Below are 69108 nucleotides of genomic sequence, written 5' to 3' on the forward strand. Positions count from 1 at the left end.
GTTGGAGGGGGTGGTGCTGGCTGGGGGAGGGGTGCCCGGGTTGCTCCCACAGACACCATTCCCCAGGCCAGGGACTGGACCTGCCCACTCCCTGGGCGCTCTGTGGGCCCGTGTGGCTCCCTGTGGCCGGGCGAGGTACCTTGCAGGCAGAGTAGACACCCAGTTTCTCTGCCCAAAGAGCAGAGCGCAGCTGCACCTTCTTCCCCATGCCATGGGCCGAGACGGGCTCCCCGCTGCCCCCGGGGCTCTCAGTGGTGGCACAGGCAGCCAGCCCCTCCCCATGCGCGAGCCTGCTGCTGCCACCACTGAGAGCCCGGGGGGCAGTGGGGAGCCCGACTCAGCCCGCGGCGTGGGGAAGAAGGTGCAGCTGCTAGTGCTAGACCCTCCCCTACCGTGCCCCGCTGCCGGCTGCTCCCCCGGGGGGAGGGCCTGGCCACGCCGCGGGCAGCCCCTCTGGAGCTGGGAGGCAGGGAGCAGTGGCAGCCTTGTGCTCCGCTGTTTAAAAAATGTTTGCGGCCGCCTAGTCCGCCTAGTGGTTGCTCCGGCCCTGTGTGTAAGCAGGGTCTGAATGAGCTCTCCCCTGACAGCTAGCTGGGGAGGTGAAAAGACTTCAGGACCAGACTGTATTTACATGAACACGCCCACTCTGCCTAGGTATCCAGCAGACAGAGCTGTTGTTGCAAAGTGATCAACTTTGGCAGGTGTTGGGTTACAAATCACTTTCATACTGATGCAGGGATAGTGAAATATAGTTATCAATGTTGTTATATTAATTGTATGAGTAAAGGGCAGCAGAGCTGTGCTTAGCCTGCCCTGAATTAGGGGGTTACCCTTTACTGAACTCTCTAAGCAGGGGGCTCGGATGCCAGAGCCCTGTGAAGATTAAGACAGGGTGGGGACAAATGTGCCTGCTGGGAGGTGTGGCCTTTACCCAAGAGTCCTAGACATGGTTTAACTTGCTCTTCCCCACTGTTGAAAGATAGAACTATAGTTGGGTCTCGATTTACACTGGGGTTATGTTCTTAAAAAACACTGTGCAAATAGAAAATCATGTAAAAAGATGCCAAGGGTCTATGGGAAATAAGGGTTTTGGTTCCAGGCTCATAAGATAAATGCCAGGAGGGTGGAGTGGAGTAAGCCCCCAGTGCCCTCACCCCACTCCCTGGCAGCAGTGCTGGGCGGAGCAGAGCGAGCCCCCAGCAGGAGCGCCGGGCAGAGCTGGGCGAGCTCTGGATCCTGCTCCCTAGTAGGAGCACCAGGCAGTGGAATGGGGCAAGCCCTAGTTCCCAGCTACCCGCAGGAGCACTGGGCAGAGCGGGGTGAGCCCCAGACCCCACTCCCCAGCAGGAGCGCCACAGAGTGGCACAAGCTATCATGGCCTTGGTGCACTCCTGGGACTGGGGGGACCCTGACCAGAGTTTCCATGGCCCCCTGCAAGGCTGGCTGGAGGAGGCACCCCGATCCCTCCTGCTCCATCCCTCCTGCCTTCCCTCCCCCACCCCCATCATTGCCCGCCCAACCCAGGGTTGGGTCCTGGCTATGCCACTGATTTAGGCATCTTGGCCACCGTGCTGCACTGTGTAAAAGTGAATCCCTAACGTGTGCAAAAATAAAGGATCACAATTAATTGACCATTTATAACTGAAACCATGTAAAAAAACCCGTATAAATCGAGGCCTGACTGTAATTAAGGCTCTATTAGGATTCTTTTGTTTTGTTAAGTGATCGCAAAATACTTCCACAACTATGAGAGACTTTTTTTCTTTTCCCTTCCCTTTATTATCGACAAAGTGTCAGATTATACAGAGTCCATAGGACGGAGCAAGACAATGCTCTCAGGCCCCATGCTGCAGGGGGACGTGGGGTCCAGGGTGGCCTGGGAGGGGGGGTTAGCAGGGGACCTGGTACTGGCAGCAGCAAGTGCCCCAGTACGACCTCCTCTGTCTCATCCCGCAGGCTCCTGGCATCACTCGGGGGAGGGGTCAGAAGCTGAAAAAAGCAGGGGCAAGGACTTGGGGGAAGGGGTGGAATGGGGGTGTGGAGGGTGGAGCAGGGTCGGGAAGAGATGGGTCTGGGGGGAGCGGGTGGAGTAGGGATGGCCCTGAGTGTAGACATTGCTGTTTGTTTTGTCGCCAGAACTGGCTTCCACCAGTATCCCACAATGCCTGCCCTGATCACTCTGCTCCATGTTTTGATCTGAGACTGCCCCCTCCCCTTTCAAAGCTCCAGGAGGTATCTGACAGCTGAGTGTGCTGCTCCCTTTGGGGAACAAAGAGCAAACCATTGGCATGCTCCTGTTCTGCGGGGCACTAGGAACACAGCAGCTAGCAGACGTCTGTCATGGGCAGGGGGGAGAGACTGCTGTGCTGCTTTGCCATTCCTCAGCACGCAGAGCTCACAGAGCTGCTCAGGATGCTGCTCTCAGCAGCTGACAAGGCTTGTGGGAGAACTCAGAAGGAACCACAGAGAACCATGGGTGGGCAGGCAGAGCAGGCTGCTTTGGGAGAGACTGCTGTGCCGAGCAGTGCCAGGGACTGATGTGTGTGTGTGGAGGGGGGGGGTGTTCCCCTCCTCCAGGATAGGTCGGGCAGCCTGCTGCCTCCCCTGCCCCAGACACACCACTGTCCTCTCCCTCCCCCCACACACAGGCACCGACTTCCCTGCTTTCCAGTGGCTGCTTGACCTGCCCCCTGCCCCCAGCCCCGCCTCTTCCTACCCCTGCCCCGCCCCCATTCCAACCCCTTCCCCAAAGTCCCTGCCCCAACTCCACCCCTCCCGCCCCTATTCCAACCCCTTCCCCAAATCCCCACCCTGGCCCTGCCTCTTCCCCAGTGTGCCGCGTTCCCGCTCCTCCCCCTCCCTCTAGGAGCTTGCTAACACTGCCAAACAGCTGTTTGGTGGTGGCTGGACTGGAAACACTGGGAGGTAGGTAGAGGAGCAGGGACACGGCCCACTCAGGGGAGGAGGTGGGGCAGGGGGTGAGGGGAGCTGGGCTCCCGATGGGTGCAGAGCACCCACAAATTTTTCCCCATGGGTGCTCCAGCCCCGGAGCACCTATGGAGTTGGTGCCTATGCCCCCCACACACACAGTTCAGGTGGAAAAGGATGCCCCTTGGAAAGATGTGATTGAGAACCTGCATCATGTGATGCTGTACCTGCCCCGTGAGGAATTGCAAACCTTTCCCAAAGCATCCTGCATCCAGTTGCACAGTGCACTGTTCTCCGTGTGGAGGTAAGAGCTGCTAGTGTGAATGTTCTCTGCCCACACAAGGAGCTAGTGTGCAAATGCAACAGTAGTTTTAATTAAAGAGGCATAACTTTTGCCAGCAAAACTTTGTAGTGTAGACAAAGCCTAAGAGCTGACAATCACTAAGAGCAGAGTAGAACCTCAAAAGACTGATCGGCAGAGGTTATAATAGAGAAGCAGGTGACAGCTGGCAGGGCGGACAGTGGAATGGACTAGTTGGGTGTGTGGCACGGTGGTGACACCAGAGCAAGTGCTTGGACAGAGGAGCAAGCAAGGTGCCTTCTTCCCCACCCCCTCCCCAGGTGCACCTGTGAACTCTGAGTCTTCACTGACCAGGGACAGCCATTGTGATTGGGGTGTGGTGAGGGAGCAGAGAGGGAAACTCTTGGTTGTAGAACTCAGAAACCTGAAGCAGAAGACACTGCCCATCACACTCTGGGTGGGTGTTTTGCTCATGGTTTTATGTTTATGAATCCTGCTTGTGGCATTTTCCTTAATTAATGCCCAGTGACTTCCCTCCTCTCATTTAAAGTTTCTTTTCTACCATAGTCACCAACTCTGTGGGTGCTCCAGGGCTGAAGAAACCACAGAAAAAAAATAGTGGGTGCTCAGCACTCACTGGCGGCTCCGCCTATCAGCTCCTCCCCCCGCAACACCTCCTGCCTGCTGGCGGCCCTGCGATCAGCTCCTCCTCCTTTCTCCCAGTGCCTCCCACTCACCACAGATCAGCTGTTCAATGGTATGCAGGAGGCACTGTGGGGGAGGGGTCAGAGCAAGGGTGGGGTACACTCAGGGAGGGGACAGAATGGGCAGGAAGAGGCAGGACTAGGTTGGGGTGTGGTCTTGGGGGAAGGGAAGGAGTGAAGCCAGAGCAGGGGTTGAGCACCGCTGGGGAAATGAGGAAGCCAGCGCCTGTGTTTTCTACACTCAGACTCAGTGCTTGTGAGAGAGGAAGTTTTACCTCTCAAAGATGCGCAGGGTGGGGTGTGGTTTGCCCAGGTTACTGGGTGGGGGCACGAGCTGGTTCTGGGTTATATTGTTGAAAAGGAACCCCTAGATATTGAACCCGGACCTTCGTGCTGCCCACTCCACCTGGCAGATGGGTTACAAGTGCACAAAGAGCCACCAGCCCTGTTCTCTCTATCAGACATTGAAACTTGCAGTGTTGGGGCAAAAAATGTCTGGATTTTTTTCCCTTACCCACAACCCCCAGTGCTCGCCCCTTTGAAAACCAGGCCTCTTTCGTTTAGGTGCCTAACCTTAGGCAGCCAGGTGTGAAAGTTTGTCCTTGGATTGGGAAGGGGGAATAAACCTTGTGCCCTTAAGGGGGTTAATTATGCAAAGTCAACAGCATTTCCTACCTTGTACTCCTGGGCAGCCTCCTCAATGGGAACCACTGTGTGAGTGCGGTGAGCCCGGGACTCTCGGCAGATCACGCAAATGAGAGTTTGATCCCCCTCGCAGAAGAGTTTCAGAGCCTCCTGGTGCCTCTCACACAGTTCCTCCTTTTGCCCTTTTCCTGGTTTTAACCCCAGTTGTTTGAGCTTTTGTACAATGTTGTTCAGTTGGGTGTTGGGCCTGAACTCCCCTTTCTGGAACTGGGCTCTGCACTGGGGACAGGTCAGGGGTGTCCCTGCTCCCTTTTCTGCACAGTACTGGGCAATGCAGGCTCGGCAGAAGTTGTGCCCACACATGATAGTCACCGGCTCTGTCAGATACCCCAGGCAGATGGAGCAAATAGCTTCATCTTCTATGTCCCCTGCTGTAGTTGGAGAGGCCATCGCAGCTGGGTGGGTGGGTGTCTGTTCTCTCTGCCCTTTGCAGGCAGCCAGCAGCCCAACCAACCACACCCACAGGAAACCCGAAAGCAAAAGGAAAAGCAGCCGTTTAAAGTTTTAGATCATGCAACCAGGAGCCAATCACATGCTCTGACAGGATATTCTACACCATCTCACTCCCCACCCCCACCAAAGAAAAGGCAGAAGCCACAGCCCCAAAAAGCCCCCCAAAAAGCAACTTCAAGAAACGAATAGGTACTGTAATTTAGTACACAAAGAAGCCAAAATAGACTTACTAGGAGCAGAGGGGATAACGGTTACCACAGTGGGGTGAGCCATCTGCAGTGGTTGCCAAAATAAGACATGTGGCAGAGAAGCTGGTGTTCCTTGCTGCCCCATCTCAGCACCCCTCCCCCAGGGCTGTGGTGTTAAAGCCCATTGCCCCATATGTCTTTGTTACATAAAATAATTCATTGTCACTTGATGTGTCTCTGACCTGCTGTTCCCAGGGCCTGAGAGTTACTCTGTTTCCTATAAGCCACTGTAAATGCAGCTATCAGAGGGGCAGCCAAGTTAGTCTGGAGCAGTAAAAAGGAACAGAGAGTCTTGTTGTTTTGTAAACACAACTTCACTCCATTTTATTTATTTATTTTTAATTCCTTTTTAAAAGCAGTGTTTTGGTTACTCCTGTTTTCCTTAGCAGGCCTTGGTTAACATTGTGCACATGGATGCCATTGTGCTGCTCAGTGTACAGTTTTAATAATAAAATGTAACCCTTCTGCCAGGCCAAAACAATAGCAGCAAGGGCCGGGTTCAATACATAGGGGTCCCTTCCCTACAATGTAGTGCAAAACCAGGTCAAGCCCCCACCCAGTGACCTGGGAAAATCTTACACACACCCCTGGGCGCCTCGAGGAGGCAATACTTCCCCTCTCGCAAGCACAGAGTCTTGGTGTAGCAGAAAAGGTTTAATTACATTAGATAAACCATAAGCATTAAATTGGGAAAATACCTCAGCTAGAGTTCATAGATCAAACCGTGAGCAAAGACCCACCCAAAGAAATTGGGCCGTGTCCTTCTCTCTGGTCTCTTGAGTCCAGCAACCCCCAAATCGCCCACAGTCCCAAAAGTCCCACAATCCAAAAGTCTCTGTCCCCGGTCAGTGCAGCCCCAGAGTTCGAGAGTCTCTCTGCAGAGGTCCCCCTCCCAGCCTGGGTAGAAAGGAGCACCTTACGTGGTTTGGGGCCAACTGCCCAGCCTCTTCGTGGGGTTCTGCTTCCACTAGTCGTCCCCGCAAACAGCTCAGCTCCGCTTGCTCCGTGGGCTGCTCCACCCATCCCACAGATGCTCCGCTCTGCCAGCTGCTCTGGTCCACCAGCTGTCCTGTGATCCGCTCCAGCCGTCCTTGGAAACTGCTCGGCTTCACTCTGCCAACTGCTCTGCTCCACAGTATACCTTCAGGCTCCCCCACTAGTTAGCATAGTACTCAGTGCTCTCAGCTCAGCAATTCCAGCTCTTTTGTGAATTCAGCTCTTAGTGATTTCAACTCACAGTAGGGGAGCCCAGTGCCAGTGCACTACTGGTCCAAAATGAGTTCAGCTCAGTAACCTGTATCTAGATTCTTAAGGGAATCAAAAATTAACTCTGACAGTCCACAGTGGAGAGAGGCACAGGTGGAACTGGTGCTTCTGGCTCACACAGGGCACCTGCACCACCAAGTACAGATACCTGCCCCCAGCCTCTCTCAAATCACTGGGTTTTGGAACCCATGTCCCTTGTCTAGCAAGTGCTATTTAGTTGATAATGAAACCCTTTATCATAAGACAGTTTTGTAGTTCCTCATTTACTTAATCAGGGTGACAACATTTTATTTCTCCTGCCCCAATAACAAAGAAATTGGGGATCCCACAGCTGTGAAAATAACCATCCCAGACTGCTGTGTGTTATGCTAAGTGGGGTGGGAGTACCAATGCAAATAACTGAAATTCTTTCCACACTCCCCACAATTTACCATCAGATGTCAGGGTATAGCTCATCCTGACTCTGCTTACAAAATAATCACAGAAAATAATAATTGATGCTACAGGTTGAACATCCCTAATCCAGACTTCCCTAGTCCAGCAACACCTCTGGTCCGGCATCGTCAGTGACCCAGTGGGTGCTCCGGGGCTGCAACACTCAACAGGGAAAAGCTGACGGGCTGGGGCAGGAGTGTTGTGGGACCAGGAAAGAGTGGAGCTGGCAGCGGCTGGAGGAGTAGAAGGCTGGTAGCTGAGCTCCTGGGGAGTGGAGCCCTGGTGGGCCAGGGGCCAGCAGTGGAGTCCCCAAGTCCCTGGGGAGCAGAGGGGCTGGTGCCCTAGGGACAACGTTGGGGAGCGATAGGGCTCACATTGGTCCCAAACCAGGGAATTTGCTGGACGGGGAGGTCAGTCAGATCCTGAGGGTGTCCGACCAGGGAGGTTCAACCTGTAGGGTATTTAAGCAATCACTTACAGCAGAGGTTCTGAACCTTGGGCTGCAGCTTGTTCAGGGTAAGTCCCTGGTGGGTTGCGAGACGCTTTGTTTACCTGAGTGTCCGCAGGTATGACCACTTGTAGCTCCCAGTGGCTGCAGGTCACTGTTCCTGCAGGAATTAGCTACACCTAGCTAGGGACAAAAAGGCAACCAGAAGAGGTTCTATAAATATGTTAGGAGCAAGAGAAAGATGAAGTAAAGTGCAGGCCCCCTACTTAGCAAAGAAGGAGAATGGCGCTAATAACCAACAACCTCAAGCAGGCTGAATGTCAGGAACCAAGACCTCCAGCAGAGCCAGTCTCTGGGCAACCTAATGAGCACAGCTGGCCTGTACTAGGCTGCTTGATTGGCTACAGCACCTGATTGGTTGGGAGAGTCAGCAGAGCAGCTCTTAAGCCCAGCAGCACCAGCACCACTTCAAAGGCTGGTCAAAGCATCAGGCATTGCTGTGACAGCACCTGCCTTGTTCTAGCCTTACCCCTGATTTGCTTTATTCTAGCTAACCCAGCTCTGGCTAGACTCTAGTTCTGATCCCTATATATGATTGCCTATGTTCCAGTCACTGACACCAGGGTGTTTAGTGCCTATTTTACTTCAGCCTTTACTAAAAAGGTTCATTGTGATCAGATACTCAACACAATTAATATCAGCAGCAAGGGGGAAGAAATGCCACCCAAAATAGGGAAGGAACAGCTTAAAGAATATGTAGGTAAGTTAGGTGTATTCAAGCTGGTGGGGCCCTGATGAAATTCACTTGTGGGCACTGAAGGAACTGACTGAAGCTATCTCAGAGCTATTAATGATGATCTCTGAGAACTCATGGAGGAAAGAGGAGGACCCCCAGAGTGGAGAAGGGCAAACATTGTACCTAGCTTTATGGGAACAAAGAGGACCTGGGGAATTTTAGACCAACCAGCGTAACTACAGTACCTGGAAAGATACTGGAACAAATAGAGCACTCTCCTATGTGGTGTGGGAGACCCCAGCTCGAGTCTTTTCTCTCCCTCAGAGGGGATGTAAACCTGGATCTCTTTCATGGGTGGTGGGTATAATAGGCCAGGGGAGACTAAGCTTCCCCAAACTGAGGCCGTGGCACTGCCCTGAGACCCCAACCTTGCTTCTTCTCTCCCTCCAAACAGGGGCTCATCTCAGGCGGGGAGCTTGGCACTTGGGCTGGTTGGCCGGCAAGGGTGGTTTGGGGCAGTGGATAGCTTGGGTGGACCAATTGGCAGCAAGGGGTGGCTTGGGCTGGCCAGGGGTTTGGGGGGACTCAGGCCATGGTAGGGGTGGTTGGGGTTACTCTGGCTCTGGTGGTGGGCAAGGGGGAAGCAGGGCCTTGGATGGGGGGGCAGAGTAGGGGGCTAGCCTCCCTGAACAGGGGGTTCACCCACACCCATAGTGTCTTCATATTGCAGGTAAGTGCTCTAATTACCGGGCTGAAAGTGATAAGGCAGGTAGGTCCTCCTCTGGCCAGATTTTGAATGGGACCAGACCTGCTAAATTGAGCCCTGAAGGCAAGATAAAAGTGGAGGATGACCTATTTTCCCCAGGTTCATGGGTCATGCTAGGGATTAGACAGGAGACAGGTGTGTGGGTGTCTAGGGGGGCGGGGTGGGGGCAGCACTGCACATGTGTGGAGCAGGAAACACAGGCACTTTTAGGGGACTGCTACAGCATACAGTTAGGTAAATTCCAAGTGAGTTTAGGTTTTTGCTACTTTGCAAATTCTGAGGGAAGCAGTTCCTGACACACTGACCAGCTCCAGCTGCCTGGATCTCAGCCCCTTTCCCCGGAGGCTACAGATCTGGAGTCCCAGTGCCTTCACTTAGACCCTCCTCATTAATTGCCTCCTGCTGTATGAAATGCGGAGCAATAATATCAGAGAGAGACAAGTAGGGCCGAATCCTGCAAACCTTCCCGTTTGAATCATTATGTTGGTGTCAGGGGTACTGGGGGGATTGCAGGGGGGTGTCAGTGGCTGGGAGCATGAGTACTACTAGGCAGCAGGGACACGGCCCTATCTGAGCTATTTGCTCCCCGTCCCGCTCTTGTTTCCTGTTTTGGAAGGGGCGGGGCTGGGGAACTCATGTGATTTACCAGAATCCAGCCCGTTGGGCTTTTTCTACTGGCTGGAAGTAGCCCCTGAGCCGGAGCCTGCCGGTGAGGGCCGAGACCCGGGGGAAGGGCTGGGGCCGGGCAGGAAAATGACTCTGCACCAACGGCCCCTCCCCTGCTCCCGGGGAGGCGGGGGTCTGAGAGTCCCAGAGCTGCTGCCCTCCCTGCCGTGCCCTGGTGCCTGCAGGAGCCGAGCCATCTACAGCCTGGCAGTTCCTGAATGACATTCAGCTCCGCTCTGACACCTCCCCCCCCCCATTGATCAGTTTTTGCTTCCCACCCCCGTTCCATTCACACTCAAATTAGTGACTTCGGATTTCAACCCCCCTCTTCTCCCTTCCACCTTCCTCAGTCTGCCAGCACCCAGGGCAGGGTGCAAACGGGGTGATGCTTTTTGCAGGAGCTGCTTCATCCCCGCAGCTGGAGCAAGCTGTGGTGGGTGGTGCTGGGCAGGGGAATTGCTGAGAGCCCAGCGACCCCTGGAGAGCGGGAATAGCAGCTGGGGGGGGCACTGACCCCCCCCGGCACTGGCACCCCTGGTAAACTGCCCCCCCAGGCCCCTCCCCGCCAGCTCAGTGCCCTGGGTAGAGCTGTCACTGTCAGAGGGACTTGTTCTGTCACAGCCAGGGATGCAGCCCAGTACTTTAAGACAAGTTTCTGCTACTTTTGTACTTTCTGTTCTGAAGCGAGTGGAAAGAGCAGGAGGGGAGAGCATAAATGGAACAAAAGTAACATTGTATCTGAGGTTAGAAATATTGGCCATATTTTATCTGAATTACTGAGAACCCAACGATCCCTAGAGAGCAGGAATAACAACTTCGGGGGCGGGGGGTTGGCATTGACACCCCTACACTGGCACACTGCCCCTACCAGGGCCACCCCCGCCAGCTCCGTGCCCTGTGGGTGGGGCTGTTTCTTTATGAGGAATTTGCTCTGCCCCAAACAGCCAGGGACACAAACCATTACTTCAACTACCTACTACTTTTGTACTTTCAGTTTTGAAGTGAGTGGAAGGCCCAGACTGGGGGGAGCTCAGCCCAGTCAATTCAGCTACAAATGTAACAAAAATAACAATGAAGAGTCGGGTCTCAAACCCTCCCGCTTCATGACCCCTGTGTGTGGAACTGGTGCTGCAGCCTCAGTAAGTGACATGGGGACCAGGGCCGGATTTAGGGGCACGTAACCTGGATGACTGCCTGGGATGCCAGGCTTGGGGGGGTCCTGGGCTTGGGGGGCTGTGTTTGTTGTTAGCGATAAAAGGAAACATTGAATGTTTGAAGTAAACTGTTTTGGGTTTTCCTTATGTGTGCAAATTTTTTACTAACCTTCTAGAATGTTCTAGACCTTTGTAGAATTTTGTGGAACCTTCCAGACTTTCTGATTCAAAGTTTCTTTCCAGGGTTCAGCAGGGAGGGGAGCTCCAGGCTCTGGATCCCCAGCTGCATGGCTCTAGCTGAGATTTCTGGACACACAGCACTGAGGTCCTTCAGATGGGCTGTTAGCACCAATGGGCCTCACTGAAGGTGTTAGACAAAAGGGCCAGATATATGCTTAAGCCAAATATATGCTCAGGCATTTGTCATTTTCCCCGCTTGTTTTTCTAGTCGCTATCCATGTCTAAAGTTACATGGACACAGGATATATATGATGTATACCTAAAAAGGGAATGAGTTAAACAGATGTGCCTACCCATGGGAGAGGATGTATGTGAGGGAAAGGGGGAGGCGAATAGATGGCCCCTAATTTCTACCAGACACAAATTTAGAGAATGCATAGGTTAGCAGAATTAGAGAATGCATAGGTTAGCAGAATTTGACACGCTACATTGTCTGTTCATAGGTATAAAAGAACATGTCTTATGCTTATATGGTGTGCTCCTTCTCAGGCACGAGCCGAGAAAGACACCCGCTCAGCTGACCGAATAAAGAATCTGGTAACCGTCCCCCTGTCTCTCCGTGCCTCCTTGGGGTAATTGGGAACGCTCCAGGGGGAACGAGCCTATTTGGCTAACAATGGCGACCGCGGCAGGACTTCTCTCCCTGTAGGGGACGTTTGACCGGCGGCCGAGGACGACCTAGGAGAGTGGCCACCTCGGGCTGTGGTTTGCTCGAGCTCCAGGTCGCCTCAATCGGCCGGGACGGCTGCGCCCCCTCTATAGAGAACTCCACAGGTCACGGAAGCAGGGCGGACGAAGCAGAGGGGAGTCCAACGGCCGGACGCGGCCACTCCAGGCGGTAAGTGCGTTTGCCTGTCGGGTTCGATGTATGATGCCTAACAGGAGCGCCCCTGCAGTGTAGGTTGGACACGGGAACCCTCTAGGCAGCACGTGCATGGGATAGTGGACTGCAGTATGCTATGTGTTACGTCAAATGTGTAATGTTTCTTGTTAAGTAATTACTTGCCAATGACTAACTCCACCAGCCCGTGGGCTGTTCTGGACAATTACTGGGACTTAGAACAACCCCAGGGGTTGATCCTGTTTTTAACGACAGTATTCTTGTTCTTTCTATTAATGTTATATTGGAGACCGAAGTTATAATCACTTGAGCAGACTGTTAGGAAACCTGTGTATGAAAGGAGTGAATGCCGCTGAGGTCTGGGACTTAAGCTAATCCTAGCCGCCCCAAGATTTCTGCGAGAGGAAACTCGATGACCGGAAAATCTTGATCGCAAGGGGGGTCAGCCGAACCTCATGACCCAGTGGGAATCTGAATGAATGATACTCTTCCTCTCCTTTCCCTCTTTCTAATAGATCAGGTCAAAATATAATGGGGTCCTCTCAAAGCACCTTTCCTGGGACACCCCTAGGGTGTATGCTGAATAATTGGAAAGCGTTTAGACGCCAGGCTGATTATGGCATTGTATTATGTAAGGACAATCTTATAAAGTTCTGTACTCTGGAATGGGCAGCACTCGGGGTGGAATGGCCCGAGGGGGGAACACTTAAACCAGAAATCGTACAAGCTGTGCATAGCACTGTAACCCGAAAAGGCAATTGGGATCAATATCCTTATATAGATATTTGGCAGGACCTCGTGGCCGACCCTCCCCCATGGTTGCAAAAATGTAAAACACGAACTCTTAAAACTCTGATGGCCCGTGCCCCCGTTAAAAAGCCCGGTCCCCCCGTTAAGAAATCTTGTCCGCCAACTATAATTCCTTCTGCCCCTGATTATATGCCTCCTCCCCCTTTGTATCCTGGCCTCCCGGTCATAGCAGACAGCCCACCCCCTGCGAGTAATTCCCTAGACACAGGAGAGGATACCAACTCTGATCAGGACTTTTCCGATCAGGAGCCCTCCCCAATTGCCAGCCGCCTTAGGAACAAGCCTAAGAGTGGAGCTGACTCTGGAGAAATCCAGGTGAAGAGGGACGGGAGCTCAGCTCCCGATTGTAACCCTGAAAACAAGGTGACGGTTTACCCTGGTCCCACAATGACCCCCAAAAAGAGGGTGCGGAAAATGGCACCCAATTATACACCTGGGGACACTCAAGTAACCCTTACTCGCTCGTACACGATGCCCTTAAGGGAGACTTTGACCTCAAACGGTCAACTTACTATGCTTTATGTCCCCTTCACTAGCAGTGATTTATATAATTGGAAGCACCAGAATCCCCCGTTTTCGGAGGATCCAGCCCCGCTAACAACAGTATTCGAGACCTTGATCTCGGCCCATAATCCTACCTGGGGCGATATGAGAGTAGCTCTAAATACCCTACTCACTGCCGAGGAAAGGCGTTTAGTCTTCTTAAAAGCCCGTGAACAGCTAGAAGAGACAGAAAAAAATGCAGCCAAGCTGGCAGAACTATTGCCAGAAAGCCCTCCTGATTGGGGGCATGGTAGCAATGACTTAGATAAGCACCGCAACTATGCCGCCGCTGTAGTACAGGGCATGAAGCGCTGTATTAGAAAAACACCAAATTGGGCTAAGCTGTATAATGTTCGACAGGAAAAGAGTGAGAATCCAGCTGCCTTTTATGAACGTCTGTGTAACACTTGTAAGAAATACACAGACATTGATCCGGACAGTGCCAATGGAAAGCAGGTGTTGATTCCCCTCTTCATTGGACAATCTTATGAGGACATCAGGAAAAAGTTGCAAAAATTGGAGGGGGCATCGGGTAAAAATATAAGGGAGCTTTTAGAGATTGCAATGAAGGTTTATGATCGCAGAGACGATGAGGAACGAAAGAAAGGGGCCCGCATTTTGGCACTGGCCCTAAGGGAGGGAAATGAGGAGAAGGGGGGCAAGGCTAAAGGACGACCAGGGCCACCGAGTAAGAGTAGGGGAAAGGGTCCCCGTTTAGGGCGAAATCAATGTGCTATCTGTAAGGAGGAGGGACATTGGAAAAACGAATGCCCCCGGCGACATGCCAAAGGAAAAGAGTACACGGACAGGGTTTTTCCCTCCCCCGTTTACTACAACGGTACAGAACTTTCAGGAGAGAGATCTTCCCCATAGGGGGGCCGGGGGACCCAGCGGCCCCTCCTGGCAGCACAAGCTGCCAGCTTGGATCCCACGGTAAAAATTAAAGTGGAGGGGGGCCGCCCAATTGAAGCCCTAATCGATACTGGGGCTACCCTTAGTCTACTCCCCCTCAATAAGGCTCCCCGGGGTAGAACACAGGGAAGTGCAATTGTTCAAGGGATTGAGGGGCAGATCACAGTTTTGGAAAAAACTCTCCCTCTCCTAGTAAAAGTCGGGGATCAACAAATCTCTCACCAGTTTGTTTGCAGTCCCTCTTGCCCCATAGCATTGCTCGGACGAGACATCCTCACTAAATTACAGGCGGAGATCTCGTTCGAGAACGGGAAAATGGAAGTTAGAATCCCGAAACAACAAACCTCTAACTACCAGATGGCTCTCATAAGTGCTGGAAATCACTCCTCGGAATGTCAGGAGAGTGGCGAGAGCCAGCTGCCGGGGGTTAACGCTGAAGTTTGGGCGGAGGGAGGAGGGGCTGCCCGAGCTAAGAATGCTACCCCAGTCCATATCTCCCTTAAGGCGGGAAGTAGCCCGGCCCGAATTCGACAATACCCCCTTAAGTTAACCATTCGGATCGGGCTGAAACCTCTGATTCAAAAATTCCTGCAGTGTGGATGGCTAAGAGAAGGCACATCCCCATACAACACTCCGATAATGGGAGTGCCTAAGCCAAATGGACAGTATCGATTGGTCCAGGACCTGAGACAGATTAACAAACTAATAGAAGCCCCCTACCCAGTTGTCCCAAATCCCCATACGATTTTAGGCCAAGTACCTAAAGACCACGGCTGGTTCTCGGTAATAGATTTAAAAGACGCCTTCTTTTCCATTCCCCTTGATTTAGAATCTCAAAAGTTGTTTGCTTTTGAATGGGAGGATCCGGACACCCACTACAAGGCCCAATATCTCTGGACCGTTGTCCCACAGGGGCTTACCTGCGCGCCTGAGATTTTTGGCAGCCAGCTAAAAAGGGACCTGGCTCCATTCCTAGCTAACCACCCTGCATGTAACATAGTTCAATATTGTGATGATCTACTCTTAAGCACTGAAACAGAGGCAGCATGTAAAGAACACACAATAGAGCTCCTTAATTACCTTGGGGAACAAGGATATAAGGTTTCACGGGAGAAAGCTCAATTAGTTAAGCAACAGGTCACCTTCCTCGGGTATCACCTCTGCCAAGGGAGTCGCAGTTTGGGGAAAGAAAGAATTCAGGTTATACTCGACAGCCCTCAGCCCCGGAACCCCCGAGAATTAAGAGCATTTCTGGGACTGACCGGCTTTTGTCGACTCTGGATTCCTGACTATGGGGGAAAAGCTAAACCATTATATGAGTCCCTAACTAAGGAAGGTTTGCTTCACTGGGTATGGACCAAGGAAATGGAAAAAGCATTTCGAGAGCTTAAAGAAGCCTTGGTTCAGCCTCCTGCTCTGGCTCTCCCAGATTCCCGAAAGCCATTCACCCTATACGTTCATGAAAGGAGAGGGGTGGCAGCTGGAGTCCTGTGCCAGAGGTCAGGGCCAACCTGGCGACCCATTGGGTACTATTCAAAAGTCTTGGACCCCGTCGCCAAGGGATGGCCTGCCTGTTTACGGGCCGTGGCAGCGACCGCCCTCCTCGTTCAGGAAGCCGAAAAATTAACCCTGGGTGGAGATACTGAAGTTGTGGTCCCCCACGGGGTGCCTCAGATACTGGGAACTGGTGCTGGGGAAAAGCATCTAAACCCCAGTCGACATACTAGATACGAAGTGGGGCTCCTGCTGGCCCCCAATCTGACCTTTAAGACAGTCAATTCCCTTAACCCGGCCACTCTACTGCCCGACCCTCAGGCCTCCTCTGAGGCCAGTCCTATTCATGACTGTATTGAAGTCTTACAACAAGAGACCAAACCCCGATCTGATCTCTCAGACCTGCCCTGGCCCAACCCGATGTTGAGGATATGTTGTGGGTCTAGTTATGTGGTAAATGGCAAGCGATTTACTGGGGCGGCAGTAGTGATTAAGGATAAAGGGATACACAAATTTAAACTCAGCCCCAACTTATCTGCTCAGGCAGCAGAACTAGTGGCTCTCATTGAAGCTCTCCGGCAGGAGCCGGGAAAACCCTTAACTTGTATACTGACAGTCGGTATGCCTATATGGTAGTGCATGCACATGGGACCCTGTGGAGAGAAAGAGGATTCATTACGGCCTCAGGCCAAAAGATTGCACATGGGAGCCTCATTAAAACGTTGCTCGAGGCCCTAATGCTCCCTCTCCGGGTTGCCGTGATACATGTGCGTGCCCATGGGAAAGCCCCAGAGGCCGAACAGCGGAGGTATAACCAGCTAGCTGATCGGGCCGCGAAGGAGGCCGCCCGAGACGGGGCCTTATGGCTTCTCATGGTTCAGGATACCGAGGCTAAAACCCCTCCTCCCCAATACACGGCCGAGGAGATAGGTCAAGCCCAGGCTGCGGGAGGCCGGCAGGTTTCCTCTGGATGGTGGAGACTGCCTGGGGGAGAGGTTTTTGTCCCCAGGCCAGTACTCCAGGAAATCTTCCGGCTCTTGCATAAAGAGGGACATTTGGGGTCTGGGGCAATGGTTGATTTGGCCGCCAGATCCCTGAAGGGACTAGGTATGCACATGGAAGCCCAAAGAATTGTTAGTAATTGTGCCATTTGTCAGCAAACAAACCAGAAGGGATGTGGCCCTCCTGCCCCGATGGGAGGCCGACCATGGGCTATGTTCCCTTTTCAAAGGTGGCAAGTGGACTTCGCTGAGGTGCCCCCTTGCAGGGGCTATAAATACCTGCTTGTTTTTGTCGATCAACTTACCGGATGGGTGGAATGTTACCCCAGCCGGCATTGTCAGGCCCGGGCTGTCACCAAAGCCCTGTTACAGGAGATACTCCCTCGCTTCCATCTCCCCGAGGTAATTGAATCTGATAGGGGAAGCCACTTTGTTTCACAAGTGGTCCAGCAGGTGTCCCAGGCTCTCGGCATACAATGGAAACTACATACACCCTGGAGGCCGCAGAGCTCGGGTCAAGTAGAAAGGATGAATAGAACTCTCAAGGATACTCTTACTAAAATATGCACAGAATCTAACTTAAAGTGGCTCGATGCTTTGCCACTCGCCCTCACCCGCATTCGGAGGGCCTTGAAAGGGTCTTAAACTTTCACCCTTTGAGCTGGTCTTTGGATTTCCTCCCCGAGTACTTATCCCAGGGTTCCGGGAGGACGTAACCTGGGAAGTGGGAAATGACTTACTATGGAAACAGGTTTCCGGGTTGCAATCTGTTTTGTTACAGCTGCATCGATACGCGGCGCCTTTCCAGGCCCTTCCCTTGGACCAGACCGTGCATCCATTCCAGATCGGTGACCAGGTCCTTATCAAAAAGTGGAAGCGTGACCCTCTCACGCCGAGGTGGGACGGTCCACACACTGTTTCGCTCATCAGCCAAGCCGCGGTTAAAGTCCTCGGGAGCGACAAATGGACACACCACACACGGGTTAAGCGGTTCCTGAACCCGAACCTGGAAGCCGACTCAACAGAAGAGGACATCAGCCCTCTGTCCGCCCCGGCTCCGGAGGCCCGGGGTGGCACGGCGAACACCGTCTGGGAATATCAAGGACTAGACGGACTAAAAGGATTGTTTAAGAGAAAACGATGATGCATTTACTATTAATACTATTGTTTGTATATTCGCACTGTTATTCTGATTGGGAGAATAGGTTTGTGCAACTAGGGGAGACAATAGCTAATTCCTTTAATCTTAGCAGCTGCTGGGTTTGTGGGGGTCCAGGGGATTGGAATGAGTGGCCTTGGGTAGCCCAGCCAGTACAAGCTAAATGGTGGATTAGTAACCTGAGTATAGTCCATGATGGAACGGGACATTGGACTGAGGATAGCAGTCCTTGGCGCCTCTATTCTTCTGGAGTAGGGATCCTTTGTCTCAATCGGACTCGACAAGAAGGAGTGTCTGTGGGTGAAAGCCGATGTGATTGGACCCTGTCTCTAGGGTTTGACTGCCACGATCACCCTAGTTGCCATACGTATGACTGTTCTAAATATCAAGGGCGATGGAGCGACACCCACGTACAACTCACTAATCATAGCTGGGTACAATGTTCCTACCAACAGCATACTGGCGAGGGTTGTAAGGCCGTAGGACTAGATGGGTTCTTTGATGCCCTCTTTATAAGTTGCCAGCGCGACAACACCATCAGTAAGGACCATGTGGTACGCTGGTACCAGTGGGCATGGCAACACTCTAATGGAACTCGGGTAACCCATTTCAACCATTTCTGGTCTACAACCAATAGCCCTAAATTCGGTTGTAATTGTGGTTGGAGGGAAGGGGCTGGGGCGTGGAAATGTGAATATTGCAATCCCGAAGGTACGTCCATCGTACTAGGGGGTCCCCTAGAGATGGGTAACTCTTTATACTACGAAGAGCCGGGCCCGAAGACTACCCGAGACTTGGGAGGCCCCTTTGCAAAAGGAAATTGGGCCCTAAAGGGTCACTATTGGATATGTGGGCAATATGCTTATCGAAGACTGCCCCCAAATTGGTCAGGAATATGTTACGTTGGCTACATTAGGCCCTTGTTCTTCCTACTACCCCAGGTACAAGGAGGCAAATTGGGAGTCAAGGTGTACGATGATCTGATTAGGGAGGCGGTCTGTGGATTCCTCATTGACCGTTGGAAGCTCCCAAACGTGGGGAGCTCAGGAATGGCCCCCTGAGAGAATTATAAAACATTATGGGCCAGCTACATGGAATCCAAATGAATGGATCGCAGGGGCAAGAGAGCCCATTTACAACTTAAATCGGATAATCAGGTTGCAAGCTATCTTGGAAATAATAACTAATCAGACGGCTGAGGCCCTTGATCTCTTAGCCGATCAGTCCACTCAGATGAGAAATGTGATCTATCAGCACCATCTAGCTCTTGATTATTTGTTGGCAGAGGAAGGAGGAATCTGTGCAAAGTTAAACGAGTCTAATTGCTGCTTACAAATAGATGATAATGGAAAAGCAGTAAAGCAAATAACAAAGGAATTGAGGAAGTTAGCCCACGTCCCGGTCCAAACCTGGGGTGGGTGGAATACGGATTGGTTTACGTCCTGGTTGCCGCAACTAGGATGGCTGCGAGAAGGTTTTCTTCTCTTTGTGCTTTTTATTACAACCCTATTAACCCTAGCTTGCTTCGCTCCCTGTGTAATTACCTTGGTCCGACGAGTGGTGAATCAAATGATACATCAACGAATGATGGCTATGTATCACCCAGTAAAAGCTGAGGACTGGGGGCCGTAAGGCTCTCAAATTGCTTTTTAGGGGGGAATTGTTAGACAAAAGGGCCAGATATATGCTTAAGCCAAATATATGCTCAGGCATTTGTCATTTTCCCCGCTTGTTTTTCTAGTCGCTATCCATGTCTAAAGTTACATGGACACAGGATATATATGATGTATACCTAAAAAGGGAATGAGTTAAACAGATGTGCCTACCCATGGGAGAGGATGTATGTGAGGGAAAGGGGGAGGCGAATAGATGGCCCCTAATTTCTACCAGACACAAATTTAGAGAATGCATAGGTTAGCAGAATTAGAGAATGCATAGGTTAGCAGAATTTGACACGCTACATTGTCTGTTCATAGGTATAAAAGAACATGTCTTATGCTTATATGGTGTGCTCCTTCTCAGGCACGAGCCGAGAAAGACACCCGCTCAGCTGACCGAATAAAGAATCTGGTAACCGTCCCCCTGTCTCTCCGTGCCTCCTTGGGGTAATTGGGAACGCTCCAGGGGGAACGAGCCTATTTGGCTAACAAAGGGATTCTCAGGGAGAAACCGGCACCTCCTGACTCTGAAAGTAAACCTGGCTGTGGGAATGTCCCTGCAAATTCAGAGATTTCTCTGCATCTGAACACAGACTGGGATGCTGGCACAGAGCTGGGCTTCCTTTGTGACAGGTGTGTGTGTGTGTGTTTGTGTATTTGTGTTTCTCTTCCCCCTCCTCCCCTTTGTTATTGTCACTAACCTGACATTCCAGAGTGCGTGGTTGAAAGACAAAAAAAGAAAAACCTTGGTCCAGATTCAGTGAATTCCTCCCATCCCCACCCAAGTCTGCAGGGCCCTTGCCTTGAGGGAGGGCAGGTGCTGTTACCACTGCCACCCATCCTACAGGTTTCTGCCAGAGCAGGCCCTCACCTCCTCCCAGATCTCTGTCAGTGGGAATCACATGGGGAGGTCGGGAGTCTGTGTCCTGGAGCCCTGGTCAGGCTCCCTTCCTGGCCAGTGCTGGCCTTTCTGTGGGTAACATGGTGGCCGTCCCAGTCTAGGGGAAGTTACAGACACAGCCTGGTTCCTGGGAGGACTTGACATCACTGCACAGCCTGGCAGGGGCCACGTGGCTGGGTGGAGCATGAGCCATGAGTGACTTTAACATTTATCTAAAGCTCTTTGTTTCTAAGGGTACGTCTACACTGCAGCTGGGACTGAGCTTCCCAATGTGCTTAGATAGACACATCCTAGCTGTGCTCGAGTTAGTACACTAAAACTAGCAGTGTAGCAAGGGATAGCACAGGTGGCAGCTCAAGCTAGCCACCCAAGTACATACCCCAGGAGTCCAGGCAGGAAGCCTGGGCTACCCCATTACTCTGCTATTTTTAGCATCCTAGCTCAAGGAGAGCTAGCACTACTGTCTACCAGCGCTGGGAAGCTCACTCCCAGCTGCAGTGTAGACGTACCCTGAGAGTGGTTTAAATGGTGCAGATCTCAGGGGGCACAGAGATGTGGTGACCCTGATCAGAATTTCTTTGACATTTGCACCAGTGCTGGAGGCAACAAGGGTGGGTCACTGACACACAAAATCAGTGGGGTCAGGGACTGATCTGCTCATAGAGAGATCCCCAGAGACCCCTCACCTAGGACAAGTGTGGCTGGGATATGGGGCCACTTTCCCCAACAGCAATCAGTGGCCATTCATACCCCATTCAAAGGCTTTGCCTGCACTGGCTTGTTTTCCCTAATATGTCCCATGGTAGGACCTAAATGCCCCAGCCAGATGGGGCCCCACTGTGCTGGGAGCTGGATACACCAATAGTGAGAGACCATCTCTGCCCAGGTTTAAGGGACTAGGCCATAGGCAATCTTGCCTAGTGGTCACAGCTGGGCTGAGGTCTGCTCACCTGGGATGGGAGTCATTGGGCCAGAGTTAGAGAAATCACAAAGCCAGGGTCCATAAACAAGAGTCAGGGTCAGAGTCAGATACCAGAGGTACTACCAGGTTAGAATCAAAAGGCTGGTCAGAGATCAGAAGACAAGGCAAAGTCCAGCATAGTAGACAAAGGTCTGGGTGGTTGTCCAGACATCTTCCTGGGGCAAGCCCTGGGGTTAAGTAGGGGCATTTGGCCAATCAGAGGCCTGCAGAGTACTGTCACTCTGGGTCTAGTGGGCGGTACTTCCTGCAGTGCCTATTTTCCACACTGCTCCCCAAGTCCTTACACAATCTAAATAGAAGCAGCAAAGAATCCTGTGGCACCTTATAGACTAACAGACGTTTTGCAGCAGAGCTTTCGTGGGTGAATACCCACTTCTTCAGATGCAAAACGTCTGTTAGTCTATAAGGTTCCACAGGATTCTTTGCTGCTTCTACAGAACCAGACTAACACGGCTACCCCTCTGATACTCAATCTAAATAGAGCAGAGAGCTCCATAGGTCTCAGCCGTGGTATGGATTAGCTTCTGGCAGTTCTGGGTTTTAATCACAGCAACATCTAACCCTGCTCAGAGCCAGGGCAGACGAGGACTGTGGGGGAAATTCCTTCTCTTCTGGTGCATGGTAGGCAACAGCGAGGCTTGTTACCTCCTCCCCATTGCCCTGTGTCACTTTCGTGTACAGGACCTAGCGTCGTGGGGCCTGGCCCTGAGTGTCTGTGTACAGGACCTAGTGCAGTTGGGCCCAGCCCTGAGTGTGTGCATACAGGACCTAGCGCCGTGGGGCCCAGCTCAGAGCATGTGCGTACAGGACCTAGCGCCGTGGGGCCCAGCTCAGAGCTTGTGCGTACAGGACCTAGCACTGTGGGGCCCAGCTCAGAGTGTGTACATATGGGAGCTAGCATAGTAGGGCCTGGCCCTGAGTGTGTGTGTACAGGACCTAGCGCCGTGGGGCCCAGCTCTGAGTGCGACCTCTAGATGCTACTAGAATGCAAATAACAATGTGCAGTAGGGCAGGAGACCGGCCCTGGCATATGGATTTATGGCAGGGGATGGGGCTTAAAGGTGTGTGTCTGTGCAGAGGTCGGGGGATGAAGAGGGATAGGTGGGTGGGGAGTTGCAGGGATCAGTATGGAAGGGACAGAGAGTCGTGATGTGGAGCCAGGAAGCCCTGCTCTCTGGGCCATGTTAATCTGTGCAGTGTCTGAGGTGTATAACAAATAAATGTAACATCTGGGGCAGGACAGGTTTAGGGTTGCCAGGCATCTGGTTTTCGACCAGAACACCCAGTCAAAAAGGGACCCTGGCAGCTCTGGTTAGCACCGCCGACCGGGCCGTTAAAAGTCTGGTCAGCAGCGCAGTGGTGAACTGAGGCTAAGACAGGCTCCTGGAAGCAGCCGCCAGGTCGCTGCGGCCCATAGGCACATAGACAGCCAAGGAAGCTGCGTGTGCTGCCCACACCCTGAGTGCCGGTTCCACAGCTCCCATTGGCCAGGAATTGTGACTACTGCAGAAGCAGCGCCTGCAGCTGCGAGGGCAACACACAAAGCCTCCCTGGCCACCCATGCAACTAGGTGCTTCAGGGACCTGGCAGCTGCTTCCAAGAGCCATGGTAAGCACCGCCAGGACCTCACACCCTGTCCTGCACCCCAACTCTCTGTCCCAGCCCTGAGCCCCCTCCTACACCCCGAACCCCTCATCCCCAGCCCCCTGACCGAGCCCGGCCTGTTGTCCCAGTGCTGACCCCTCCCCTGCAGGTGGAGACCCTGCTGTTCTCAATGGCTGAGCCCCTCTCTCTGCCGCTGCCTCTGCTGCTGCACTCGCAGGCTCAGCACATTATTTTCCTTTCCTTTAACCTAACCCAGCAGCCCAGGCCAGTCAGTGCCACTTGACTGCCTGCACTCTGACCCCAGTGACCCTGGTCCGGCAGCTTGGGGGAGTCTCAGGGTGAATGTGTGGGGCAGAGTAACCAGGGCTTCCTGTGCCCCAGGGTCCCCATGTGCAATGGGGAAGGCACTGCGCTGTCATGCAGCCCTTAGGGGCTGGGCAGTGAGTGATTATAAGTGATATAGCGCCCACGAGTGAGCCAGGCACTGCAGAGACAGAACAAGGGGCTGCCGCCCCCACAGGGCTCCTGGTCTGAGTGCAGACAAGGCCCAGCAAGGGCAGCAGCAAACATTGGGGGATGGGGCACGAGGGTCCTATTGTGGGGCCAGCCACTCCCTGAGCCCATCCTGTGCCTGTCTTCTGGGTGTGGTAGACAGGATTGTAGTGACCCTGATGTCTCCATGCTGGGCCCTGGGAACAGGACAGGGCAGAGGCAGCCTGAGGACAGGGGGAGCTGGAGGCTGTGGGGGATCGAGAGCAGCCAGGGAACTGGGACATGGACACTGGAAGCCAGGTGGGTGCCCAAACCCTGTGCTTTGCTCCAGGTTCCCACTGTGTGCTGCAGGCTCTGTTGAGATCAGATGCTGCGGTGAGGAGCCCTCGCAGACAGACTGTAGAGAGTGAGGCTCTGTCTGCATGGGGAAGGGGCAGCAGTTCTGTTAAATGGGTTCCAGTTTTGTAGACTTATCATGAGGTAGTGCCCTCAGGTACCACCCTCAGCCATTTCAGGGTGTCTTGGCAAGTATCTTGCCTCAGCTTACCCTCTTCAGCACTCCTAAAATTACACTTCACAGTCTAACAGATCTGAGAGAAAAGTTCCCTGCTGGGGTCCGCTCTGAGTCCAAGTAAACCCCAAAATAAAATCTTTTCCTTCACTCTGCTCCAGCCTCCAGCTCTCACTCCAGCTCCTCACTGTCCTCAAGTCAGGAGTCGTCAGTCCTCCTTCCTGGAGCTGGGTTTGGATTAGTTTCCATTGTGGAAAGTTGGCCTGTGACAGATCTCTGGGTGGAATGTCAGAGGAGGATTTCTGGATGCGATTTCTGGTTTTGTGTTTGGGTTGGTTTGTATAATTCTTCCTCTAGGTAAGCAGGCAGAGCTGTAAGGTCAGATTTTCAGAGGTATTTAGGAACCTAAAGAAGCAGATAGGTACCTTGTGAGGTTGTCAAAAGTGCTTACTCAGCTTAGGCACCTAACTCCCATTGATTTTAATAGTCTGTAGGCACCTAACTCTCATTGGTTTCAATAACCCTTAGGTACCTAACTCCTATTGATTTCCCTTGGGCATATTACTTGCTTAGATTCTTTTGAGAACCCCACTAGGCATCTGTCTGCCTCTGTAGGCACCGCTGTACCTTCCTAACTCTGTCCCGTAGTAAAATTCCATGGGCAGGACTGGTTGGGACATGTGCCTCTGTTAGACCTGGACCCCACTGTGCTTCCTGTGCCCAGCTCTGTAAGCTCACAGGCCCTTCCCTCTGGGCAGCCAGGGGCCAGCTATGGCCCTCGCCCGCTGTGTGTGCTCTATCTTAGTGAGCATGTCCCATTGTCAGCCACCCCAGGACGTGCTGCACCCATTCTCTGCTGGCACCACAGGAGGAGCCCTAGGAAAAGCCAGACTGGGAGGAAAGCTGGGACTGGAGTTCCCGTTGTGTTATTGTGAGTTACTCTGTGAATAAAGGGAAGTCCCAGGGCAGGGGTGAGTTTGACCCCACACAGCATGTGCAGACTCTGGAGTGGGGTGGGAATGCCACTCGTTTACAGCTCCCCCTACTCCTGTCTGCAGCAGGGCAGGGACACAGAAGATAAAACTCGGCACCCTGTGAATTCTGTGGCATCATGAGTCCACTGAGCTGTGAGGAATGGAGAAGTTCCCATTTCTTAGCGCTATTGTTTCAGGCTCTCTGCAGACTCAGGCAGGTGTCATTGCATCACCTACACTCAGTTCCTTTTCAGGTTTCTCTCTGCAACCACAAGGTCTAGAAACAGAGGGTGCGATACTGTGCCGGGCCTCTGGGACATGCAGCACAGAACTCACAGCTCTGGGGGAGATGGCAAAGGTTGCTTCACACCACTTTTGCATCCTTGGTATTCCAGGCTGCTCTGTGGTGAGGGAAGGGGATAACCCCCCCCCCCCCGTGTAATTTAAGGTAGCCAGGGGAGCTACCCTAAGTCACAGGAGCCCAGTGTGGGCTGCCTATGGGCGGCAGCACTGTCAAAAATGTCCATTGCTAACAGTATGGACAGACCTCCTTCTGCCTGCAGCACGTTCCCTACCAGCCCTGCTAACTCCAAGCTTCACTCCCAGAATGGGGCCCTTTGATGCAGAGCCTGCAGCTATGTCACACAGCATCTGTATGGGTGAACGTCTTCCCCAGCCAGAGACAAGTTTTAATGGCCCCCGTACAGTGCCATAGTGGGCTGGGCCAAAAGCTCAGATTCTGGATGCTGGTGGCATGGCCGAGGTGAATTTGTTGTTTGTGGAATCAGAGGATTCCTCAGGCCGTGGCGCCTTTCTGCAGAACGTCCCTGTGACTTTGGAATCAGTGTTACCAAGGAGAACACCTAGATCCATGAGGCGTGACCTTTGGAATGACTTCCCTGAGCATCAGGAAGAGGACACAGCTGTGTGTAACGTTCTCTGTTTGTATTTGTGTCTGTTTGCTCTCTGTGTACTTGAGGTCTATGGGGGTGTCTATGTATAGAGAAAGTTTTTAAAAACAAAATTTCTGTGTCGTTAATTGATTGACTGCTCCAGATGTGGCAATCATGCAAAATATTTACTAGTGAAGCATTTTGGAGCTTAGAGTCTTAGCAGAAACATTTATTTGTGTGAACTTCTCACCTCTGTACAATTCTTTGCAAACCACTCAGACCGGTTCCCTGGGCTCTGAGTCAGACATGGACAATGGCTTGTTGCTTACAGTCAGGTTGCTTTAAGCTGGTATCTGAAGAGACATGCAGCAGCTTCCCGATTCATGGTCTGCAGAGAAACACTCAGAGGAGTCACCTCTTTGCTTTGGGTTTTCTGGTAGTTGGAAAAGAAGTTTTATTTCCTCATCCTACTGTATCTAATCTGGGGGCTGTGTTCTGCACTAGTAGCATAGGCAGTGTCTCGGTGAATGCTCTGGGGCCCAAACACCCATGGAAAAAATAGGAGGTGCCCAGCACCCACCAGCCACAGCTGTTTGGTGCTGGCTGCCAATCAGCTGTTGTGCAGGTCCTGGGGCTGGCTGCTGATCAGCGAGAAGCTGTGGGAGGTGCCTGCAGGATGGGGCGAAGAGGAGCGAGAGGCTGATGGGTGGGCAGGGAGGCTTGTGGAGGATGGAGAGGACAAAGTTGCTAGTTGGCTGGGGGGCCTCGGGGGAGGGGGCAGAGTAGGGGTTAAAAGAGACAGAGTGTGGGCAGGACCTGGGGTACGATGCTCCATGGGAGCAGGGCCTCGGGGCAGAGCAGGGCCAGAGCATCCACTGGGAAAAACAAAAGTTAGCGCCTGTTTTCATGTCAGAGTTAACTTGGCTCAGTTAGTTAGTTCCATGCCTCCAGAGCGCCCTCTGCAGGCCAGTGTCCCCCCTTGCTGCTTAGCCCTCATGTCCTTCCCAGACCCAGTGCCCTGTTATCTGGGGGTGCATGGCCAGGGGTCTTAGCGTCTTAGGAACCCTCCACCCCCTATCCCCATCTCAGTCTTGGCTACTGCCAGTCACCACTTAGCCCCCATTCATTGGGGCAGACAGCAGTGTATCAGCCACTCATCACGGGCAAGGGGGATCTGGACCTGCTGCCTCTGCCTTGCCTACCTGCAACCCAAGTGCCTCTTTAGCCTTACCCTAGGCCTGCAGCTTTCCTAGGCCAGAGCACCCCAGCTCCCTTGGCCTTTCCCCAGCCCTGCTCCACTCTAGGCACTTGGCTAAGCTCCCTGCAGCCAGGCCCTTCTCCCTCTGAATGCAGAGAGAGAGACTGACTGGGCTTCTGGGCCTATGACTCACAGCCTTTTTATACAAGCCAGCTGGGGCCTGATGGGGCAGGGACCAGCTGCAGCCACTTCCCCAATCTACCCAGATTTTCTCCTACCACAGCTCTCCCCCAGGGCTGTTTCAAGCCCTTCAGGGTAGGAGTGGGGTAACCACCCCGCTACATACTCATGCTGATAGTCTGAGAGCTGTACTATGCTCTGAGTGCTGGACCTACATGGGGGAAGGAAGGACAAAAGTAGCTTTTCACCATTTTTCCACTTGCCCCAGTACCTGGGGCTGCCAGGAGCCAATTCAGATCCAGGCATTATGAAAAGCAGCCTCAGGGTTTCTCCATCTTGCCTCAGCAGGCAGCAGCCCCCAAGGGCCCTCATATCTGCTGGGGATCAGTGGAGTTCGGCAGCACCTCAGTCACACCATTTCCATCTCACCACACCCCAACAACCCTGGAGAGATGGAGGGGCTGCAAGGGGGTGACCTAGAGCTGGTGGCTTTACACCATCTGAGGATTCCCCTACGTTGACAGAATTCCCAGCTGGATGCCAACACTGGCTTTCTGGCCCCTCTGCACTGCTGGGAAGACACAAAGGGACCCGGGTAACATCAAAGATCTGGCCAGCTTCATGCAACAATGTATACAAGAATCTAAGGCCTGGTCTACACTAGGACTTTAATTCGAATTTAGCAGCGTTAATTCGAACTAACCGCTCAACCGTCCACACCAGGAAGCCATTTAATTCGAACTAGAGGGCTCTTTAGTTCGAATTCGGTACTCCACCCCGACAGGTGGAATAACGCTAAATTCGACATGGCTAGCTCGAATTAGGCTAGGTGTGGATGCAAATCGAACTTAGTAGCTCCGGGAGCTATCCCACAGTGCACCACTCTGTTGACTCTCTGGGCAGCAGTCGGAGCTTGGATTCTCTGACCAGCCACACAGGAAATGACCCGGGAAAATTTGAATTCATTTTCCTGTCTGGGCACTTTGAATCTGACGTCCTGGCTGGACATCGGGGCGACCTCCGCATCACCTGCAACGATGCAGAGCTCTCCAGCAGAGGAGTTCATGTTATCTGTGAATAGAAAGAGGGACCCAGCAAAGACTGACTGGGAACTCTTCGATCTGATCGGTGTGTGGGGCGAGGAGTCTGTGCTTTCGGAGTTGCGCTCCAAAACAGGGAATGCGAAGACCTACGAGAAGGTCTCCAAAGCCATGAGAGACAGAGGATACAGGCGGGATGCAACGCAGCGCCGCGTGAAAATCAAGGACCCCAGACAAGGCTACCAAAAAATCAAAGCGGCAAACGGACGCTACGGAGCCTGCCACCACTGCCCCACCAGTGACCGTGGACTCTGACGATGGGACAGTGTCGACGGCCAGTTCCTCGGTGATGTTCGCGGACGGGGAAGATGAGGAAGGGTTTGTGGAGGAGGAGGCAGGCGAGAGTGCTTACAACGCTGGTTTCCCCGACAGCCAGGATCTATTCATCACCGTCACGGAGATCCCCCAACAACCCTCCCCGGCCATTAACCCGGACCCTGAATCAGGGGAAGGAGCAGTCGGTAAGTGCTTTAACCATGTTAACTTTTATTCTTAATATAACAGGAATCTTAACTGTGTGAAAAGGAGGTCTCTCTAGATATGGGGATAGAACAGAAATCATCCTTGGAGATCTCCACGAATCTCTCCTTGCGTTAATCGAAAAGCATCAGCAGGAGGTTCCTGGGAGAGCTGCCTTATTGGGTGCTCCGTGGTAGCACAGTTTTCCGCGCAAGGCTTTCATGAGGAACTCAGGGAGCACTGCCTCCCCGAGCACGGCTGCATCGGGCCCTGGTTCGTGCTAGCTTTCACGCAGCATGCGCTCTCTATCTCCTTCAGTGACCCTCCTCAGGGTGATCTCGCTCGGAGACTCCTGCATCTAATTAGGGTAATTACTGTAATTTTACGCCTGGTCCAAAGTATTTTTAAAAAATCTACGGACAGACGGCATAGCACAGACTCAGCACGCAGCTGCGTGACGAGCGTAACGGAAAGCCAAAGAATATAATGGACGCTCATGGAGGGAGGGGGGAATGAGGACGCAAGGTATCCCACAGTTCCTGCTGTCTCCGAAAAGTATTTGCATTCTTGGATGAGCTCCAAATGCTTCTAGGGTCAAACACAGTGTCTGCGGTGGGTCAGGGCATAGTTCGGCAATTTGCGCACACACCCCACCCACCACCAGAAGTGAAAACAATCCTCTGTTGACTCTTTTACATGTCACCCTATCTTTACTGAATGCTGCAGATAGACGCGATGGTGCAGTACTCAACACCAACATCCTTGCTCCCCCCACGCTATGGATGGCTGATGGTACAAAAAGATGGGTATCCGTCCTCAACATCAGCCTATTGGCACATGGGGCAGTGCAAAAGGACTGGTAACCATGCGTACTAGCATCTGTGAGGTTGATCAAGGGCGCCTGGCCCTAATTTTTCATGGTAGATGGTGCAGTATGGCTGGTAACCGTCCTCATCATTGCAACAGGGGGCTGAGCTCCATCAGCCCCCACCCTTCCTGTGTAAAGAAAAGATTGAATTGCCCCGGGACTAGCAGAGGGATGATGGGCTCCTTCATCCACAGTAATTAATGTCCTGCCTGGACTATCATTGCAGCTGGAGGCTTCCTTCTACTCATTTCTCACAAACAAGTCACTGTGTCTTATTCCTGCATTCTTTATTACTTCATCACACAAGTGGTGGGACAATGGTATGGTAGCCCAGGAAGGCTGTGGGAAGGCCGGAATGAACAGGTGGTGGTGTTGCAGGAGCACCCCCTTGTGAATAGCATACAGCTCCAAATTTATGCAGGATCGGACAGAGAGCAGCTGTGCTCTCTGGTTCTATGATACAGTGGTTCTCTAGTACACTTGCCCATAATCTAGGCAGGACTGATTCTATTTTTAGATACCAAAAAGGAGGGATTGACTCAGGGAGTCATTCCCAATTTTTGCTTTTGCGCCCCTGGCTGCTCGGCCAGGGGCACTTATGACAGCACCAAATGGTGCAGTGCAAAAGGACAGGTAACCATGCCCATCTTATTACCATCTTATTACCAATTTATGGTATGGTGGATGGTACAATATGGCTGGTAACCATCTCAGCTGTCATGCAAAAGCAAAAGCATGCTGCTGTGTAGCGCTGCTGGCCCGCCTCTGTCAGCGGCATCTAGTACACATACGGTGACATACACAAAAGGCAAAACAGTGTCCATGGTTGCCACGCTATGGCGTATGCCAGGGCAATTCTGGGAAAACGGGCTTGAAATGATTGTCTGCCATTGCTTTCCCGGAGGAAGTAATGACTGGCGACATTTACCCAGAATCCACCATGAAAATGATTTGTGCCCCAGCAGGCACAGGGGTCTCAACCCAGAATTCACAGAGACAGCCTAGACTCAGTTAATTGTTCGCAAAAATGTATCTTTGCAAGGAATTCACTCCCTGTTTCCCATCTCACAGCTTCCACTGTCTCCAGACCTGACACAGCATCCCCCTCGCAGAGGCTGGCAAAGATTAGGCGGCGAAAGAAAAAGACAAGGGACAAGATGTTCGAGGAACGTATGGGCTGCTACCTAGCAGAGGTGGACCAGCAGAGCCAGTGGAGGGAGACCGTCTCTCTGTGGCAGCGCTCACACAGCGAACGGGAGGAGAGGTGGCGTGAGGAAGACAAGCAGGCGACTGAAACGCTGCTTGGACTAGTGAGGGAGCAAACGGACACGCTCAGGCGCCTTGTGGATGTTCTGCAGGACCGCAGGAGGACAGAGACACCCTGCAGTGTATCTGCAACCGCACTCCCCCGCCACAAAGTCCCATACCCCCCTCATCGAAAATAATCAGGAGGAGGGGCGGCCGGGGACGTGAATACTGTCACTGCACCACAGCACAGTGCTCAAGTACCCAAAAGCTCTCATACCCTACATTTGCCGAAGTCCTTCACTTCCAGACTCACAGTAGTCCCAATCCCAGTCCCATCCCCTAACTGTCTACTTAATTAATAAAAATGCTTTGCTGTTAATTACTGTTTCCGTTATGTTTTTTCAAAGAAGACTGTGTTTGAATGGGGGGCGTGGGGAAGGGGGTGGTTAATTGCATAGGACAGTCACCTTTCCCAGGGTACAGACATGGGGGCAGGATCAGCAGCGGGTCACACACACGGTGCAGTCAGTAGGCACCCTGGTCGGTATGGGAGGTGGTTTCCAGGATCAGTGTGGGCGGGGAGATGTGACTTTGCAGCGGGGAGGCGGTTACAGATCTTATACAGCGGTCCTTGTCCTGGACCGCTGAGTCACGCAGCTGAGGAATCTGTATCCGTCCTCCTCCACCACAAGGTCACATATCCTCCCGCACACAGAATTCCATAAAGAGGGATGGCAGGCTCCGTTGAAAGAAGCATTCCGGCACTGCGGACCGCTCTAGGAGCAGGAGCCTGTCATTCCTTGAGTTTAGAGGCGGTCTTTACATCACCGCACACCCTACCCAGCACAGCCTGCGTTCCAGTTTCAACCCTTTCACGAAATGTCATGAATAAAGAAATCTTTGTTAAGTAATAATGGGACATGTATTTTATTTTACACGTGTGCTGGAAGTGGGGGTAACGGGTGAACGGGTATGTAACCGAAGAGGAGAGTCAACAGTAACTGGGTAAAGAAACAGGGGCAGGTTCAGCTTCTCTGTAAAGAAACTGAACAGTCACAGGTCACGCTGCTCGCTGCTCGCTGGTATTTGAAGAGTTCCTTGTCGCTGTCCCAGGCGCCTGTATAGGGCTTCATGAGCAAGTGCATTAGCGGGCAGGCTGGGTCCCCGAGGATGACTATAGGCATCTGCACATCCACAACAGTTATTTCGTGGTCCGGGAAGAAACTACCTTCCTGCAGGCGTCTGAGCAGCCCACAGTTCCTGAAAATACACGCATCATGAACCTTGCCCGGCCACCCGACGTTGATGTTTGTAAAACGTCCCCTATGGTCCCCCAGTGCTTGCAGCACCATTGAAAAGTAGCCCAATTTCTCATCAGCTGACTGTGGAAGAGGTGGACGATAAAGTGCGAGGAGGAGAAAACGGCGATGATCGCAGCGGGCTCCATGCTTGCAGTGCTGTGGCGTCCGCGCTGTCACTGACCAGAAAAGTGCACGAACAGATTGCCCGCAGGCGCTTTCAAGGAGGGAGGGAGGGAGGTTGTGATTGATGGTTCAATGACGACACTTACCCAAAACCACCCTCGACACATTTCTCCCCCCAGCAGGCATTGGGGGCTCTACCCAGCATTCCAATGGGCAGCGGGGACTGCGGGAACTGTGGGATAGCTTCCCACGGTGCACCACTTCCAAAGTCGACGCTGGCCCCGTGAACATGGACTCAGAAATTCGAATTAGTGTATTTAGTATGGATACACAAATTCGACTTCATAAGGTCGAATCCACAAATTCGAACTAAGTTGATTCGAAATAGTCTTGTAGTGTAGACAAGGCCTAAGGTTTAATGATACGTTTAGTCTTGTTTTCATATGGCATGGGATGTTTGTAAGCTTCTTGCCTTCGTACTGCAACACTCTGTGTCCTGCAGCTTATTCGCTGCACTTGTAGAGTAATCCCAGCAGTTTGCTAACATGGGTTTGATTTTGTTTGTTTCTGTCTTTGTTCAGAATAAGTTATAATGAAGAGGACGATTTTCTCATTCTTTCATGGCTTCACTGTGAGCTCCTTTCTGCCTGGATATGTTGTTTTCTTCATTGCTCTGCACATTCACAGTTTTGCATCAGGTGGGAATTCCTGTTTATCCATGAGATTTTGCCTGCTCATATACCTTCTCCTTCTAAAAGTACCAGTTCTCTCACATTATAGCCTCATGTCATTCACCATGCCTTTTCACTCTGGAAGATCATGCAAGTCAGAAACTGGTCTCTTGGTTCCAGATTTTTGTGTGCATTCTAGTGCCATGACTTTGGAAAGTTGCCAGGTCCTCCCAGTTAAGAATGTTCCCCTCTTGGGGTTGGCATTTCCCTGAGGGACACATGGCTGGTTTAACAGCCCAGCACTGCTCCCTGCAGCCCCTGGCACAGGAGTATCCTGTGAGTGCTTGGGGCCTGATTTGCAAAAGTGAAAACACTCACCACTGCCAATGAATTCCAGGGTAGTGTGGTGTGAACGTGTAACATGCCATAAGAATGCAAATCAGGCCCTAGGTGTCTCAGGGTAGTGGACAATTTTGGCCTCAGTGTCTCTGTGCCTCAGTTTCTCGTCTGGAAAATGGAGATAACGAAACCTCCCTACCTCAAAAGAATGTTGTGAAGTTAAAGTCATTAGTATGAGTTGACACGCTCAGATAGGGATGAGCACCACAGAAAAGCTCTTGAGTAGATAATATAATTCTATATCTAGTGCAGGATTTGGAGGGTGGCAGTAAATATGGCCTGGAGCCCTCACTGAATGATTAGGATAAAAGCATTGAATAGCTGCTAATTCAGTGAGCACGATCCACCCTGTGCACTGAATGAGTGAGGGCTCCCATGGAAAAATACCATGTTTTCAAGTAATTAAAGACTGTAGCATAATGAACACACACAAGTGGGTGCAATTAAGGTTTCATACAAATTGTGACGAAGATGCTTTACTAATGATGATAAACTGGCATTTCCTCAGTGCATTTTGCCTCAGGCACTGCCTCTTCGCCCTTGTGGGTACTAGTCTCATACCCTCTGGCTGTGTTAGAGAATTGAACGATTGCTCATTGAACAGGAGGGCTGCTCTAGTGTAAGCACCAGTGCTGCATTGTATCCACACTCTTTCTGTTTGCACCCTGCCCACTTTTGTGCCCGGCCACACTGTTGAACCTAAATTAATTCAGTTTCTCTCTGACTTAATCACCTTTTTCTACTGGTACATTTCACAGGAAAGTTCACAGTGACTGGACCTGACCATCCAATCACCACCTATGTAGGTGGGGAGGCCATCCTGCCCTGCCACCTCTCCCCCAGGATGAGTGCTGAGAACATGGAGGTGCGATGGTTCCGATTCCAATATCATTCAGTTGTCCACCTGTATCAGGAGGGACAGGATAAGTATGAAGAGCAGATGCTGGAATATCATGGGAGGACAGAACTGCTGAAAGATGGCATCACTAATGGGAGTGTTTCCCTGAGAATACACCAGGTCAAGCTCTCTGATCATGGGCAGTACACATGCTTTTTTCAATACAAGATCTTTTATGAAGAAGCCATTTTGGAGCTGATGGTATCAGGTCAGTTATTGTGTTTTATTGTTTTGATTTGCCAGCAGTATAATAAATGGAGTAATCGCTCATTGTGATTTACCTCTCGATCGCTCTCATTCACACATGAATATCCAGAATTCTCTTTTAGCTCCCAATTATTGCATAGCAGGGTCAATCCCTGAGGAAAAATGGAAGAATTTTGCTTGTGTGCTCTGTACTTGGGGCAGTTTCTAAATTTTGTTTTAAACAGACTAGTATAGAGTTCAAATATTTCTCTGGCAATAAACAAACCCACTGTGATGATTTGAGGACTTATGAATTCTGTTTGATATTATGAAGTTGTTTTTATGAATTGCTGTATCATAGAATGTCTATATGTCTACGTGTATTTACCATTACTGACCAAACCGTAGCACATACACACCAGACTATTTACAATGGGGGGTAGTTAGCTTTAACTACTCTGACCTGCCAATAAGTATGCTAAGGATGGTAGCTGGAACTGGGAAGAAGCCACTTCCTCCTGCTGGTCTGTAGGAGGACTGGAGTTTGGTGAGTTGAAAATTACGAGAAGCAGAACAAAAGAACCAGGTGTTAGTGATGGGACATAGAAACTGGAGACAATCAGTGGGACAGGAACAAGAAAGAGAGAGGAAGGACGCAGACCAGCCAAGGCCAGAGAAGACTGTCTGGGAGAGGGAGGCTCTCTGGCTGAGAAGACAAGCCATGTGCTGCAGCAAAAGTGCCTTAGAGTCTTAGACACCTCCAGAGGATTTTGACCCAGCCCAGAGAATACTCTGGAGTGGTAAGGAAATTGTGGGAGGGAATGAATGTAGGTCTATTATTTTTCTATAGAAATGTGTTTTCAAGAAAAGAGCAATGGTGTTCAAATCCTATGCAAAGTCTCTCTGGTGGTAACCCTACCACATAACCTGTGGACCTAGAATGCCCACACAGCTGGAGTTCTGGGACACCGAGGGTGTGTTTAAGCTGTGGGGGCTGCCTATGGGAACAGCACTGGTCCCAGCAGGGGCTGGGCCGTTGGACCATGAGGACTCACTGCTTGAAGGGGTGTAAGATGGAGGATCTGCACCCCAAGAGTGGGCTGAGAGTCCTCAGGCCTTGTCTGTGCCTGGACTCTGCTCAGACTCTAGAGGTTTAAAACACGTGGGATTCAATGGTTGGATCCTCACAGCAGTCTGGTGAGTGGCCAAGAGGGGTGCTTGACAAAGTTGTGACACTCCCTCACTCTTTTTCCTTGGGTTCTGCTTATATCGGGTGTCTGTCATTTGCCTATTTAAACATAGAACACTTCATCTGAAACCTTTCCAGCAGGTTTTTTTTTCTTTCCCTTCCACATTATGGGCTAAACCTCAAGAAGGGCTGATCACTGATGACTGCCACTGAAACTGCAGTTACTCAGAGCCAATCTGGATCTATATCTATTAATTGATTTTTTTCGAGTTGTACAATAGGATCAACTTCTTTTGGAATTGTCTTGTTATTTTCATAGTCCCATACCCCTCTGGAAAAGAGCTGGTCGGGAATTTTTTGACAAAGCTTTTCTTTCATCAAAAAATGCTGATTTGTTGAAACTGAAACTTTCCACAGCTGATTTTTTGCCCCCAAAAGTTTCAAAATTGCCAAAATATTTTTGTTTTGACATTTATAACATGAGAAAACCCATTTTCCAGTTAAAAGCAACTGTTTGTTTTAAAATGTAAGCTAATTATAGTAAATAAGTAAAAGTAGTCAAAATTGAAATGAAATGTTTCAACTAATTTGACTCAAAAATTTGTGGGGATTTTTGATTCGTGAAAGTTTTTGGAGATTTTGATTTTTTGTTTCAGTTTGCTAGGAGAAATGTTTTGTATATATCTTGAAAATTTTCACAGGGCAGGAAAACTGCTGCCCAGCTCTGCTCAGGAAGTAAGATCAGGAAGAACATTGTCAGAGTATCTCAGGATGCTGTCGGAGTATCTCACTATCTTTATCTACAGATAGCTCAAAACTCAATATAAATGACAAATTGAATTGTGAAATCATTTTTAGATAAAGAAATAAAATGATATGTCACCTGAAGAAATATATGAAAATAGTCAGAATGAATTTACTCTGACTTAATCTCTAATATTAATTTCCCCATAAAAAAGGAACCCCAGCCCAGATGAAACCAATAGAAGGAAAGTGCAATGTAAGGCATAAGATATAAATTAGGAGGGGGAGAATAAAAGCCAAAGCCAAAACCAAATATCAAGAAATTGTTTCAGTGTTTATCAGGGGTTGGTAGTCTGCCAGAGAGTTGGTGGGTAAGGTGTACCGATACAGAAGAAAGAGAGCAATCAAAGAGGATAAGGACATTACAGAAAAGCTAAATGTTTTCTTTGTGCCAGTCGTCAGCACAGAGGAGATATCTGCTCTTCTCAGCTAATAAAGGTGAGGCACTGTCAGAGAATGATGTATCAAAAGAAGAAAAGCTGGAACAAACTAATGAGTTAAATAGCAAGGCATCACCAAGAGTTCCTTCAGAACAGTTATATGAATTTAAGAGTTCAGTGGCTGAGCTGCAAACAAAATTATGCAAACATTAAAATCACTGCTCAACTGGAGGAATGGAAGGTAGCCAGTGTTTTAACTATCAGTAAATGTGGTGCTAGAGGTGACCCTTGGATTTACTTCAGAACTGAGTAAATTGGTTGAAACAGTAATCAAAGACAGTTAGAATAGTTTCAACTCTGTGAAATTTCCACACAATTATATGGCAAACTTTTGTGATTTTGAAACTTTTCAAACATGAAACAAGTGTAGCTGAAGCACTTTTGTCTTCCTGAATCCAGCAACATCCTGAAATCATTGCTGAAGAGATGTGACTGTCCCAATCATCTCACTGGGATATTGACTCTGAAACATAATTGACTATTTCATTGCTGAGATACCAATAAAGTAAACTGGCCAGAACTTAATCTATCTCCTAGTGAAGGGCCGAGTACAGTGTGATGGGATTGAACATGCAATTTTAGGAGTCCAGGTGCCAGGACCATAACCAGGGCAGAGCAAGTGGGGCAGTCGCCCAGGGCACAAAGCTGCAGGGATGGAAAAATGGGGTGGAAACAGAGGCGACTAGTAAAGCCCTGCTTGGCAGGGCTCGGTTGGGCCAGCCCCACATGGCGGAGCTTGGTTGGACCAGTCCCATGCAGCTTGGGTTCAGGAGGGGCTCTCTCAGCAGGCTACCCATCCTGTCTGGGTTGGGGGAGACGCAACTATAAAATCTGTGGGGGCACGTGACCCCATGTTCCCCCCCCCATACATGTTGCCACTGTGCAGAAAAAACATGAAAAAAATGGTAGGGACCTCAAATATGCTCGCTCCTGGTGCTAAAATGCTTAGTTACTGCTCTGCTCAGTGCTTCAGACCAGAGATCACCAAGGGCCTTTTCCAGTGACTTCAGTGGGCTTTGGGCCAGGCCCTGTCCTCTAACATGCACTGTCCACACTAAGCGTTCAGCTTTCAAGGGTGTGTTCACTAGTGAGATTCTGGTATCTCGCTGAGCCATAGTGAAGGGACCAGGCTGCCCAGCACTCAATGACACACACCTGCAGTGAGTTTTCCACATAGCTTGCTCTGATGGTGGGTGCTAGGGACAGAGAAAAAAGTTAATTTTCTACTTCTCCTGAAGGTTAAGCTCCTGTCTGCTTTGCTGAAAGTGTGGAATTAACACAGGTTCATTCCATTCTCCTCTAGCTATGGGCTCGGACCCCATATTTCTGTTGATGGTCACCAGGATGGAGGAATCCGGGTTGTGTGTCAGTCGGCTGGATGGCACCCAGAACCTGAGGCTCAGTGGAGAGATCGCCATGGGCAGCTGCTATCATCTGCCTCTGAAAAAATATCCAAGGCGGACAATGGCCTATTTCAAACTCAGATTTCTATTGTTATAACAGAAGATTCCAACCAGAATTTGTCCTGTTCTGTCAGGAACCCACTCGTCAACCAAGATAAAATATCAACAGTTTTCATAGCAGGTCAGTGAAAATCACAAAATATTCAAGTTACACCCAGTCCCAAGAGACCAGTCTCTCACCCAGATCGATTTGAATCCCAGATCTCACTCTAAAGAAGACTGCGCTGGCAGCCAGTTCTATAGTAAACCTACTAAAGGTTTATCAGCTAGGAAAAAGGCATGAGAGTTACTGAGAAGTTAAAATAGGTAAAATATAAGTACAGGTGAATCACAGTCTATAATTTCAAAAGGTAGCAGAGATGTAGTAATCTGTGAATTTCCAAAAACTCTTTCAGGGCTACCCAGAATAACTCAGGGGATCACCACCACCACCTTGTTCAGTTATTCTGTCCTCTTAGAATCCAAACTGTCCAGAGATGAAGAATTTTTCCTTGTGTCCATACTTCTAACTTCTTCTCACAGGAGCCAAGCTCACAGCAACCCTTCCCATGAAGATCCCTTCTTCGCGGGGCGGGGAAGGAATGCACTTAACGAAGTCTTTGATCCCTGGTCTCACACAATGGCTCATTTGCCTGTAATGAACATGATTTAACCTCTTGTTAGAGACCCTTATTTGCATTACACAACAAGGCTTTTCCCCTTTTTGGTGAGTTACATAGTCACAGAGGTTTACAATGCAAATGCTTGCTATCACTTTATACCATGGAGTAGAGCTGAGTGAGAACAATGCATGCAGCATCCTACAAGTATTTTGTAAAACACTAAACACATCCCTATCAACTTAACCTCTATTATTTAGTTGGTGATGCTAACACACACATAAGCAAGACTGGTTTTCAACTATGCATTTGTAAGTGTTCAGTGAGGCCTGGGGCCTTGGCATGAGCTGGCATCTCATCTGCCAACATCACAGAGGGATTAATATTTAACAAGCTGGGCTCCCTGTTTCTTCCCCGTAAGGATGTCACTGGTCTGTTGCAGGAAGGGGGATCTGCCTCTGCCTCTCAGACCAAGCCCAAGGATTCAGAGACCATGCTGGTTTCACTAGTTCCTATGTTATCCTTTCAAAAACGTGACCATGTATTTTCTGCCCATGTAAGGTCCAGTGACGCTGCAACTCTGGACGTGTCAGGGTGTCTCCAGCAGCACTTCAACACAGGTCAGATCTGCCATGTGGACGGGACCTTCCCCATATTCCATAAGCAGGTTAAGGCTTGGACTTCATGCTTTGCTTCTAAACCAGTGGGAGGGCCATAGCTCACCATGAAATCCAGAGGTAGCCCCCAATGACTATTCCAGTCAGATACACAGAGTCATCTTTGCTCACAATACGACCACATTTAGTCTGTCAGGGTTTGCAGAATTGCCACTGCAAAATACTGCAGGTGCATTTCGTATTCCACCAGCTGCCACCAACTGTCATGGATTTATACGACCAAGGGATCAGATTTTGCCACAAGAATAGGCAACAGAGCCTCCACTGAGCCTCCAGGCTCCAGCACTCCTCCTTCTCACAGTGAGGTCTGCCCACTGTGAGGAAGACGCCCTTTCAGAGACTTTTGCTCCCTTCAGGGGCCAACAGACTTCAGCAAGTAAGAATCTGCAGTGATACCCAGCAACCTTTTCCTTTTAATAGTCAGCTGGAATACAGTATTAGGAAGCCCTTAGGTTAGTATAGAGAGGCCAAGGTTAAAACACAGCCCATACAGGCCCCAAGGCTCCCTTGTCAGGGGCCAGTCTCCAGCACAGACAGTCTCTTGGCAATCTAATGAGCGTAAGTGGCCCTCGTACAAGCTGTCTGATTGACTGTGCTTGCTGATGCGTTGCAGGAGTCAACAGGCTGATGGTTAAGCTTTGTAGCAACAGTCAGCAATCCAGTGGCTACACAGTGCATTTTGTACCTGTCTGTAACCACTCCTGCTCCACCCTCAGCTACTTTCTGGCTCTGACCTCCACTGCGCCTTCTGACTGTGACTCTGATTAACCTTGGGCTTAGGCTTCTCACTCCCAGCTCTGACTCTTGGCTTTGATCCCAGGCCCACCCCATCTGGATCTAGCTCTAACTGGTATTCTGAACTCTTGCTCCAACCATTAGGCCATGACCTAGTTGCTGACATCCTATGAGACAGGCAGCTGTAGGAACCATCTTGGTGTCCTTCCTTTGTCTCTGATCCTTTGTCTTAGTTCCAGGTGAGAGCCCTGTTTCTCTGTGAGCCCAGTTCTTACCACTGCCTCCTGTCACCTCTGCCCATCGTTGGCCTGCTGCAGAGCCGTGCTGAGTTCACACGTTCACTCCCATTGATAAGTGTCAGTTGTTTAGTCCTTCAGACGTCTCCTATCTCTGTCAAGGCTTCTATTGATTTGGACTGGTCCCAGCCAGTCCTGAGCGACCCATTCAGATCACCCCAGACAAACATCTCCTGTCTTATGCTTTGTTCCAATGGCAGCATTTTAACCCTTCTGCCCCCACTGGGTAGCAATACCAAGGTGATAGGTAGAAAATCATAAAAACATTACAGACAGTTTCCACATTGTCACAATGGCGCTTTCTTTGCAGAGCTGTTTTTCCCAAGGGTCAATCCCTGGATAGTTGCTCTGGGTGTGATCCTGGCTATTCTCATTGCCCTGGCCAGTTACTGCTTCTGGAGGCAACATGGAATGAAAGGTAAAGTTAGAAAGGGACAGAATGTGGAGAGAATGAGGGTGATTTTCTGTTTTGGGGGTTTTTCTTCCTTTTAAAGAGAGGGACTGGAAGTCAATGTTCTGAAGAGAGATTTTGACACTGAGAGATGGAGTGAGGCTGAGGGAGAACAAATCATTCAACCTGAAGAAAATATCAAGTGCATTCACCCCTATAGCTCTCACCAAACAATCCAACCCTGGCATTGTTGTTCACTAGTCAGCAGGGATCCATCCTGTCTCACCTGGAAACACAAATGTGACGTTAAATGAACGGCACCTGAACTTCCACTGAATGGCAGCAGATCTGGGGGCCTTGCAGCAGGTCATTTCCCTACTGGTAGAGAATTCAGTGATGAGGAGGAAGGGTATCTCCTCGTATAATTTATTATCAGAATGTGCACAGGTCCTCTTTGTCTGGAACAGATGTGGCCAAAACTGCCATCAGGCAATTGCCCTTTGCACAGAAACCTCAGCTTGGGCACTGCCCTGCTACCGAGGAGCAGCTCCCTTGAGTGCTCCCGCCTAGTCAGTAAAGCCCAGCTCCACAAAGGGACATAGGTACCTAAACTCCTGATTTAGGTACCAAGTCTGTTTTAGGCACTGCTGCAATCCACAAAACCCTTTCTTGGCTGCCAGCTAACCTTGTAGGTGCTTAAACTCACCCAATGCCTATGTCTTTTGCAGTAAAAGTTCCCCAGGCACCTGTTTTTGCCTCTGGGCATGTGCACTTCTGCCTCAGTCTACACACCCAGATGCCTATCTAGGGTTATGTCTGGGTTTTCCCAGACATTGCCTCTTTTTTGATCTTCCACCCTCCGTCCGGGCAGATTTTTCGAATAAGAGGCAATGTCTGAGATTTTTGCAGGGCAGACATGGCAGCTCAGAAAAAGCCATCTCTATGCTCCGATTGGTCCCTTCCCTGCAGCCACAGCTGCCAGATCCCACCCACCCAGGCCCCAGCACCCAGCCCTGGGGAGGGGGAGAGGCCTGCTCGGAGGTGCTGACTGATGGGCTGGAGTTGTGTTCCAGGCCTGCGCCAGCCATCATGACAGGAAGCAACATCACCCCCAACCTCAGGTGTGAGACCCCAGTACACACACCCCCTCCAGCACGCCAAATATCTCCTCCCAGTACCCACGCTCAGCTCCCCATTACCCTCTCTAGCTTCATCTCCCCACCCCCACCCACCCCGCCCTCCAGCAGTGTCCTCTTTGTGGAACCTGAAATACGGTAGCCTGTCTTACCCACGGAGCCTGATCTGACAGGTGTTCTCAGAGCACTCCTACCAGATCAGGACCCATACAAAATCTGGCCAAAGGAAGACCTGGTGGTGCCATCTCCCTTATAACCTTCAGCCCAGTGGTTCGAGAGCTCACCTGGGAGACTTGGATTTAATTCCCCCCTACACCTGATGGTGACAGATTTTGGATATGGGTCTCCCACCTCTCAGAAAAGTGCCCTAACCACTGAGCTGTGAGCTCCCATCTCCATTTCTCTTGAAGAGGTTGTTCCACTATGTATAACCACCTCATCATTGGGACCGACAGAGAGAGACTCCAAGCCTGGTAGTGAGGGCCACCACCTGGGATGTGAGAGACCTGGGATGTGAGAGACGGGTAGTGATCAATGGCTCCATGTCTAGTTGGCAGCCGGTATCAAGCAGAGTGCCCCAAGGGTCGGTCCTGGGGCAGCTTTGTTCAATATCTTCATTAATGATCTGGAGGATGGTGTGGACTGCACCCTCAGCAAGTTTGCAGATGACACTAAACTGGGAGGAGTGGTAGATATGCTGGAGGGTAGGGATAGGATAAAGAGGGACCGAGACAAATTAGAGGACTGGGCCAAAAGAAACCTGATGAGATTCAACAAGGACAAGTGCAGAGTCCTGCACTTAGGAATGAAGAATCCCATGCACTGTTACAGAGTAGGGACTGAATGGCTGGGCAGCAATTCTGCAGAAAAGGACCTAGGGGTTACAGTAGACGAGAAGCTGGATATGAGTCAACAGTGTGCCCTTGTTGCCAAAAAGGCTAACGGCATTTTGGGCTCTATAAATATCAGCATTGCCAGCAGATCGAGGGACGTGATCATTCCCTCTATTCGGCATTGGTGAGGCCTCATCTGGAGTACTGTATCCAGTTTTGGGACCCACACTACAAGAAGGATGTGGAAAAATTGGAAAGAGTTCAGCAGAGGGCAACAAAATGATGAGGGGCTGAAGCACATGACTTATGAGGAGAGGCTGAGGGAACTGGGATTGTTTAGTCTGCAGAAGAGAAGAATGAGGGGGGATTTGATAGCTGCTTTCAACTACGGATATAAATTGTCAGTCAGGAAATTCAGGCTTGAAATTAGACGAAGGTTTCTAACCATCAGGGGAGTGCAATACTGGAACAGCCTACCGAGGGAAACAGTGGGGGCGAAGGACCTCCATGACTTTAAGATTAAGCTAGATAAGTTTATGGAGGAGATGGTATGATAGGATAACGGGCTTAGTCAATAGGTCAATTAAGTGCCACACTGGTAAATAGTACAATGGGTCAATGGTATGATATAACCTTTTCCAGAGGGTTTGGCTGGAGAGTCTTGCCCGCATGCTCGGGGTTCAGCTGACCGCCATATTTGGGGTCGGGAAGGAATTTTCCTCCAGGGAAGATTGGCAATGGGCCTGGAGGTTTTTCGCCTTCCTCCGAAGCATGGGGCAGGGTCGCTTGCTAAGGAGTGGGTGGATCGGCTTATGTGGCCTGCATCTTGCAGGAGGTCAGACTAGATGATCATAATGGTCCCTTCTGATCTTGAATTCTATGATTCTATGATTCTATACCTGAAAGGGGGTTCCAAAGAGGATGGATCTAGACTGTTCTCAGTGGTAGCAGATGACAGAACAAGGAGTAATGGTTTCAAGTTGCAGTGGGGGAGGTTTAGGTTGGACATTAGGAAAAACTTTTTCACTAGGAGGGTGGTGAAGCACTGCAATGGGTTACCTAGGAGGTGGTGGAATCTCCTTCCTTAGAGGTTTTAAGGTCAGGCTTGACAAAGCCCTGGCTGGGATGTTTGAGTTGGGGATTGGTCCTGCTTTGAGCAGGGGGTTGGACTAGATGACCTCCTGAGGTCCCTTCTAACCCTGATATTCCATGATTCTATAACCCAGGGAGCCAGTCCTCGAGTCTCTTTAATTGTTTATATGCAATGGCACAGCTTCCTCAGAAGAGACTGAAGGAGCCCCACATCAGAATATCCCAGGGCTCAGTGGCTGGTTACAGCACTCTCCTGAGAGGGAGAGACCCCCCTGTCAAATCCTTTGTTCCCTGCAGGCAGAGGGGAAATTGAATCTCGGTCTTCCACATCCCAAATTAGGGCCAGAACCACTGGGCTAGAAGTCAGGTTGCAGCTCTTCCTCTGGCCATTTTGTATGGAGTTAGGCAGGCACTTAACTTGTTCTCACAAGAAGCAGTCTAGGCACCTGACTTGGAATCTGTTTTCCAGCTGAGAATCGCCAGCAGGGTTAGGCACCTCCCTGCAGCCTGGACTTAGGTGCTGAACTCTGAAAGGGGGTGGGGCTTAGCACACACCCCTCTGATCAGCATCTCCCATTGGCCAACTTAGGTGGCTCCCTGCCTAACATGCTGGCTTTTGTGAATCCCATTCTAAGGCATCTCTCGATTCTCTCCCCATTCATTGTATAGGTATAGGGAGCCTGGGTGACTATAACACAGGCTCTGTGAAGCCCAGTGTCACCACTCCTAGAGTCTCTCGTGAGCTAGCCCCTGCCAGTTAGGTTCTGAAATACCTCTGTGGATCTATCTCTAAATGCTTTACAAATCTTGTTTCCTTTCTGCCCAGTCTCCGGAGCCATTCTGCTTGGGAGAACCCAAGATCCAATCTCCTGCATTGCAATAACATCTCTGCCACTGACACAGAGAGAGCTGGCCCTTTAAGGCAGCTGGGGCTCATCTGCACCTGTATCTGTGATTTATTTGAAGCAGGGGATCATGGAGCCCCAGGTGCAGCCCTCAGTATGGCCAACCTCAAAGACTCAAAACCATGAGTCAGGCCCTGAAATCATGAGATTGACTTAAAAATAATAATTTGGGATTCACTTTATTTGCCTTCTGGTTTTGGAGCCTTTAGCAGTCACGTTTTCAGTCCTTTCTCCCTAACCACAAAAGCTAAAACTTAGTTTTGTTTTTTCTGGTAAGTGAAAGCAGAGATTCTCACACAATCACATGACTCCAGGAGCTGGAGTGCTAAGGAAAAACCAACTATAGGAGACTTGTGATAAAATCAAGAGGGTGGCAACACTGATGCCACAATCAAGGGTCCTCTTTACCTGGAACAGATATGGCCAAAGCTGCACACAGTCTCTTTGTGCAGAAACCTCAGCTCAGACACCACCACCCTGGTACCAAGAAACAGCTCCCTTGATTGCTCTCTTAGCCACTGAGGCCTGGATCACAAAGGTATTTAGGTGTCTAATCTCCAGACTTAGGCACCTAAATCCCTGTGAGGAGGGACATTTGACTAGGATCAGCTGACTTCTGGGATGGGGTGGACTTAGGCCCTCCCAAAACTAGAGGCTCACCCTCTCCATCGAGCAGACAGACCACAAGACCTCACTTCAGAATGGACAAGTGTCAGATGACTCTGTGAACTGTGCCAGCTATATTTCCCATGCCCACGGTTCCATGGGGGAGCCTCCAGCTGGTATCCCTGGCAGGTCACGTGACCAGGCTGGAATATAGGCTGGTGACCAGGTGCAGGAAAAGACCTGGTCTGGGTCTCTCCACAGCAACCTGGCAGGAGGCTTGTCACATAGCCAGAGAGGGGCTTAGCCAGAAGAGGCCCTGGGGAGAGCAGAGAAGCAGCAGCCTGGGAGAGGCTTCAGAGAAGCCCAGAAAGCCACAGGCCGTGTAGGAAGTGGGCCAGAGAAAAGCAACTCAAGGTTACTGAGCACAGTGAACAGCCCCTGTATATCTGGGGGGTCCCTGGGCTGGAACCCAGAGTAGAAGGGGAACCCAGGACCTCCCACTGCACCACCTGAAGGAGATGGGCATAAACTCCAATGGTGAAGGGAGGAGGACTGACTGAGCCCTGGACAAGGGACTGCAGAGTTGGAGAGATGGGAGAGGGTGAGGGATGAGCTGTCTGGAGTCTGGAAGGATTATTGAGCCCAGGGAAGGGCTGTGACCCAGTAGCAGGTGGGGAGAAGCAGATTGTTCAGCTGTTTTGCTCATTGGAGTTTTGTTGATTCAGGAAAAGGGAAGGGCCCTGATAGAGCTTTGGCCAGAGAACTAAACCGAGAATTACTTGACCACAGGTTATCCCTCCAGCAGCTGCAAACTGCAGGCCCACTGGGGAGCCTCTGTCTGACAGGGGAAACTGAGGCATGGCAGCACCTCCATGCTGGGGAGAGGTATCCTGCTATTGTACACACTTCAAAGTTAAACCAGTGAAACCTTGTGTGTACACCTGGCCGAAGATAGACCTTCTCTCAACCTCTCTCTCACCAGCCAGATCTGAGAGGAGTGTGACTGGGGCCCAGGCAGCAGGGGTGACTTTTGGGGGCAGACCTTTAAGTGGCCACTGGAGGGGATACATCACCCTGTCCCCACTATTATCTGCTACTGTGACTCAGTCCCAGGCAGAGGGGACACTGAGTGCAAAGGCCCCTGGACAGATCTGTCTGCATGTCCATTTGTTGGCTGTCTGCCCCTCTCACCCTAGCGCAGTGGTTCTCAAACTTTTGTACTGGTGACCCCTTTCATATAGCAAGCCTCTGAGTGCGACCCCCCCCCATAAATTAAAGACACTTCTTTATATATTTAACACCATTATAAATGCTGGAGGCAAAGTGGGGCTTGGGGTGGAGGCTGACAGCTCATGACCGCCCAGGTAATAACCTCGCAACCCCCTGAGGGGTCCCAACCCCCAGTTTGAGAACCCCTGCCCTAATGTGATTATGCTGTAGTTAACAATAGTGATGTGCCCATAAACATGATGGTGAAATCTCACTTCTTGCCCTTTTCTCCCCCTAGAGATGCTGCGATCTGACATTGCGAGACAGAAAGGTCAGTGTCTGGCCAATGGGGCATGTTAAACATTTTATGTAGCTATTTGCAAACAATGAAGAGATGAGCAAGTATCAAGATTCTCTGTAGATGGGTCATTTGCAGTTACACCAAAGGGAGGTTATTATGACTGACATCTTGAGATTATCACAGAAATGTGATTCCCTCAGGCATCCCTGCTGTACTAAATAACCCAGCATTTATCAACTGGCAGGTCATGACCCTCTGGAATGGGGTCACGAAAGGCTATTGTGTTAGGGGCTGGGGGATTGTGAGGTGTTGAAAATTTTACAACAGTTATAAAGCAAAGAAAATATAATGTCCAAAATAACTTTGAAGCTGCTAAAACCTTCCGAGTTTGGGAGGTCACATACAGTAATTGGATGAAGGATGAATTCAAACTGGAACAGGTTCAGAGATGGGCTACTAGGATGATCCAAGGAATGGAAAACCTGGCTTATTTCTTAATTGAGAGTTGAATGGGTAATTTCAGCTAAGGCTGCTGCAGTGTAGCTGTGAGTGCTGCAGCAGGGCCAGTGCAGAAGTAATGTTTAGAATATAAACCACAAGCCCAGTGTCCCATGTAACGCTTTCACTGCTGTGCCAGGGTCACTGCTCAACTCTGGGTTGAAACCAGTGTATGATTGGCTCCCTCTCTCAGCAGAGGTGACTCTGAAATCTCACTGGGGATTCCCCATTAAACTCCCTTGGGCTGTGTCTACACACAAACTTTCTCCAGTTTAACTGAATCAGTTGAAAAGCACCTTGAGTAAAATTGGTGCAAGCAAGGTAGGGCTTTGTGAGTCAGTGAGCTCAATCCCCAGACAGATTTTTACTCCAGCTCCCTAAAAGATTGAACTCACAACCTGAGGTTCAGCAGGCCAATGCGCAAACCACTGAGCTATCCCTGGGCAACTGGTTTTGTGTCTTTATTGCAGTTAGCCAGGCTCTTACTTAAGTGATGCCTCCAAACCGCCCCCCCCCTCTGAGTTTAGTGGGGCTTTCAGTCCAGGGGAGCTGGCCCATCTGGGGCTGAGGGTTAGAGCCTGGGTAACACTTTCACTTGGGCTGGTAACCTGCCCACTCTGCACTGAGGACACAGGTTAAAACAATGCTGACCAGGGGCGGCTCTAGCTATTTCGCCACCCCAAGCACTGCAGGCAGGCTGCCTTCCCACAGCTTGCCTGCAGGAGGTCCCCAGTCCCGCGGCTTCTGCTGCGCACCTGTGGGAGGTCCTCTGGTCCTGCGGCTTCGGCGCACTCCGCTGCCGGAGCCACGGGACTGGCAGACCTTCCGCAGGCATGCCGCCGAAGGCAGCCTGACTGCCGCCGTTGCAGGGACTAGCAGGGCATCTCGCACAGCTTGCCACCCCAGGCATGCGCTTTGAGCACTGGTGCCTGGAGCTGCCGCTGATGCTGACAGTCCTCCAGTGCCGTCCCATGAGTCCCCTGGCTGTGCCAGAAGCACAGAGAAGTTCTCCCATAATTCACAGGGAAAAATCAGTGTGGCTCAGCTGACTCAGCACGGAGAACCATGGGATATGTTTCCAGCAGTCCTAGGGACTCACACAGGGTGCACAGCACCAGTGCAGACACAGTAACTGGGGTAGGGCTTTGCAGTGGGGCTGCTCACACCCAGGTTAGGTTAACCCAGAGGCTCAGACCCGGATGCTGATCACCTGGGCTAACTCTGCAGTGAAGACCTACTCTAGGTGGCATTTCAGACTGAGGAGGGGATACATCTGCCCACTTTGGCCACAGGCAGAGGTGACTTAAATTTGGGAGGGAAAGGCCTTGATTTCATTATTCTAAACCCAGCAGCCTTCAGGGCAAGTAGCTGCCTCAGTGCACTCTGTCCCACTTTCTGTCACTACATCAAACAGTGAGGGAGAAGCACACTACTGAGTGGTTCTGATCAAATTATCAGCCATGCAATAGCTCTGAATGCTGTCACTATAAGGCTTTAGAGTCTACAACCTGAGATAAAGGGGGCAGTTAATCTCTCTCAGATCACAGGTTTCAGGCTCTCTGCAGACTCGGGCAGACATTGCTGTTTTGTTACAGATGGTTTTCTTTGAAAGTATTTCTTTTATTAGGATTTTAATTAGTGTTTATCAGTTAAACCCAAAAATCAGAAACACCAATTACGGAGCACAACTATGTGGCAATTTTTAAAAAGTGAAAATAATGTTGCTAAGCAAATGACTGCATAATCACATTACACAAGGGCCTGACAATAATACAGTCAATGGGAACATTGTAAGCCTGTGTATGTATAGATAATTGTAGAAAATACTCCTGTAAATGTGCAATGTGTTAAATCAAATCCTCTTCTTTATGATTTATTTGTAGAAGAACATCGTGAAGAAATAGGTAAGGTTTCTTTGTTAATGTTAGCGAGGAGGGAATATAACATACTTCTTAAGCAGCTGTTGAGGGCTCTTATCAAATGGAACACAGTCTGCTTTATACTGCATGCAAAGTAGAGCTCCACCATAACCCCCTCCGATCTACACATACTAGCTATATTTACCAGAGCCCCAGCCACTGAAATACCCTGGGGATTTGCTTCCTTGTCATTGGCAGAAGGGATCAGATGAATCTATTATTTTGTCATTCACTGTATAGTTAGAAATATTATTATGACTTAACATTCCCCCATCACTAACTTCTCCATCAGAGACATTCCCCATCAGGAAGGTGGTAGCCAGGAAGAAATTGGCTGCACAAAGGTGGGAGCTGGGGTTAGATGTATAATTGTGAATTTCTAAACTTTCAGACATTTAAGTTGCGATTTATTTTTATAACATTTCATGGCAGATTTTCACAAATGCATTAACTTAGAGTTGACATTTAGGATAATTACCTAGGTACTGTAATGTGATTTTGTATAGTAACTCTTGACCTGTACATTCAGTAAACAGAATCACACAGTAGCTTCTTCCCTAGTCTGATCTGCCATGGCAAATCTGGCAAAGATTCTGTCTCCCACAGCACCAGTTGCTTCAGGGAAAGGTTCCAGAAACCCCAATAAGACAATCATGGAACACCCTGCCCTGATGGGACCTTTCTTCCTAGCTCTAGGCAGTTCAGGCTCAGCTTATGCCCTGAAACAGGAGGTTTTACATCCTCAATAAGTTTGCAGTTCTAACATACTGTGACTGTCCTCACTCTCCCTAGATATGTATAAGGCTACTCAGCTCTTGGTCTGAGTGATACCTGATGGTGAAGAGTCACTGTGTATTCTTCTTCGAGTGATTGCTCCAATGCATTCCAGTTAGGTGTGCGCGCCGCGCGTGCACGGCATCTCGGAACTTTTTTCCCCTAGCAACACCGGCGGGCCGGCTGGCGCCCCCTGGAGTGGCGCCGCCATGGCGCTAAATATATACCCCAGCCGGCCCGTCCGCTCCTCAGTTCCTTCTTACCGCCCGTGACGGCCGGCTGGAACTGTGGAGTGCTCTTCGTTCTCCACGATCCCTAGCGTGTACATCTCTTCTGTATATATAGTTAGTTTTTGTAGTTAGTTTTCAAGTTTTAGTAGTTAGTATAGTATAGTGTATATAGATAAGGTGAAAGGGGGGGGTCTTCCCCTTTCTACCTCACCCGGTGCGGGCTCATGCCCAAGGCACCGGGCTTTAAGCCCTGCGCGGCGTGCCAAAAGCCTATGCCCATCGGGGACCCGCACGACGCCTGTCTCCGTTGCCTGGGCGAGGGGCACAGAACGGACAAGTGCTCGATCTGCTCTACATTTAAACCGCGGACCCGAAAAGAGAGAGATATCCGCCTTAAGCAGATCCTCATGGAAGCGTCGCTTCAACCACCGGCACCGTCCGCGCCGGCACCGCGAACTGCCTCGGTGCAGAGCGCACCGGCGGCACCGAGCCGCTCCACCTCTGCGGCCCCACCGGTGCAGAAGGCGGCTGGAAAGTCCCGCACCGCCTCTTTCGCCGCAGAAGAAGCAGAGACTGGCGAAGGCGCTAGCTCAAGTCCGCCGAGGACTCTGCCAGAGCGGTGACTCAGCCGGCGGCCCCAGCGTGCCAGTGCACAAGCCGTGCCGCGGACACTCGCCTCCGGCGCCTCAAGTGACGTTGAGTGCGGTGCCGCCACCCTCCCCGGTACCGTCCGCGGTTGAGCCCCGGCTACCATCAACGCCGGAAACATTTGCCTCTGCAAGGGACCTGATCCACCTCATAGAGGCACCAAGCCTCCGGCCCCCGGCACCGCCGGTGCGGGCCGTAGTTTCGGCGGGGAAGCCGGCTAGGATGGCCCGGCCACCGTCCCTGGAAGGCCAGCGTGGACGTCGCTCTCGGTCCCGGTCCCGGTCCCGGTCCCAGGGCAGGTCTCCATCCAGGCGCTCGCGATCTCGACGCCGCTCGCCGGTGCGGTACAGGTCCTCGCCTGCCGGTCGCAGTCCCGGTACCGCTGCCATCACGGTATCGTCGTACTCCCGCGCCGCGACGAGATCCCGGCCGCTGTCGCCCTCACCATCGTGATCGCCGCCCCGCACCGCCTCGCACCGTGACTCACGAGGACGTTCGTGGCACCGTCGATCGCAGTCTCGGTCGAGCTCCCGGCACCGGTCGAGCTCCCGGCACCGTGGCGGACGCCACTCCCGGTCACCTTCCCGGTACCGCATGGAGCAGCTTCGCGCCTCTCTGCCACCCGGGGACGGAGTGCCCCATTCGGCGGCGCACTCGGCTACCGCTTCGGCACCGCCATGGCCTTCTCGACCCGGCCGGTCGCCCCGCGCCGGACGCCACGGACTCCTGCCGCCCACCCCACGAGACCATCCGCAAGGGACTCAACCGTGGGGCTTCTGGGTTCCATGGGCTCAGTACGAGGCCCAGGGGGTGCCTTTTCCACCACGGCCCCCCGCGTCGGAGCGCAGAGTCCCGGAGGCGACGGTGTCCAGACCGGCCCCTTCACCACCAGAGGCGGACGCGGTTCCACCCGAGTCCCACGGCCACGCACGGCCCGCACCCTCCGACAGGCAGGTAGCGGATCCGACTTCGGAAACAGCCGTCCAGGGATTGTCCTCTTCATCCTCGCCCGATGAGGCGGTGGCCGGGGCAGCGGCTAAGGAGCCTCCCCCCATTGACGTGCGGGCTCTCCAGGACCTCCTTCGCCGTGGTGGCGACCGCATGGCCTTGCCCATAGAGGAGGTGCGCGAGGATGAGGACCCGATCACCAATGTGGTCGAGTCTGACATGCCGGTGCGGGTGGCTCTTCCGTTTGTACGCACGGTACAGAAAAATGCCACCACGATCTGGCAGACGCCAGCGTCTGTGCCCCCTACAGCCCGCGGGGTTGAGCGGAAGTACTCTGTCCCTCCCACGGGATATGAATACTTGTACATGCATCCGACCCCGGACTCCCTAGTGGTACAGTCGGTTAATGACAGGGAGCGACACGGTCAACCGGCTTCGGCGCCCAAGTCGAAGGACGCGAGGCGTATGGACCTGCTAGGCCGAAAGGTCTACTCGGCAGGGGGCCTGCAAATGAGAATTGCCAACCAAATGGTCCTTCTCGCCAGGTACGCCTTCGACATTCTGACGTCCCTGGCGAAATTTGCCGAGCTCCTGCCATCGGCCTCCCGTCCGCAGTTCACGGCCATGTTGGAGGAGGGAAGGAGGGCGTCTAGATCCTCCATCTCAGCTGCCCTCGACGCTGCGGACTCGGGGGCGCGGACCCTAGCCTCAGGGGTTACGATGCGGCGTATTGCCTGGCTGCAGTCTTCCACCCTGCCGCCGGAAGTTCAATATACGTTGCAGGACCTTCCCTTTGATACGAAGGGGCTGTTCTCCGAAAAAACGGATTCTAGGATCCAAACGTTAAAGGACGGCCGTATCGCAATTCGAACATTGGGCATGCATACGCCAGCGACGCAACGTAGGCCGCTCTGGCCCGCAGCCCTCTCGACCGCCTACCAGTCGCGTATCGCCAGATAACAGCCGACGACGCCCAAAATCGCCGCCGCCCATCCGCAACCGCCGCAGCCAGGCCAGGCCGCTTCCAAGGCCCCTCAGGGGCAAAGCAGGCCTTTGATGGGACGCCAAGGACGGCCCATCACTCTCCCTACCGGATCCTTCCTCTGTTTTACAACCGCCTTTCCCATTTCTTTTCGGCGTGGTCCCGATTAACATCGACAACTGGGTGCTCCACACAGTCCAGTCGGGATACCGCTTACAATTTGTTTCGCCCCGCCTTCCCACCCACCCTCCCATCCCTCTTCAGGGACCCTCTCACGAGCAAGTCCTCTTACAGGAGGTTCAGACTCTGCTGAGCGTGGGTGCCATAGAAGTAGTGCCTCAGGACAGACGGGGCAGGGATTCTACTCCGCTACTTTCTCATCCCCAAGGCGAAAGGCGGGCTGTGTCCTATCCTGGACCTTCGCGAGCTGAACAAGTACCTGCTCAAGCCCAAGTTTCGTATGGTCACCCTGGGGACCATCATTCCTCTCTGGATCCGGGAGATTGGTTTGCCGCCTCAACATGAAGGATGCGTTTCCATGTCGCAATATATCCTCCCATCATCGTTTCCTCCGGTTTGTGGTCACGACACCCATTACCAGTTCGCAGTCCTGCCGCTCGGGCTGTCCACCACCCGCTGGTGTTCACCAAATGCATGGCAGTCGTGGCGCAGCCCTCCGACGTCGCCAGATGCATGTGTACCCGTGATCTCGACGACTGGCTGGTCCGCGCCAGTCCCGACAGCTGGTGATGGATCAGATGTCGGAAATCATGTCTCTGTTCCATCGCCTCGGTCTTCTCATCAATACCGAAGTCCACTTTGGTTCCTACACAGCGGCTGGAGTTCATCGGAGTGGTTCTCGACTCCACAGTGGCCAGAGCCTGTCTCCCTCGCTCGGCATCAGACGATGGTCTCCATCATCCGGGACCTCGCCGCCTTTCCTACTACGACGGTGCGCTCTTGCCTCCGTCTCCTGGGCCACATGGCTTCGTGTACGTATGTCACCGAGAACGCGCGGCTCCACCTTCGTCCGTTCCAGTCCTGGCTCGCGTCGGTGTATCGACCGCATCGAGACCCCATCGACATGGTGGTCACGGTCACCAGGACGACCCTCGAGTCCCTCAACTGGTGGCTCAACCCAGAGGTCGTGTGTGCCGGAGTCCCGTTCCACCCTCCTCGCCCGTCCGTCACTCTGACCACGGACGCCTCAGCACTCGGTTGGGGGGCTCACCTGGGCGATCTCCACACGCAGGGCCAGTGGTCGGCGCAGGAGCTCACCCTTCACATCAATGTTCGCGAGCTGCGCGCCATCCACCTGGCCTGTCGCACCTTCTGCACCCACCTACAAGGTCGTTGCGCGACAGTGTTCACGGACAACACCACCGCGATGTTCTACGTGAACAAGCAGGGCGGAGCCCGCTCTTCCCCCCTGTGCAAGGAAGCGATGCTCCTGTGGAACTTCTGTGTCACCCACTCAATTTGCCTCGAAGCATCATTTCTCCCGGGAGTGCAGAACACGCTGGCCGACCATCTCAGCAGATCGTTCCTCTCCCACGAGTGGTCCCTCCGTCCAGATGTTGCCCACACAATCTTCCGGAAGTGGGGATTTCCCCAAGTCGACCTATTCGCCGCCAAGGAGAACAGGAAGTGCCACCGGTTTTGCTCGTTCCAGGGTCGCTCGCCAGGCTCCCTGTCGGACGCCTTCCTGTATCCCTGGACGGATCGCCTCCTCTATGCCTTCCCTCCGTTCCCGCTCGTGCACCGAGTGCTCCTGAAGCTGCGGAGGGACAGTGCTCACGTCATTCTGATCGCGCCGGCCTGGCCGAGGCAGCACTGGTACACCCTGCTGCTCGAGCTCTCCGTTCGGGAACCCATCCCCCTCCCGTTGTGGCCGGACCTCATCACCCAGGACTTCGGCAGACTCCGCCATCCGAACCTGCAGTCCCTCCATCTTACAGCTTGGTGCCTGAGTGGCTGACCCACGCGGAGAGGGGCTGTTCGGCAGCAGTTCAACAAGTCCTGCTCGAGAGCCGGAAGCCTTCCACTCGCTCCACTTACCTAGCGAAGTGGAAGAGATTTGCACTCTGGTGTGATCATCGCGGTCTTAACCCATTTCTGGCCACGGTCCCTACCGTTCTGGACTACCTTTGGCACCTTAAGGAACAAGGTCTGGCGGTCTCATCCTTGAGGGTCCACCTGGCAGCGGTATCTGCCTTCCTTCCCTCCGTGGAAGGGCGGTCCATCTTCTCGAATCCAATGGTTTTCCGCTTTCTCAAAGGCCTGGACCACTTGTATCCGCCGGTGCGGCGCCCGGCACCAACCTGGGACTTAAATCTCATCTTGACCAAGTTGATGGGTCCTCCGTTCGAGCCCTTAGCCACGTGCTCCCTGCTATACCTCTCTTGGAAGACGGCCTTCCTCGTCGCCATTACATCAGCGAGACGAGTCTCTGAGCTTCGCGCTCTGACGGTCGACCCGCCATACACGGTCTTCCATGGGGACAAAGTGCAGCTGCGCCCTCATCCGGCCTTCCTCCCGAAGGTAGTGTCAGCTTTCCACCTCAACCAGGAGATCTTCCTCCCGGTGTTCTACCCGAAACCACATGCCGCGCCTCGGAGCAGCAGCTGCATACCGACGCCCGCAGGGCGCCGCTTACATCGAGCGGACGAAGCCCTTCCGGCGTTCGCCCCAGCTGTTTGTAGCAGTGGCCGACCGCATGAAAGGGGAGCCGGTGTCCTCTCAGCGGATTTCCTCCTGGGTCACTGCGTGTATCAGGACCTGCTATGATCTGGCTCGCGTACCACCAGGCCGCGTGACTGCACACTCGACGAGGGCGTACGCCTCATCGGTTGCCTTCCTGGCCAACATTCCGATTCAGGACATCTGTCGAGCGGCCACCTGGTCCTCGGTCCACACCTTCGCCTCCCACTACGCGTTGGTGCAGCAGTCTAGAGACGACGCAGCCTTCGGCTCTGCGGTATTACACTCCGCCACGTCTCACTCCGACCCCACCGCCTAGGTAAGGCTTGGGAATCACCTAACTGGAATGCATTGGAGCAATCACTCGAAGAAGAAAAGACGGTTACTCACCTGTAGTAACTGTTGTTCTTCGAGATGTGTTGCTCCAATCCATTCCAGACCCGCCCTCCTTCCCCACTGTCGGAGTAGCCGGCAAGAAGGAACTGAGGAGCGGACGGGCCGGCTGGGGTATATATTTAGCGCCATGGCGGCGCCACTCCAGGGGGCGCCAGCCGGCCCGCCGGTGTTGCTAGGGGAAAAAAGTTCCGAGATGCCGTGCACGCGCGGCGCGCACACCTAACTGGAATGGATTGGAGCAACACATCTCGAAGAACAACAGTTACTACAGGTGAGTAACCGTCTTTTTCTTGGAGAACTATTTCAGTGAAATTGAAAGGCAGCAACTTAAAAAACTGTTGGGGAAATGTTGAGAGAGGGTGAATAGGACCATCCGATAATCGATTTACCATCTCCGTGCTATTCATTAGTATGTGCACTTCTGCCATGTCCTCTGCTATGTCCTCTCTGAACAGTCCTAATAATAACATCTCTCCCCACACTGAAATCTTTCCATACTATTAATTAACACATTCTCCCTTCTCTGAACCCCTCCCCTCAATGTCTGCTCTATCGTGTTGGAGAGAGTGACCAGCAGAGGCACCGACTTTCTAATGTGCAGGGGATGCTCAATCCTGGTTCTGCCCCAGGCCCCTGCCCCACACTCCACCCCTTCCCCAAGGCCCCACCCCGCCTCTTTCCACCCCAGACCACCCCCTCCGCTGAGTGCACCTGGCCCTTGCTCCTCCAGCTCCCCCCTCAGTGCCTCCTGCATGCCACAGAACAGCTGATCTGCGGCAGGCGGGAGACACTGGGAGGGAGGAGGAGGCACTGATCAGCTGGTGGGTGGGAGGCACTGGGGTGCAGGGGGGTTGACTGCCAATGGGTGCTCAGCACCCACTATTTTTTTCCCAGCCCTGGATCACCCATCGAGTTGGTGCTATGTGTTCTTCTAAATGCTGTTGGATTCTATTTTTAATTATAATTTCAGCCAATTTACTGGATCTGAATTTAAGTTGACTGACTGTAATTCTCCTTATCACTCTTGCGCTTTTTTAAAAATATAGGTGCCACATTTCCTACCCTCTTTTCCTCTGGGTCAGTAGCTGATTCTAATTAGATGCATATTTTTGCTCGCAGCTCAGCAGTTTCATTCTTAACACTCCTTCAGGACTGCTTGTTATGGGCTGTGCAAGTGCCTGGAACTGTTGTGAATGCCTAGGTGCATCTTTTGTCTAAAGAGCTAGACTCCTTTTAGGTTTTTGAATCCCAACCCTTTTTATAAGCATGGTTTCAGATCTATTTATTTATTGTTTTCTAGGGAAACTCTTCACTGAATTGGGGCTTGGTAAGTTCCATTTCCTGCCCCCCACATACACACCCTTAATATAATCCGTGTTATATACTGTGTCCTGTTCAGCGTGTCTGTGCTCTGGGGAGTTCTCATCTCTCTCTGTGTTTGCTTTCAGGATTGAGAAGAGCCCAGCTATATGCAGGTACTGTACCTAACACTGACACTTTATTCACGTCGGCATCCCACCTGCTCCTGAGAGCTCTCTCCTCACTTCCCAGTGCACCAGCACTTCCATAGCAAAAGCAATAGGCTGGAAACAGCAATGTCACTGGGGGTGGGTGGAAAGGGGCAGGCCACACCCCAGGTTTATTGCAGAGCAGGGATGTGGCCCCGTTGGGAAAGGGCTGATTGGTGAGGAAATGCTGCCCCCTAGTGTCACCTTCGCAGGGTAGTACCTGGGCTCTGCAGGATGCACATTCTTAGCTGTCCATAATTAAATAGAAGGAAATTGTGGTTAAAGCTTGGTCTGAGCATGGTGATGCGGCTGTTGGGAGAAGAGCAGCAGCATCACCATGCACAGAACAAGCTTTAACCACAATTTCCTTCTAGCGTAACAGGACCAGACAAGAGTTGTTCATTATCTCCATGGATCTGGGGGGAGGAAGGCCCTGTCCTCACTACAAGGGCAGACAGCTTTTTATAACTGGCTTGTGACACTCCCCTGAACCACTTACAACAAACTGTGCCCAGCCCATGCGGCAGCTTTTCTGCCTCATAGCCATGGCTGAGCTGTGTGTGTGTGTGTGTTTGTACCCAGCATGCTGTCTGATTGTGTGTGTGCCCTGGTGCATGCTGGGAGAGTCTGGGCAGTTCCAGCAGAGATCAGAGCGCCCAGGGGCCATGCACACACATTGCAGCACCACTGGCCAGAAGGAACATGCACTCCGGGGTATCCTACTGCACAGAGCTGGTGGGAGGGACACCCAGGGCAGTTACACAAGCACTGCTGGGGGTCCTGTTAGGGTCGCCACCTCGGAGGTGCAAAAAAACCCAGGGCATCTGCCTGCTCCACATACACCATCTGTCCCCTCACCCCAGACACTATCTCCCCATCGCACCCCTGTGCACTGTGTCCCTATCCCACCCCTGGGAGAGGCACTAGCCCCCGTGGGCTCCTGTTCCTGGGGCTGAGCTGGGATCCAACCTCACCTAGCAGGACATGGTACCAGATCTACTCCACTCCCCCCGCATCCAGGCGGTGACCCTCACATCCGGTACCTGCATGGCCCCGAGCTCCCCATCTCACTTACTGCACCCAAGCTGCCCCATCCCCAGGGCTCCCAGACACTCTGCACCCAGAGGTCCCTCTGTGCAGGCACCACCACCCCGCAGCTCCTCTGCTACAGTCACTGACACACCCAGGACTTGTCATGTCCTGGACAGACTCACAGATTTCCCAGGACAGCGACCTGAACAAAGGGACGATCCTGGGAAAACCTGGACAGGTGCCAGCCCTAGGTCCTGTCCACACAGCACAGTAATACCCAGCCGAGCCAGCTACAGGCAGCCAGACACGTACCAGGCCAGGTCACTGGCAGGGACGTTGTGTTAACTCCCCAACGTGCCCCACACCAGGCTTAGAGCCCCCAGGACCCAGCCCCAGAACAGCTGTAACGTAGACTCATAGCAATGCAGGGCAGGAAGGGACCTCAAGATTTCATCTAGTTCAGCCCCATCCTGGGGCAGGGCCTAGACCATCCCTGACAGGGTTTGTCCTGTTCTTACAAACCCCCAGTGATGGGGATCCCACAGCCTCCCTCGGACCTGGGTCCAGAGCGTCACTGCCCTGAGAGTTAGGAAGTGTTTCCTCATCTCCAGCCTCAGTCTCCCTTGCTGCAGATTGCGCCCATTGCTCCTTGGACAGGCCCTCGCCCTGCCCGCTGGGGGTATCACCAAGTGTGAGTATCGCTGTTATCACACTGCGGGGGGGGGGGAGGGGAACCAGCTGGCTCAGGGGGGAGTGAGGGGAGCTGGGGCCTTTCACTCCTCAGTCCCTGATCCCAGCCTAGACTCAGAATCCAGTTCCCAGAGGACAGGCGCACACATCGTAGTTTACATTAACGGCAGCCCCTGGCCACCTCCGCAGGGAGGCCAAGTACTGAACACCGCAGGGACAATTCTTCCCCAGGGAGAGGCTCCAGCAGATGTCAGGGCTGAGCCATGTTGCCAGGACAGTGGGAGGCTCACACGGCCGCTGTGATGTCTTTGTACACTCGATACACAGAGCTCCAGTAGCTGGAGTGTAAACCCCACTCATACCCTCAGCACTGAGCTCACTGGCACTGCCACAAGGCCCCCCTCTCTCCACACCAGAAGAGGGGGTGCCAGGGGGCCATGGCCCCATCACTTTTAACAGGGAGAGGGTAGGCCTCCCCCCTTTTCCCAGTCAGAAGGGTTAGGATAAGAGAGGGGGGAAGAGGCAGCACGAGGAGAAGGGGCAGTGTGAGGGCAGGGGTTCAGGGAGAAGGGGCAGTGCGGGGGCAGGAGCTGAGGAGAAAGGTGGGCATGGGGGTGGGGCCTTGGAGAGAAGGGGTGGCACGGGTGGGCAGGGCCAGGGTTCAGGCACCAGTGGCCCTCTACTTTTAGGGAGCTTCTGTGACTCCTGGGGAGAGTACCTGCCGGATCCTGATCCCAGGGGCCAGTGGTGCCACCTTTCGTATGTCCCAGGAGGTGCTTGACCCACACACTCCCCCCGGCCCCACTCCCACTCCACCCCTTCCTTCAAGGCCCCACCCCCACCCTGCCCCTTTCCACCCTGCTCCACCCCACCCCACCTCACCTCTTCCTGCCCTGTACCGCCTCTCCCGAACGCACCTGCCATTGCTCCTCCCTCACCCCAGTGCCTCCTGCAGGCCACTGAACAGCTGATCACGGCAGGAGGGAGGGGGAGGCACTGATCATCAGGGCCGCCGGTGGGCGGAGGTGCTGGTGGGAGAGGGAGGAGCTGATTGGCAGGGCTACCATTGGGTGCTCAGCACCCACCACTTTTCTCCAAAGTGTCTCCAGAGTCTGGGTGTGAAAGTTCCCAGCGTGTCTGACCCAGGGCTCGTTAATGAGAGTGAGGGGGGTGGCTGGTGCAGTCATTAGATGGAGACACCTGAGCCCCTGGGGCTCTGAGACAGTCTCGGTGACCATCATCTGCTCTGGGAGATGCCCAGGTGCAGCTGCGGAGGGTCTGTGCTGCTGGCAGAGTCCAGGGGACAAATCGCTCTGGGCAGAGAGTTCAGGCTGGAGCCAAGTCTCCATTTTCAGCCTTATTTGTGGGGGTGAGATCAGAGGCCCAGAGGAATTTTTCTACCCAGGGCAAATTAAATAGCAGCTGTGGAGTGTTTCATAGCTGATATCCTGAGTCTGGCCTGCACATAAGTGCATTTCCGGGGGTGTTGACAGTCACTCACTGCAAGTCACTGGGATTTGGGCTCCTAAGTTGCTCAGACAGGTTTGCAGTGGAGCTGGGTGAAAATTGGGTGCAAATAGTTTTAGTCGACCTGAAATAAAAATTTTCAGCAAACAAACTATTTGCAAATCCATGTTGAGTTTTCTGAATAGTTTGAATGGACAGAAAACGGTGCTGCCACTTCCCTTCTAGCCTTTAGCCCAGTGGCTGGGCCCTCAGCTGGGAGCCCCAGGTTCAATCTCCCCATGTGATGTGGGGCAGGAATTGGAATGTGGTCTCCCACCTCACATGAGGGCTGGAACCACTAGGCTCCAGGTGTCTGACATGGGGCTCCCTCAATCTCTCCTGCTGAAGATGCCCCGTGTCTAAACACAGCCATGGGCCAAAGTGTGGGAGTGAGAATGACTCTGCAGCCTGGTGGGTTGGGCTCCACCTGGGAGCCCCGAGTCCAGCTCCCCTGTCCCACTGACCCTGTAATTATTGATCCATAACCCCAGTGAGGGGAGGGGTTATGGCCCCAGGCACAGCAGTGTCTCAGCCATGACAGTGCCCCAGTGCAAACCCCTAGTGCAGATGCGCTGCGTGGGTGTGAGCTGGGACTGGCCCCTAGTGCAGCTTCTCCCAGATGCAGGGGACAGAATCCTGAGGATCAGAAACATCCACAAACACACATGTCAAGATCTGCCTGACAATCCTGAGAGATTTGATTATCTGATTATTGTGTCTTTGTCCTGTGTGTGGGGAAGGCACTGTCCTGCTCTTAGTAACAAACCAACCACACATGGCCCCAGACCAACAGAGATTCCCTGGGGCCTGGCCCCCATGTCATCTCTCTACACCCATGGCACCTGCCCCTCCCTTACCCTTCCCGCACCCCTCTGATCACCTGGCTCCTGCCTCTATTCTCCCCTCCTCCCCCCTTTCAACCCCTTTCAGCTCCCCTTGGCCCCTGCCCCTATCTCTCCACTGTGTCTCCTGGCACATGCCCCTGCCTCCACCCACCTCTGCCCTCTAGAACTCTCCCCTTTGTCCCCTGCCCTCCTGACACCTGCCCCTCTCCACCAAACACCCTCTGCACCCTGGCACCCACCCATCACTTCACCCCTTCTACTTCCTGCAGGCCTCCAGACAGAAATTGTGGGCCCTGGGACAGAACAGTCAATGTGCCCCAGACACACACAAGCTGCACCTGTGGGCACAGTCCGCTTGACATTAGGGTGGTGCTGTGCCTGCGCTGGCTGGTGCCTAGTGAGCTGCCGGCTGCACTGCTGGTCGTGCTCTTCTCGCACAGCCAAGGCTTCCATGTGCTCACCTGTCTAATCATGCAAACCCAGTGACCTGTGCCCTGCCCCTCCCTGAGGCCAAGCTCCTGTCCCAACCCTTCTCCAAGGCCCCGCCCCGCTCACTCCATCCCCTCTGTCGCCGCTGTCCCCACCCTTACACACTTCACCAGGCTGGGGCAAGGGGTTGGTGCTGGGGAAGGTGGGGTGAAGACTCTGGGAGGGAGTCTGGGTGCAGAATGGGGTGGGGTTGGACTCTGGGAGGGGTTCAAAAGGGTTCTAGGCTAGGGCAGGAGAGGGTCAGGGGGTCAGCACTTACCATGGATGGCATCCAAAAGTGGCCAACACACCCCTCTGGAAGTGGCTGCGATGTGGGGGCCAGCTGTGATGGTTTTTGTCACAGAGACCCCCTTGGGACTGTCACCAGATGTGTTGAAAATACTTCTGAGCCAGTTTTCCTGTCAGCTTGACTCCACAACCCTGTCTTGCTGAGCCAGACACACAAGCCTGCTGCAATGCAGACCCAGGTCTGAACCACATCCCCAAAGCTGCAGGCTTTAACTGAAAACCACACAGTAGGCACTCCTGTCTCTAGCACCCAGATGCCCAGCTCCCAATGGGATCCAAGCCCCAAATACATACATCTACCCTGTATGCTTTATACAAAGTAAAACTCATAAATTCTCTGCCCTCTATAACACTGATAGAGAGGTATGCACAGCTGTTTGCTCCCCCATCACTTACTCTGGGTTAATTAATAAACAAAAGTGATTTTATTAAGCATAAAAAGTAGGATCTAAGTGGTTTCAAGTAATAGCAGACAAAACAAAGTAAGTTACCAAGCAAAATAAAACAAAACATGCAAGTCTAAGTTTAATACATTAAGAAACTGAATACAGGTAAACCTCACCCTCAGAGATGTTCCAATAAGCTTCTTTCACGGACTAAACTCTTTCCTAGTATGGGCCCAATCCTTTCCTGTGGTACAGACCTTGTTCCAGCTCAGGTAGTAACTTGGGGATTTTTCATGACTGGCAGCCCCCTTTGTTCTGGTCCACTCTCTTTTATAGCATTGGCACAAGGTGGGAATCCTTTGCCTCTCTCTGGGTTCCTCCTTCTAAAATGGAAAAGCACCAGTTTTAAGATGGATTCCAGTATCAGGTGACATGGTCACATGTCCTTTGAGACTTCATTACTCACTGGCTGGCACCCACATATACAGGAAGACTTCCAAGTAAATAAACCATTTACAACCAATTGCTCCAGTCAATGAGAGCCATCAAGATTCTAAGCCACCATTAGTGGAAGGAGGGATAGCTCAGTGGTTTGAGCATTGGCCTGCTAAACCCAATATTGTGAGTTCAATCCTTGAGGAGGCCACTTCAGGATCTGAGCCAAAAATTGTTCCTGCTAGTGAAGGCAGGGGGCTGGCCTCAATGACCTTTCAAGGTCCCTTCCAGTTCTAGGAGATTGGTATATCTCCAATTATTACCTTTATTAATGGCCCACACTTTGAAGTCCTATTGTAACTATGTATAATACTTCATATTTCTAGTTTCAGATATAAGAATGATACATACATACAAATAGGATGAACATACTCAGTAGATTATAAGCTTTGTAATGATGTCTTACAAGAGACCTTTGCATAGCACATATTACAGTTACATTATATTACACTCATGTTTATGAAAACGCAAGCCAATGGGAGCTGTGGAGTCAGCTCGGGCACGGGCAGCCCACGGAGAGCTCCCAGGCCACCGGTCACTTCTGGGTCTGAATGCACGAGGGTGGGCAGGAAGCCTGCCTTAGCCACACTGCACTGTTGTCCGGGGCCCCTGCCCTTTACCTTGCCCGGCCCCATGGCAATTGCCCTTGCCTGCCTGCAGCGGGCCTGACCACCTGGCGCCCACCTCCCTTTTCCCCTCTGATCCCATGTCTCCCACCCTCCTGTCACCCCTGTGCCTGCCACTGCCCTCACCCCAGATTCTCACCCCACCCCTCATCCTCCTCTGCTCTCCTGGCTCCCACTCTTCTCCCCTCACCCCCATCCCAACCTCGCCCACCTGTGCCCACCCCTCTTCTAGCCTCATTCTGAACTTCTCTGAGTCCTCCCATCTACTCACCCCTCCCTCTGCCCCCCACGCACTGGTGCCAGCCCCTTCCCCTGCCCTCCTTTTGTCTGCCCCCTGCTCAACCCCTCAATCTCCCTGGGACCTGCCCCTCCCTTTGCCCCCTTCCTGCCTGCTGCCCACCCCATGCCCCAGCACCCACTCTCTGCCCACCCCTTTTCCTCCTTGCCTGATCCTTCCTTTCCTTCCCCTTTTGTCCCCTGGCACCCACCTCCTTCCCTTGTCCCCTCTACCCCTCATGCCTTCCCCTCCCCTTGCCCCTTGTTGGCCCTGGTCCCTGCCCCACCTCCCCTCACTGTCCTCCCAGTGTCCACCTCTCTCCCTGCTTTGCCCCCTGTGCCTGCTCTCCTCTTCCTTCTCCCACACTGACCCCTCCCCTCGCCCCCTTCTTGCAGCACAAGCTCTCCTTCCTCACCCCTGTGCTCCAGTGTGCCTGCCCGACCCTCTCTGTCCCAAGCTGCCTCCCTCGTGTTCCTCACGCTCACCTTGGTGCCTAGCACTCTCCCTTCACACCCCTCTGTCCTTGTAAGGCCTGCCCTTTTCCACACTCCTCTCTGCCCCTTGTGTGCACCTGTTCTCTCACCCCCCAATCTGCCCCCTGCCCTCCTTGCATCTGCTCCCTCTGCTCAACCTCCTGAAACCCTTCTGGGATCTGCCCCTTCCCACCATCTTCTCCCTCTCTGGTGCCCTCCCCTCCCCTCACTCCCATTCCCTCTGGTGCCTGCCCCACCCCTCACCGCCTTTGTCCCCTGTTCACCTGCACCTTTCCCCCCACTCCCTCCTTTGCCCACTCTCCTGCCTGCCCCCTTCCCTTTGCTCCTCTCTAGCCCCTGGTGCCAACTCCCCTCCTTTTTCACCCCCTCTGCTCCTCCCTAGTGCCTGCCCCCTCCATTCACTCCCTTTCTGTCTGGATGGTGCAACCTCCTCTCTTCCCTCTTCTCTCTTCTCCCTCTGTGCCCCAGTGCCTGCCTTTTTCTCTTTGCCCCCTTTTGTCCCCCTTTCTGGTGCCCACGCCACCTCTTTTCCCCTATGCATCAGCTCCCTCTTTCTCACTCCTCCACCCCTGGTGCCTGCAGTTCCCTCTTCCCCTAAGCTCCTTGGGCACCAGCCCCTCTGATCACCCCACTCTGTCCCCTTGACACCTGTTCCCTCTCCTGCTCTGTCCTCCAGTGACCGCCTCTCTGCCCTAGCTACATACCTCCCCTCTCCCCGGTTCCTGCCTCACTTTTGTCCCCTGGGTGTCTGCCCTGCCACTACTTCCATCCCCTCTCCACCCCTCTTTGGCACCTTGCCTTCCTTCCTCCTCGACTCCATCAGCCTCTCTGGAGTCCACCCCTCTCCTCATTTCCCCTGCCTCTTGGAGCGCTCCCATTCCCTTACACCCCTTTGCCCCCCTGGATGCCTGCCCTTCCTTTTGCTTCCCTGTGCCCCTGGGTTCTGTCTCCCTTCTTCTGGTGCCCACCCTTCCCCTCTTCCTCCTCTAAAACCTGCCCTCTCCCCACTCCCTCACTGGTGCCTGCTCCTTTCCCTTTGCCCCCATTGCTCTTGTGCCTGCCCTCCCCTTCCTTCCCGCTCCCAGCATCAGCCTGGTGCCTGCCTGTCACTTCCTCTGTTGCCCTCCTCCCCACTCTCACTGGGACACATCCCCCCAAACCTTCCTCTTGTCATTCTCTGCCCACTCTCATGTGGGCAGACAGGGCCCTGAGTCTTCCTTAGTGCAGTGACCCCTGCACAGCAATTAACGTGGGATGCAGTGTTAATTGATCCCTTTGATCCCAGTGACCAGCCCCTGCTCCCCAGCCCTGACTTCTGTGGGACTTTCTCTCCCAGTGTGGGGGACATGACTCTGGATCTCAGACACAGCAAAATCCCTGGCCTGCCCCTGTCTGAGGATCAGAAATGTGTGAGATACTGGAGACACACAACAGGATCTGCTCCGACAACCTCTGAGAGATTTGATCCTTTTCCCTGTGTCCTGGGCGCTGAGCGTTCACGGGCGGAGAAGCGTTAATGGGAGGTGTGAGGTGGGAGACAAGACTCAGATGGACTTCTGGGGTTTGTAGGGACTCCCATGAGCAGGAAGTTGTCACGCCACACTCCTGGGAATGGATGCTGCTGGTCATGTGGCTGAGGGGTGGGGAATATACACAGGCTGGCACTTCCACCCTCTCCCCCCATCTCTGTGAGCATATCCAGCCCAGCCGCCGGTGGGATTTTCCCACTATGAGGCTGGCGTAGGTCCTCGCTTACATCGTGTGACTGGGAGCAGTAATCCCATCTCTTCACTTTCACTGGCACCTTCTCCGGGACTCTCCGCTCTTATTTCTACTCCTGGTCACAAAGCTGGGGTACAAATGTGGCTCCCTGATCATCTGCCCGGTCCCAGCTCAGGCCGAAGGGAATCTCTCTGCACTCTGACAGTGACCTCGTGGTACAGACTCGGGACCCCTCTCCCCAGCGCATCAGCTGATCTTTCTGCCTCGCCCCACACACACACACAGTGGTGGGGGCCACTACTGCAGACTACTGGACTTTCTGTGCTGACCGGATGTTGCCTGTTTCCCTTTTCAACTGGAGGTTCCAGTCGAAAAACCAGACATCTGGCAACCCCAGCCCTCACCTTTCCCATCCTCCTCTGCCCCAGGGTAGCAGAGATGGTGTTGGATCATGGTCATTCACTCCCTGTCAGAATCTTTCTATCCTGTGAAATCTCAATGTAGCCAATATGAAAGAAAAAGATTAGTCTTATATTTACATCTTGTTATATAATAAATATTTTATAAATTAGAATATTTTCATTTCTACATTTTTAATTAAAGTATTTCAAAAAAACAAGCTACGTAAATTTCATATTTTTATGAAATGTAATTTCTTACATTTATTTTTGATTCCTCCTCAAATCTATATTGAAGTTTAACTTCTCTAAATAATGTCATTTGTATTTCAACCGTGAAATTTTAAAATATTTATCTTAACAAAATAAACTATTAAATTGTCAGATCAGGGTATTCAGTTACAATGTACATGTGTCAAAAACATCACAACTCACACATAATGTGCAGCTGCTCTCTGTCTCTCTCTCTCCCCTCTCTTTATTGCGTTGACTGGTTCTCTCTCTGGAAAGGCAGGGCACATACGTCCACCCTCCTACACTTTGCTACATCTTTTGAAAATTAATAGGTGAAAAAAAAATGATAGAATTAACTTTAAATATATTGCTTATATAATCTTGTGTGGGTTAATTAATCATTCTTTAAAAATCACATGAATTAATGCTGACAGAAGTTCAGTTTGTAAACACATATAATTGGGTAATCAAGATATGATACTTCCTTTCTTTTTCTCATGTCAATGAACAAAACACAATCCTCAACCTCAAATGCTGTCTTCCTTATATACAGAAATCTCTTCTACAATCTCCATTTTTTAGTTTTATTTTTCTTAGAAATATTATTTGTAGGCAATGTACTGTCAGTGTCCACTGTTGGGATTTTTAACAGTACTTGACGGGCTTTTTCATGTTCTTGGTTATAAGGTCACAACAAATGTAGTTTGGTAAAGAAATAGAGAAGGGGGTGTACTCCTTTACTGAATCATCACAAATTTAAGTGCCAAAGGTCTCCAATACAATTAAGTTAATGACACATAGCATGAAATCTGGTAGCTTTATTTGGAAACCTTTCTTCCTCAGCTGCAAATCAGTCAAAAGCGGGTGATTATTTTCTTTGTACTCTTAAACTGCATATGACAAGAAAAATAGTTGCTCTGGGAAAATTTATCACAATTCCTCTGGGTTCTGTTCTCACAACCTTCTGGAATGCTTCTGTGAAAATTGTGACTGATTGGCTCTAATTCCTTGAAATTAATGATTGAACTCTCATTTCTTTGAAGAGCTACTGAGCAGAGTTTTAGGGGAGGCATTATAATATACGGAGATACTTATCTCTATAGAACTGGAAGGTCATCAAGTCCAGCCTCACTACCTTCACTAGCAGCATCCAAATACTGATTTTGCCCCAGCCCTAAGTGACCTCATGATTGAACTCCCTTTACAACCCTGAGTTTCAGGGAAGCGCCAATGCTCAAAAACCACTGGAGCCATCCTCCCTGAGCATCACACAGCATTACTAGGACTACCTCTTGTTTTAAATGTGGATACAAGTATGAACATTTTTCTGGGTCGTCATAATTCAGTTCTAAAGATTTATTCACACATATTCAAGTAGCCCAAATTTGATGGATCTATTTGTGATTTATTATCAAATAATCAAGACAAAAAGATAATTTTAGGTGTTTTTTATTCTGTCTGCTGGGTGTCTTAGTGTATGGACTGCTGGAAGTTATGTGTTTTTCTCCTAGTTTTTAACAGGGGAAATTTAATCTAAAAATAGATATATCTGAAGAAAATTTAGGGGAAATTACTCAAGTTCCTTACATACAATTCAGTAGAAATAGGAATTTCATTGTATTATACAACTGCCAAAGCAGAAACTGAGGCATATTAACTTATTTTCAAAACATGTTTTTCCTGCATGTACCATCTGACAAGATAGTCAAAATGAATGTTGCTTGCACTTATGCACTTCATGCTGTAAATGCAGAGCAAATACATTTTTAAATCTTCATGAATGGGCTCTCTTGTGTACTCGAAGTTCCTGCAACCCTTTGGCTGGCAACTTTGAATTAGATGTGCAGTGGTCAAACTCACCATGTCCTTATTACTATTTATTGTGCATCA

At 51.8% G+C, this 69108-nt stretch overlaps 1 protein-coding gene across 1 annotated transcript; it reads left to right on the forward strand.

The window, feature by feature from the left end:
- The first annotated feature begins 34217 nt into the window (after positions 1-34217).
- LOC120383109 (putative selection and upkeep of intraepithelial T-cells protein 1 homolog) lies at positions 34218-57845 on the forward strand. The gene is made up of 8 exons (XM_039500735.1): positions 34218-34479; positions 35600-35654; positions 38194-38474; positions 40971-41078; positions 47131-47163; positions 49515-49535; positions 57529-57555; positions 57677-57845. The coding sequence occupies exons 1-8, from the start codon at positions 34218-34220 to the stop codon at positions 57796-57798; spliced, it is 909 nt and encodes a 302-aa protein (XP_039356669.1). The 3' UTR covers positions 57799-57845.
- Positions 57846-69108: the final 11263 nt, after the last annotated feature.

This window comes from Mauremys reevesii, linkage group 15 (assembly GCF_016161935.1).
Source record: "Mauremys reevesii isolate NIE-2019 linkage group 15, ASM1616193v1, whole genome shotgun sequence".
NCBI classification, from domain to species: Eukaryota; Metazoa; Chordata; order Testudines; family Geoemydidae; genus Mauremys; species Mauremys reevesii.

Bases quoted from the DNA above. Each gene is read 5' to 3' on its own strand.
- LOC120383109 (XM_039500735.1), top strand. From the start codon at position 34,218: ATGAGTGCTGAGAACATGGAGGTGCGATGGTTCCGATTCCAATATCAT. The intron at 49,536-57,528 runs GTAAGGTTTCTT...ATTGTTTTCTAG, and splicing joins AGAACATCGTGAAGAAATAG to GGAAACTCTTCACTGAATTG. The intron at 57,556-57,676 runs GTAAGTTCCATT...GTTTGCTTTCAG, and splicing joins CTTCACTGAATTGGGGCTTG to GATTGAGAAGAGCCCAGCTA.